Genomic DNA, 72,089 nt, shown 5'->3' on the forward strand with positions numbered 1-72,089 from the left:
CCATAGAAAGATTATAAGTAAACGTTCATAGTCAAAAAACAGACAGGACCGTGTCAACCTTATGCAACCCCATATTGTGCCCCATACTTATATATTATGCACCCCCTCGTATTTATATGTTGAAGTTCTAGCCCGCAATACTTCAAATATAATTGTATTTGAAGATAGGCTCTTTAAAGGAGTAATCAAGTTTAAGTGAGGTGCTTAGGGTAGGTACTAATTCAGGATGACTTGTGTCCTTATATGAAAAGGAGATTAGAACACAGAAATGCGCGGAGGAAATACCACGTGAAGACACCAAGAAAAGACAGAGTAAAGACACATGTGCAAGTCAAGGAGAGAGACCCTAAAAGAAATCAACCTTGCTGCTACCTGAATCTCTTACTTGGTCTCCAGACTGTTAGAAAATAAATTTCTGTTACTTAAAACATCTAGCCTGTGCTACTTTGTTGTGATAGCCCCAGAAAATGAATGCAAATCCATTAACGGATAATGAATTTTAAAATGGGAGGTTGCCCACATAATGCCCTACTGCTCAGTGATAAAAAGAATAAGTCATTTACACATGCAACAACGTGAATGGATGAATCTATGAGTAATTGTCTTAAATAAAAGAAGCCAGATGCCTCTCTGACAATTATATTGTCCATTATTCCACTTATAAAATTATAGAAAATACAAGCTACCCTATAGTGACATTAGGCTGATAACTATAGGAATTGGGACGACAAGGATGGTGTCTCAGTCCATTTTGTGTTGCTACAACTGAATGCCTGAGGCTGGGTAATTTCAAAAGAAGAGAGTTGATTTAGTTCATGGTTCTGTAGCCTGGGAAACTCAAGAAGCATGGCATTAGCATCTGCTCATCTTCTGGATCAGGATCTCATGCTGCTCTCACTCACCATGTAAGCAGAAGGGGAGTAGGCGTGTGCAAAGAGATCACATGGTGAGGGAAGAAGTTAGACATTTTAACAACCCACATTCACAGGAGCTAATCCATTCTCCAGGCAGCAAGAACCTACTCATCCCCATAAGAGGGCACTAATCTATAAATGAGGGATCCACTCTCATGACCCAAATACCTGCCACTAGGCTCCAGCTCCCAACACTGTCCCCCAACGTGATCCAATTTGTTTTAGTGGAAACAAACCATATCTAAGCCACTGAAGACAGGTTGGAGGAATTACAGTGTGCACAAGTTTTATGGGTATGCGTATGTCAAAATATCAAATGGTACACTTTATACATGTGTATTATTATTAATTATACTTCAATAGAGTTAAATTGAATAAGAAAAAAGAACAGTTACATTATAAATAGTACATAGTAAATACATTTTTAAAATTTTCCTGTTTTCAGAAGTTACCTTATAACCAGTGGAAGTTTCTTGTGGTATTTATAAAGGGATAGAATATTTCCCAATTTAGAGATAATGTTTCTATAATTTATCCACTGCACCTATTTATCTAATTTTTGATATTTTTTTCCCCAAGGAATATGTACCACTTGGTCTGCTGAAAAACAAAGTGAAACAAAACAAAACTGTTTCCCCTTCCAAATATTAACGAGAAACTCTTCTTTGTTTTACATTCAAGTAGAGAAATTTGCTAAATTTGAAAAAAGAATTGACCTATTTTCTGTTTCTATTCATTTTTTCCCACCGAGTCTTAAAAGGGGGTAAGAGGCAATGGAGTTCAATATGGTAAAAAGATGGTTATAGAATGTGAGAACATTTAAATAACCACTCCTGAATTGTCAAAACTTGTTAGAAAGAAAAATAAATTAAATTGAAAAGAAAGTGAGAAGAAATGAGTCCAATGTTATTCCTCCAGACAGCTTATTTTCTTTTGCAAATATTTTATGAATATCACGAAATTAACCGATTTAAGTGAATCTTCTTCTAGAAGGTTATTACAAAAAACTTACTCTTCTACTTTCTTATTTCTATTTCACTGAGCTTCCCTACTGTGTTTAAAACTAGGTTTTTAATATGATATTGCCACTGATGTTAAGAGAGAGTACTAAATTAAGAAGACAAAAATTTTATTAAGAATATTTTGAATGTCAAAAAATGTATACGTTTAAAGTATTTTGGAAACTTGTATTACTATTTGATGCAAAGCAGAAAATCCTTATCTTGGAGATAATCCAAATTACCAGCATCAACCAACTTAGTAAAATCTTTGTATGTGCTCTGGATGAAATTCTAAGAAGTAAGTAGAATGGGATACTAGGGAATTTATAACAGTGAAGAAAGCTGAGATAGACAATGTTTCAATGCCTATTTCTATCTAACTTTTCACTGTTATTTCTCATCCCTCCACCTTTTATACATAGGAGAAAAATAGGATGCATCTGAACAGCTATATTTTGTATCTCAGAAAACACTCTTGACTTTCTAGTATGTCTGTCTCATTAGTTCTTTACTAGTTAATGTTCTCTTATTTTTCAAATCATAGGTTTACTATAATCCTAAATCTTTCTTAGGGCATCCTAAATCTCTTGCTACATCCTGCCTAGACAGAATTAATCACTTATCCATCTGCACTCCCATGAATATGTTAAGGCATTTAAATTCAATATATATCATTTAATAAGTGTCTGTTTTTTATCAGGAATTTATTTTTTTACATATACTGCTTCTCACTAAAATGAAAGCTTGTAGAGATTAAGAAGCATGCCATTCTTTTTGTATTCGTGACACTTAGCATAGTGCCTGAGATTTAGTATCGATTAATGCTCACTGAATTAATCCATTTATATCACTTTTGAAATATTGTCATTCTGGACTGTACACACCGTTCTGCTCAGATAACTTATTCATCTAATCACTAGGCTTCTTTGCAAGATTCCTTAGTTAAAATAGTTCAGTTTCAGTGTAACAGGTTATCACATGAAATATCTAAAGGAATATATATTCCTCCTAGGAGAAACAACATATGTAAATCACATTTTGTATTTATTATAAGAAGATTGATCTCTACCTATAGATATTTTCGTAAACCTTTCATTACTTTTTATGAAGGACTTGGCTTATAGAGAATCATGATAGCATACTGGCTTAGCTACAGAGTTGAAGTCAGAGAAAGATGCATTCGGATACCAGTTATATGACTTCATGCTGTGTCTTGTGTAAACATGTTTGCAAGCCATTTTAACTATCAGAAATTAATTTTACTTATTAGGAAAAAGGACAATACATTCCTTCCTTTATTGATGTAACCATTAAATGAACTATGTATGTAAGATGCTAATAGAGAAGCTGCATGTAGCAAGCACTCAAATACTTTAAAATAAAATATCTATTCACCACAGCCATGTGTCCAGCTACAAATTTATAGTCTAGCTAAAGAACTAAAACATGCTCACAGAAAACCATTAAATAAAAACACACCATAGATAAAACCCATCTGTAGAGAGAAATTCATAAATCAAACTCAAGATATCCCAGCAATGTAGTGGTGCTATATAAATCTCTCAACCCTCTATCTTGAAGGTTTAAAGTCAAAACGATCAAAAACAAGCATATCTAAAATTAGTGACTAAGGAACACATAATAAAGAAGTAAATTAAGGTAACAAAAATATAAATTGTCTTGAGTACTTTTTTAAAACCAAAGTTAAATTGTTATCAGCTTAAAATTGTTTACTGTAACTACAAGACTCTTTTTGTTAGCCCATGTTAACCACAAAGAAATAAGTGACACAAATGATAAAGAGGAAGGAAACAAAGCTGAGGACCACAGAAAACTGCCAAACCATAGAGGTAAACAACAAGAGAAGAAGAAAAGAACAAAACAACTACAAAATTATCAGAAAATGATCAAAATAACCAAAGTGAGTTCTTATTAATCAATATTAACCTTGTATATAAATGAATTAAATTATTCAATTAAAAGATAGAGTGACTGAGTGGATAAAAAGCAAGCAGACAAACAAACATAAAAACAAGACCCAACTCTTTGCAGCCTACAATACTCACCTCACCATTAAAGGCAAACATAGACTGAAGTGAAGGGATGAAAAAAAAATTGCATGCAAATGAAAACCAAAAGCAAGCTTTTGCAGCTTTATTTAGATCAAATTTAAAAAAGACTTGAAGTAAAAATATTATAAAAAGAGAATAGGTTAATATGTAATGGTAAAGCAATCAATTCAACAAGAGATTATAATAATTATAAATATATGCACCTAATACCAGAGTACCTAGATATAAAGAAGGTTTTTTGAAAATTAAACAGAAACTCACAGTAGAGGTAAATTTATAAATCAAACTCTAAATACCCCAGAATGCAATGGTGCTATATAAAAAATTGACAAGCCTTTAGTGAGACTAAGAAAAAAGGGGAGAAAACTCACATAATGAAATCAGAAATGAAAAGAAGGCATTAGAACAAATATCACAGACATACAAAAGACCATAAAAAGCTATTATGAACCACTATATACCAACAAACTTGATAACGTAGAAGACATGGACAAATTCCTAGATACATAGAGCCTACCAAGATTAAATTATGAAGAAACAGAAAATCTAAACAGACCAATAATGGGTGGGGAAATTGAAGCTGTAAAAATAGTATTTCATCAAAGAAGATCCCAGGACTTGATGTCCTCACTCTTGAATTCCATCAAACATTTAAATAACTCATAACAATTTTCCACAAACTATTTCAGAAAATTAAAGAAAAATTAATACTTCCAAACTCATTTTATGAGCCAGTATTACAGTAATTCCAAAACTGGATGAGAACATAAAAAACAAAACAGAAACTATATGCCAATATGTCTCATAAAAAGAAATGCAAAAATTATCAACAAGATTCTAGCAAACTGAATCCAAGGGTACATTATAAAAGATAATTCACTATGATTAAGAGAGAACCATTCATGGGATGCAAGGATGGTTTAACATATGCAGATTAATGAATGTTATATACTTTATTAAGAGAAAGAAAAACAGCCACATGATTATTTCAATAGATGCAGATAAAGCATTTGACAAAATTCAAAATTACTTCATGACAATAACTTTCAACAAATTAGGTATAGATGGTATGTACCTCAACACAATAAATGACATACAAAACAAACTTGAGACTCACATCATAGGGAATGGGGAAAAGTTAAAATCTGTCCTAAGACCAGGAACAAGATGAGGATGTTCCCTTAGCCATTTCTGTTCAACATACTACTGAAAGTCCTAGCCAGAGTAATTAGGCAAGAGAAACAAAGATAAGGCATATACATTGGAAAAGAGGAAATAAAATTGTCCCTGAGCTTGGACAATCTGATCTTGTATATAAAAAACCTATAGTCTTCATTTAAAAAAAAAACTGTTAGAACTAATAAACAATAAAGTTGCAGAATACAAAATCAAAATAAAAATTATTGGTGTTTCTATATAGTTTTAGTGAACCAATATGAAAAAATAATCAAGAAAACAACTTCAGTTATAATGCTACAAAAATTTATACTTAGAAATAAGTTCAGGCCGGGTGCGGTGGCTCAAGCCTGTAATCCCAGCACTTTGGGAGGCCGAAACGGGCGGATCACGAGGTCAGGAGATGGAGACCATCCTGGCTAACACGGTGAAACCCTGTCTCTACTAAAAATACAAAAAATTAGCCGGGCGAGGTGGCGGGCGCCTGTAGTCCCAGCTACTCGGGAGGCTGAGGCAGGAGAATGGCGTAAACCCGGGAGGCGGAGCTTGCAGTGAGCCGAGATCCGGCCACTGCACTCCAGCCTGGGCGACAGAGCAAGACTCTGTCTCAAAAAAAAAAAAAAAAAAAAAAGAAATAAGTTTAACCAAAGAGATAAAATATCTCTACATTGAAAACATTGTGAAATTTTTATGACGGGGGCACAAAGGGACACAAAGAAATGGGAAGGTAGTCTGTGTTAATGGATTGGAAGAATTAACATTGTAAAAATGACAATACAACTTAAAGTGATCTGCAGACTTAATGTAATCCTTGTCAAAATACTAACAACATTCTTCACACAAATAGAAAAACAATCATAAGATTCATATGAAACACAAAGGACTCAATAGTCAAAGCATTCCTGAGTGGAAAAAAACAAACTTGAGACATCACACCATTCAACTTCAAAATATGGTACAAAGCTATGGTAACAAAAACATCATGGTACTGCAATGAAAGCAGACACACAGACCAACGGAAAGGAATACAGAGCCCAGAAATAAATCCATGCTTTTATAGCCAAATGATCTTGGACAAAGGTATCAAGAACACACTTGGAGAAAGGACAGTCTGTTCAATAAATGGTGCCTGGAAAACGGGATAATCACATATAAAAGAATATAACGAAATCCCTATTTCTCGCTACTTAAAAAAAAAAAAAAAGCCTCAAAATAAATTAGAGACTTAAATGTAAGACCCCAAACTACGAAACTACTCAAAGAAAACGTAGGGGAAATGTTTCAGTATTGATCTGGGTAAGGATTTTTATTTTTTATAAACATGACATATTTATTTTGCTTATACCATCAGAGCTGAAACCACTGTCTGTTATTTTCGTGAAACGGAAATCAATCTAAAACACATACTGGTGCCTTTCAAAAGATAGCAATTGAAAAGGGTGGTAGCAGCAGGTATTTGGTATTTTTTCCTTTTGAAAAAAGCTTTCAAGCTGAAGAAAAACATGTGACCAAGAGTATTATGATTGCTCACTAGACATTTTCATCAGTACCTGTACCAATTTAGGTGATGATACTGGGCAAGGATTTTTTCGAGACCTTAAAAAATCACTCAACCAAAGCAAAAATAGACTAATAAGATCATACAACAGAAAACTTCCATTCAGCAAATAAAATAATTGACAGAGTGAAGAGACAATCTTCTGAATAGGAGAAAATATTTATAAACTATACATGTATTCCAAGGGGTTAATATCTAGAATATATAAATAATGTAAACAGCTCAAAATCAAAATATGAAAAGACCCAACTAAAAAATGGGCAAAATACCTAAATAGGCATTTCCAAGAGAAGACATACAAATGAAGAGCAGGTACATAAAATATTCTCAATATCACTAATTATCTGGGAAATGTAAATCAAAACCACACTGCGATTACCACCTAACTCCAGTTAAAATGGCTATTCTCAAAAAGACAAATAAATAATAAATGCTGGCATGGATGTGGAAAAGGGAACATACACACTGTTGGTTGGTATGTCAGTCAGTATAGATATTATAGAAAACAATATGGAGGTTGCTAAAAAACTAAAAATGAAACTAACATATGATCCAGCAATCCCACTACTAGATATATATCTAAAAGAAATGAAGTCAGTGTTTTAAAGAGCTATCTGCACTCCCATGTTTATTGCATCAGTAGTTACAATAGCCAGGAAATAGAATCAAACTAAGTGTCCACCAATGGATGGATGGATTAAGAGAATGCGGTATATATGCACAATAGACTACTACTTAGCCATAAAAAGAATGAAATCAGCCGGGCGCGGTGGCTCACGCCTATAATCCCTGCACTTTGAGAGGCTGAGGCGGGTGGATCGCGAGGTCAGGAAATCGAGACCAGACTGGCTAACACGATGAACCCCCATCTCTACTAAAAATACAAAAATATTAGCATTGCGTGGTGCCCGGCGCCTGTAGTCTCAGCTACTCAGGAGGCTGAGGCAGGAGAATGGTGTGAACTCAGGAGGCGGAGCTTGCAGTGAGCTGAGATCACTCCACTGCACTCCAGCCTGGGCAACAGAGCAAGACTCCATCTCAAATAAATAAATAAATAAATAAAATCTTGTCATTGGATAAACCTGGAAGACATCAAGGTAAGTGAAATGCGCCAGACCCACAGAAAGGCAAACCCAAATGACCTCACTTATATGTGGAATCTAAAAAAGGTGACACACGGAAACAGTACAACAGTGGTTATCAGGGACTGAGGGAGATGGAGGGGAGGTTGAGGAAACGTTGGTCAATGGATACAAAGTTACAATTTAAGAGGATTAGTAAAATACGCGGTGTTCTATTGCTTAGTGTGGTGACTACGGTTCACAGTAAAATAATGCATATTGTAAAATAGCTAGAAGGGATGCTTTTGAAGCTTCTCACCACAAAGAAATGATAAATGCATGAGGTGATGGATACACTAACTACCCTGATTGAATCAATTAACAACCTAGGTATGTATGAAAATATCAAATTGTATAGCATAAATATGTACAATTATAATGTGTCAATAACAAATAGTACAACATAGGGTTTGACTCTAAAATATATTGTTAATCGGGAGTATGGTACCAAAGAATTTCACAAAGAGATGATAAAATTGTGAATTATACAAACTTGTTTTTCATTTCAAATGAGGTAGTGCAAAAGATTCACGTATGAGAGCCAACCCACCTGAGAGATTTGACACAGAGGGAAAAAACCAAGTTGAATCTAGTAAAACACAATATTAAAACAAAATAACTGAAAATATCTTTTCCTTTTGTTTCTCTCTTTGAATCTATTGGGAATATTTCTATTTTAAGCACATTAGACCAACTCTATTCAGAAAAATACCTTTGTTGTGTTGACTGAGTCCTATCAGTTGATGGAAGTAAATATCACTGCCACCAACTTCAAAAGCATTTACTAGCTATAGTCTTAGAAAGCCATTTATTATCTTTTTGGTTTAGGCTGACTCTATCTGAACCATGTTCTGATATAGTTCCTAGAGGAAATCAGGCTAACAAATAACCATAAATGAAAATGAATTCATATTTTCTCAAATTCTAACCTACTGATTCAAAAGAAAGTTGATGATGCAAAAAGATACTTTGTTTGTCTGTTTATTATTCAATATTTAATCAAGTATTTAGAGGATATGGAATTTGATGTGGGTATTTCTAAAAATAGTTATCAAGAGCTTGGTCATTGCTATGCAAAAGGAAAGCATCCTAGGAGGAAGGAAAGAGAGATGATGCAACTTACAACTGATGTATTTCAATTTTTACTGATTTTGGCTAAATATAAATACTCTTGGAGATATTAACATATAGATTTGTTTGGATAAAGTTTAAAATAGTAATTTTTATATTTCTCCTTCTATTGCATCATCTTTTCTTTCCACCTTCTGGTAAGTAGCTGTCTACTCATTACCTCACTTCAAGGGGGATATGAGACTAGAAGGAAAACTGATGTTAAATGTAAGACATATCCCTCATTGACTATTGCTCCCAAAAGCCCAAACCTGTTGCAAAAAACATGTCTTTATGCACTGAAATGTTTAACGATAAACACAGACATTTAGAGGAGCAGAGGATGGGACAATAAATCTTGCTTCAGAACAGTGTCCTTAAGAAGGGACCCAACATTAGCCTGGAGGGCCATGTTGAGGACTTAGGGAGGTCAAATCCTGGGCATAAGGATTTCTAGCCTGACTGTATCCCAAGCATGGCACAGAAGCAATAGATGTAGTGGTCCTGAAGACCCATATAACCTGGGACAATAAGAAGGCCTCTCCTGTGCTTCCACACTACCTCTTTACACCCAGGGTACTGGAGACCCAAGAATGCCTGAGACTGGAGTCTCTGTAAGTCCAGGAGTATGAGAACTCAGATTCAAAATTAGATTAAATGATAAATGAATTTTTTTTTGTAAATTTTTGAGCTATATTTCACTGCCTGCATAGATAGTCATTTTATACTTTCATAATGAAGAGTTTAGCAGCTTTAAGGTTTCCTTATGGAATTCTTGTCTCGGATATTGATGTTCTATTATCCTGCCTAGAAAACTGAAAAAAGGATTGGTGCCTACCTGCCACCTGCAGAGTTAGCTTCTAACTTACCATTTAGGGAAATCAAAATAGATGCAGTTTTTCTCAGTATATGTGATACATTGAATCTGATGACTGTTAAGATTGAGACATTTTTCAGGAACAAACATGGAAGTATGTAAATAATGAGTGCACAGTTTAGAATTAACAAATGCAAATATTTTTAAAAGGGTGTGAGGTAGTAATTAACCATCCTGAGAACTCTATGTGACAGGTACTGTGCCACTGATTATTCCAGAAAATTAATTTACTACAAATATCCCACCCTCTATTCAGAAATGTTCTTCTCCTAGTTATGGGCATAGCTAGCTGTTGCATCCCTTTCACGTTTTTATGCAAAAGGCACATTCTCGATGAGGTCTTTCCTGGCTACCTTATCTAAAATTGCAATTCCTCTTCACCAATTCTTCTTATTCCTGTTCTGTAATTAATTTTTCTCCTTAGCACTTATCACTACCTAACATACTGTATATTTTATCCATCTTGTTTATTAAATGTTTTATGCTTCCAGAGGCAAATATTTTGACTCTTTGGTACAATCCTGTATCCCAAACACTAGATCTATGTCAGATACCCTATAAAAGCATAAGTAGTGATTCATTTGTTGGAAAGAAAACCTAATTTTTCAATGAATCACAGAAGGAATAAAAGTTAATAGTTCTTATTTTGCCAGATGAGGAAATCAAGGTTAACATAAATTCCATAATTTACCCAAGGTCACACAGTAAACTAAACTTTGAGTAAATATTTGACTCCAATGCTTCCACTCTTGTTACTATGACATCCTTTCATTCATTTATTTAAAATAAAATGCACTTATGCATTAAACTAGATGCTAAGGAATAGAAGATCAATAGGTGACCAAGATACTACCTTCAATATTGAGCTTGCACTCCAGTGGAGGAGACTGGATAATAAAAATAATATTTCAATAAAGAGACAAACATATTATGGCAAGATTAAATGCATACTGACATACAGTGAAGGAAACTTAAGCTACACAGTTAGGGGGCTTGAAAAGCTTTTAGGAGTAAATTATGTTTGAGCTGAGACCTACAGAATGGGTAAGAGAAAGGGAAGACAAAGAAGGCAGAGAACAGAAAATTAAGGAGATAAAGACGAGTGAGCAGGTGCAAGATCAAGTAAAGAGTAACGAGTCGCTTGTTTTTTTATAGGCTAGCCCAAGACCATGACCACATGAATAGTTAAGAGGAGTTATAAAGGCCTGGGTTTGATTGGTAGAGAAAGAAAAACATCCAATAATTACACTATGAAATAAGCAAAGGCCACGTTACCAAGTTTTTGCTAGAATGAACCCATCAAATAGGGTAAAGATGAAAAAAAAAAAAAAAAAAAAAAAGCATGTGACAACTCTTTCGGTCTATTGCTGCTTTAGTAACTTCAAATCCCCACATTTTGAAAATAGGAAGCCAATTCCCAAATATCTTTAAATACCCTTCCCTTCAAGCTTTACTATTCAGATTAGGAGTTCATTATTTTATTTAGGAGAATAGACTCCTTGACAAGATCTCTGTTGAGGAATCTATTTTCTATGCAAATTATAGTGTTTTGCAGATGTATATTAGTTATACATTGCTGCATAACAAGAACACCACAAACTTGTGACTTAAAACAACATACATTTGTTATTGGATAGTTTCTATGGGTTTGGAGCCCAAGCATGATTGACTTTGGTCTCCAGATAATGGTTTACTTAGAGTCTCAAAAATTTTCAATCATATTTTTGGCTGTGGTGTGATCCGAGACTATCAGGGAACTTATGCAGTTGTTCACAAAATGCATTTCCTTGCAGGTTACTAGGTGGAGGACTTAATTTTCTTGCTGACTGTAAGCTATAGGTGATCCTTAGCTACTAGCTATGTGGCCCTCTCCATATGGCAGTCCACAGCATTTAAGCCTGCTTCTTTAAAGCGATTCAGGGAGAGAAAATCTCCTTGTAAGATGGGCACTACAATTTTATGTAATGTAATTTTGTATTTGTGATTACAAACATATGTCATCTTTTCTGAATTCCATTGCTTAGAAGCAGGTCATAGGTCCAGCACACACTCAGTGAGAGAGAAATACACAAAGGCATGAATACTAGACGATAGGACGCTGGAGGTCGTGTGAAATTCTATCTTCCTAAGGAGGTTTCTCTGTTAAACTTCAAAGTGGTGAATTGCTTATTATTCCCCTTCACAAAAATGAGCATGTGGATGACTCCATCATACAATCTAACTTCTGCTTCAGAAATTCAGTAGTAAGTACACCTCCAGGCAAAACTGCTTCACAATGCCTTATCTACCATAAGGTTTAGCCTGATATGTGTGACCAATCTCCAGGGATAAAAGTTAGTCTCATTTCACAAGTGATTAGAATCACCCATGTTCAGGGCTGCTGTAAGTTCAAAACCTTTTAATAAATGAGAATACCCCTGTGATTTTTAAGACTCCTCAATTTGAAGCTCTTCTTCTTCGATAATTATGATTTCTTTAGGCAAGGAAAAGCTTAGCAGACCTGGGAATCAACTGCGCAATGTAGTTATGTAAAAATTTCCAGTGAGAGGAGATCAGAAGGAAGAGCAGGCAGCCAGCTTTCCCCAATTTATGTGAAACCTTTAATCCATGAAGACCTCATAGGCAATTGTTTTGTAACATGACATCCAAACAGTTGTAACTGCCAACAGCTATTTTATTCTTGACATCAATTTCTGAAAACATCACCTGTGAAAAGTTCAAAATTTAGTATTTCCTATTGTTTTCCTTTTTCTTTGAGTGTTCATGTGAAAAGTGGCATTTGGGGAAGAGAACAAATACTAATGACCTCCAGATGAGATAAAGGGATGCAGAGGATGTAGGGGACAAGGATGTGGACATGAGAGTCAGGAGATCTTTGCACTACTTCAGGAAAACTGTGATTCCCAGAAAGACAATTAACCTCTTTGGGACACTGATTCTGATGTGTACACCATGAGAGAAATAGATGCTTCTGCCTAGTCCTTTGATAGTTTATGAGGAGAAAGTAAGGGATCAGTTACTAAAAAAAATAGAGAGAAGGGTTTTTACTACATTCCCTAAATATAATTCTTTATTGTTGTCTTGGTGTAAAAAGAGAATAAAATAAAAGGAAAGAAACAACGTAGTGTTTCCAGAATTGAATATGATTATAAAGCTTGGCATTGTAAGGCCATTTCTTCAATTTGTTATGGTAATACATTTAGAAAGTAAATTAGTCTAATTCAGTAAATCTCGAACTACTTCTCCAGTCCAAAAGAACCACCTGGGTATTTGCCAGGAAGGAGGTGACCAGATTTCATTTCCAGATGTTCTCTATTAGGAGGTCATGAGTGGGTCTCCGTAATCTTCATTTTTTACAAGTGCCCACTAATGCAGTCTGATGCAGCTATTTCCTAGACTTCCTTTTGCAGTACCTTACCAAAATTATAAGAATTCTGATCCCTACCTCTTTGATTTCTTCCTCCATGCTCCAAAAGGGCCCTTACACAGACTGTTCCATTTGCATTGAACAGTCTCTACTCTCCCTTCCACACTGTTCTGACTCACTTAGATTATCTTTCAGATTTCACTCTAATGTCAGTTTCTCCAATAAAGTTCTTCCCACTGCCCCCGACTAGTGTAATTCAATCCCTCTTATGCATTTTATAACTATTTACTTCTTCATAGCAATTATCATAATTATAAATAGTCAATTTCTGCACAATTGTTTGTTATGTCTCTCTCCTCACCAGCATATAGGATTCCATGAGGCTAGAGACTGTGTTTATTTGGTTCACTAGAACCTGAACAAACAGCTTGACCATAGTAGGTGCATTTTAAATATGTGTTGAATAAAACAAAGAAGGAAGGGAGGGAGGAGGAAAAAGACAGCATAATCAATCAAAAATATGTTCTGCTTCAGGAGTTTGGGAGAATTCAAGAGACGAAAAAAAATATTTAAATTATTTAAGGCAATATCCAACAGTCAAGCCTATATGAATATATTACAGAAAAATCCGAAAACATTTAGCTGTCCTCTAAAAGTTTCAGCTGAAATCATTTTCTGCAAACTGCATATATTCCAACATGATTCTTCTATGAAATTATTTAAGCTCTTATATAATTTAAGGATATAAGTTCATTAAGACAGCTGTAAATTATGATTTAATTTTATTCATAATTCATAAGAATTATTATCTAAGGAATCATAAAGCACAGAAAAAAAGTTTGAGTAATAAGATTATTTAGAAATTATTAATTCATAAATTAAAATGCCAAATAAACCCATTAGAAAAATTTCATTAAAAAGTGTTCAGTACTGATGAAGGTAAAACCCATGCCCATTGGTTGGGCATTTGTTGTGTGAACAATCTATTTCTCACTTCACAAGATAATAACCAATAGAGATGGTACCAGACTTACAAGGGTTTGATTTGTAATATTTTGACTTTATGATGGGTTTCTCAGAGTTTATTAAAACGTAACCCCATGAAAAGTCATGAGCATCTGTGTAGTTAGTAAGCTACTGAAAAACTCAGTTGAAGTGAACACATGTAAAAAAATGATAAATATGTACTTTAAATGTTTTATTTTAGCCTAAAACAAAAAAGTGTATTTATTTAACTACTCTGTTGATGTAGAGTCAAGTCTTCCTTGAATGTGTCTGCTGACAGAAATCTGTATAATCTTTCTTGCCAATAAAATAAATAACAACAACAAAATACATTTAATGTGTCTTCTACAATTTCCAGTATGTGTTTCTTAAGGTGAAGTTGAAGTTTTTAAACATTTTTAAGTGAATCCAGTACAAATATTTGTAGATGTTTATGACCTTTTTGTTTTCTAATTAATTTTTACTCACCTCTTCCACATCTATTCTGGTAGCAATTTTACCTTAGATGGCTCACCCTTATAAAGTCAAAATCATTTAACAGTTTGCATAAAAACACAGCTTTTTTTCCCCCTTGCATTTATATTTAATCAGAGTAAGCATTGTATTGATTACTGATTACAATAACAAGAGGAACAAATATGGGGAAAAACACAAGTGACTTGACAAGCACAAAATTTAAATAATACACCTGAAATTGTGGAGGCTGACTTTAGGGAAAACCCCTCATCTCTGGTCCTATTGTGAAAGGAAAGTGTTCAATGATTTGATGAGTTAAGTAGAAGTCAGCTAAGACAGTCTGTGTCATTATAACTTAAACGTCTACTGCAGTGTTTCCCAGAGTGTTGATAAACTGCATATTTATAAATGTAAGACATTTCTGTCATTTTTACCCAACGATATTTTCTTACTACATAAAAAGTCATAGTCTTATATTGAATCCTAAGCTTTTTGTTTGGATCAAAACTCAGTAACCTCACATTTTTCAATTTACAAATGATACCTTTGGGACAAGTGGAGGTACCCTTGACACAAAGACCATTTTGAGAAGGTAAGTAATGGGGTGAGATAGGTGTATTAGTCGTTTCTCACATTGCTGCAAAGAACTAGGTAAGACTGATTAGTTTATGAATAAAAGAGGCTTCATTGACTCACAATTCTTCAGGCTTAACAGGAAGCATGACTGTGAGGCCTCTGGAAACTTACAATCATGACAGAAGGCAAAGGGGAAGCAAGCACCTTCTTCACAATGGTGGCAACAGACAGAGAGAAGGGGGAAGTGCCACACACTTTTAAGCAATTGTATCTCATGAGAACTTACTATCACAAGAACACCAAGAGGAAAATCTGCTCCCCTAATATAATGACCTCCCACTAGGACCCTTCTCCAATTACATGAGATTTGGGCAGGGACACAAATAAAAACCATATTCCACCCTAGGCCCTCCAAAATCTCTTGTCCTTCTCTAATTGCAAAATGCAATTAGCTGTCTCAACATTCCCCCCGTCTTAACTCATTTCAGCATTAACTCAAAATTCCATGGTCCAAAGTCTCATCTGAGACAATGTAAGTCCCTTTCTCATATTAGCCTGTAAAATAAAAAACAAGTTAGTTACTTCCAGGATACAATGGGAGTATAGTCTTTGGGTAAATGCGCCCATTCCAAATGGGAAAAATTGAGTGAAACAAAATGACTATAGACCCCATGCAAATCAGAAACCCATCAGGGCAGTCATTAAATCTTAAAGCTCCAAAATAATTTCCCTTGACTCCATGTCTAACGTCCAGGCCATGCCAATGCAAGAGGTGGACTCCTAAAATCTTGGGCATCCTGCCTCTGTCCCTGTGCTGGGTATAGTCACTATGGCTGCTTTCACAAGCTGACATTGAGTGACTTCAGCTTTTCCAGGTTCACAGTCCAAGCTATCAATGGATATACCATTCTGGGGTATGGAGGATGGTGACCTTCTTCTCACAGCTCCACTAGGCAGTGCCCCAGTGGGAATTGTGTGTAGGGGGGCACCAACTTCACATTTTCTCTCTACACTGCCCTAGTACAGGTTATCCATGAGGGCTCTGCCCCTGCAGCAGACTTCTGCCTGGACATTCAGACATTTCCATACGTCTTCTGATATCTAGGTGGAGGTTCCCAGACCTCACCTCTTGCCTTCTGGACACATGCAGGCCCCAAACCATATTGAAGCTGCCAAATTTTGGAGCTTGCATCCTCTGAATCAATGTCCCAATCTGTACCTTGGCACCTTTTAACCATAGCTAAAGCTGGAGCAGCGGTGACACAAGGTGCCATGTCCTGAGGCTGCACAGAGCAGCAGGGACCTAACACTGGTCCATGAAATCATTTATCCCTCCTAGGCTCCAAACCTGTGATGAGAGGGGCTGCCAAGAAGGTCTCTAAAATGCTCCAGAGGCATTTTACCCATTGTCTTGACTATTAACATTCTGCTCCTCTTTACTTATGCAAATTTTTGCAGCTGGTTTGAATTACTCCCCATAAAATGGGTTTTCTTTTCTACTACATGGCTACGCTACAAATTTTCCAAACATCTATGCTCTGCTTCCCTTTTAAATATGTGTTCCAATTCCAGATCATCTCTTTCTTCATGTTTATGAGTGTACAGTTTTAGATACATCCAGGACACCTCTTGAATGCTTTACTGCTTAGAAATTTCTTCTGCTAGATACCCTAAATCATCTCTTTCAAGTTCAAAGTTCCACAGACCTCTAGGGGAGGGGCAAAATGCCACCAGTCTCTTTGCTAAAGCATAGCAAGAGTGACCTTTATTCCAGTTCCCAGAAAGTTCCTCATCTCCATGAGATCACTTCAGACTGCACGTCACTGCCCATGTTACTATCAGTATTTTGGTCACAACCATTCAACAAATTTCTGGGAAGTTTCAAACTTTCCCACATCTTTCTGCCTTCTTCTGAGTCCTCCAAACTGTTCCAACCTCTTCCTGTTATCCAGTTTCAAAGTCGCTTCCGCATTTTCAGCTACTTTTATAGCAGTGCCCCACACTCCTGGTACCAATTTCCTGTATTAGTATAGTCTTACACTGTTATAAATAACTACTTGAGACAGGGTAATTTATGAAGAAAAGAGGTTTAATTGACTCAACAGTTTTGCCATCTTAACAGGAAGCATGACTGGGAGGCCGTAAGATGCTTACAATCCTGGTAGAAGGTGAAGGGGAAGCAAACAAGTCTTACAATGGCAGAGGAGGGAGACAGTGAGAAGGCGAAAATGTCACACACTTGTAAACCACCAGATCTCATGAGAATTCACTCACTATCATGAGAACAGCCCATGATTCTATCACCTCTCACCAGGCCCCTCCTCCAATTCAACATGAGATTTGCACAGGGACACAAATCCAAACCACATCAATAGGCATATTTATACTGTTGCACTGGGGACTAAGTGTCAACAAGATATTTGGAGGGGCACACAAAAATGTATTCAAACCATAGCAACCTGAGAGCCTGTATTTGTGATTAGTTAACAACTTCAGCCGTCATTTTTCTTAAGAGTGAAATCAAAACCAGCAACAACAGAAATAGTTAAATAAATTCAAAATATATGATCTTACATTCTTTTTGCATGATGATGTGATTTATGACGATTAGAATGTTTACCAGAAAGCACTTTTAATGTGTACTGCAACTTAAGACCAAAACCTTTCAAAGTAGGTTGAATTGTGTTTCTTTGAAATTAGTGTGGGAACATTTTTTAAAGAGATTAAAGTTTTCATTTTTTTTTCCTAAAAAGAACTATCAATTATACAAAAAGTAGATTATGCAATATACTACATCCTTAGGACTGCCCAAACAAATTATCACAATTTGAGTGGGAAAAAAAAAAGTATTTATTCTCTCACAAATGTCAGAAGTCTGAAATCAAGTTGTCAACAGGGTTGATTCCTTCTGGAGGACCTGAAAGAGAATCTCTTCCATGTCTCTCTCCTAACTTCTGTGACTGCCAGCAGTCCTTGGCATTCCTTGGTTTATAGCTCCAAAACTTCAGTCTCTGACTCTGTATTCACATGGTTTTCTCTGATCTGCATCTCCGTGTCTCAACTCTCATTCTCTGTTTTCTTATGAAGACTTCAATAATTCCATTTAGGGCTAACCCTAAATCCAGGAAGATCTGATCGTGAGATCTTTAACTTCATTCATCTGTACAGAATCTGTTTCCAGGTAATGTTACTTTCACATGTGCTAGGAGTCAGGATTTGGTTATATCTTTTGGTAGGAATACCATTCAAACCCCTACATATAATTATGCTGTGTATAGTTTTATGCTGTAGTTTATTCAGGACTTTTACTGTTATAAAGAATTGAATCTGTGAAATGACAATCAGATTTGATTATGTTAGAAAAAAACTACTTTCTGAGAATTCTAAAAGCTTTCTTTTAGTGGAACAGATTTTTGTCTTGATGCATGAACATCTGCTCACGTCTCATAAAGTAGTTTGTATTCTTACAAATGGAAAATGATCATGAACTTAGACAGGTGGGTTTTCCTGTGGGAAAAGATTCAGAACTCCCTAAAATTCACTTTAAGACCCTAGTGATGTTAAAGGATATCACAGTCTGTCATTAGATTGACATATTGTCTAGATCAACACTGTGTGTCCCAGTTATGAGTTGTAAAGCTGTCCATTATTCTGTTTTCTTTCCTTTGTGTTTCAGATTATCAACCTTTTAGATTCAGGAGCCGTCTATTTCCATTACAACACAGCTTAATTTCTCTTGACCTCATAGTTTCATCTACAGTTCTCTAATCTGTATCTCAGTAAATTAGTTTATCAATGATCAGCCCTATTACTTTTCCATTCCTGGTGTCTCTCACAGACATTTTTTAAATGGATATTTACTTCTCAGTCTTATTCAGTGAAGGCAAAAAAGTGATAGATATGGGGTTTGATGGACTTACATATTTGCATGTAGTAGGAGCACAGAATTGATTAGTAAAAGAAAATATTTGTAAGTGAAAATTAATTGGATGAGGAAAATAAATTAACACAAGAAAATATAAAACAAAATTTAGCTTAAAAATATTATTTGCCTCGTATGTACTATAGCAGTTGGAAATGTAATATAATATAGTATGTGTGGAAAATAAAGTGTACCCTGATCTAAGACTCAGGAGAACTAAAATTTCATATTAATTGCAAGTGTAACCTTGAGCAAAATCACTTTATCTCATTGAATCACAAGTTTTCTTATTTGTAAAACAATGGGCTTGTACTAGATCATTTCTGGAGTCCCTTTTAGATTTTGGTAGTTTATGGTGAGATATAAACAATAGGATAGTAGTAGAATATAAATTAAAATATTCACCTAGAACTTCTAAATCTATCCCTGGAAATGAATATTTGATTGCTTATAACTTTCAAAGTATTATTCTATTTTCATTGATATTTCAGTTCACTTGAATCTAGCTTAACCCTTTAGAAACATTATTTGACTGGAGGGACTGTATTTTTTCTCAATCAAAGAATAAATGCTGGCTTCTGGAGAACCTGGCAATACAGAAAAATTGTTTCGGATATCCCTATATCATTCTGCATCATGAACACCAGATGCCTTTTTATACACTATTTGATGCTCAACATTTTCGTATGTATTTGTACAAATTCCCCCACTTAATTAGGTTGTAATTCACATGTAAAATAATTTTTGTTTTAGCATTAACTGAAATTCCTGATTATACATTTGGATAAACACAGAGAACCATTTTAAAGATAAGCTTACAATAAGCAATTCAAGATTAACTGATTATTCCAATGAAAGGATACCAAAGGTAGAAACAGAAAACGAAAAATACACTATTAATCAGTATCGAAGCCATGAGCCTTTCCCTCCAGGTCTGCCTTAAACAGTACCACGTCATTTTATTTGTTTGGTACCACATCATGTTAGCAGTTAGAAATGTTCTTGAGGAATGTCTTTCTTTATTTTAAATAATAAACCCTTAAAATCTAGATAATTCAACTGTTGACACAGAGTTTACCAAAATATTTTTAGTGCATAATTGTTCTTCCTTGTTTCTATAAGGGATACAAACATAGCATTTTCTTGACTTGACAGGATTTATTAAACTGTAGCTCAAATAATAGATTTGTATGTAGAAAACAATTACACAAATTGTAAATATACAAAAGAGAAACAAACTTTTGAGAACCTAAAATAAGAAGATAAGAAATAGTGGGACAATATTCAGAAAAATATACATACATGGGAAAGGTGACAGATGTTTTGGGCCTTGAAAAATAAGATTTCAACAGTCAACGATGAGAAGAGGCACAACCTTGATGTGGCTAAGGTATGATAGATTGGATGTGTATTGAAAAATAAGACTAAAACTATAGATTGGAGGGAAAAAATGGATGACCTCGAATGCCATCCTGAACTTGAGAAAATTACTTCTGGAGTATTCTGAAAGATAAGTTGATTATGAAGATCAAAAGACTAATGGTTTGTAGTGTTGAAACTGGAAAGAAAGGATAAACTTAAGAGAATATTGCAGAAGTAAAATCAGTATGAAACTAAATTTGCAGTTGTACACCTTGTCAAACACATTTGCATAATAATACTTTGTACTCCATTATTATCTCACATAATGTTTTTCATCACTAAGTGCTTAATAAGCAGCCATTGCACTCCAGCGTGGGCAACAGAGCGAGACTCCGACTCAAAAAAAAAAAAAAAAAAAAAAAAAAGATTAATAAGTCAGACAAAAATGATACGCAAATCACAAGTTTTCAGGTATATTGCATAAATATAATTTTCTCTGCTGCATAAGTATTCTTGGTGCTTTCTGAACCCTTTGTATTTAGAAGAAGCTTGTAATTTCTTGTCATTGTTATTTGGTGTTTGTGTTGTCTGATAATTTTCCAAGATGACTATGTCATTTCTCAAGCATCTGTGTTTGAGGATTCAGAAATCAGGGAGTCTTTTTGGTGAACTCTCTTTTTTCTTCATCTGAATTTATGTTCTTTATCTTGGGTCATCATCTAGGATAACAGTAGCATCACTACAGTTGATTTTCCTCATTTTCTCTTGATAGTGTGTGTCCTCAGAGATGATAAAACTGCCCTCCCCCACCTTGGTGTCGAAAGTTATGTGTGTGTATATATATATGTGTGTGTGTACACACACACATACACAGAGATAGGTTCAAAATAAATACTGTTATATGAATGTATGTATATACACACATAGCTATATATATACACAGATAGATTCAAAATAAATAATTTCTTTTACACTATATATATTGAATATATATGTTTGATAAAAATATTCATTTAGAACTTCTGTATAAATTACTGAAAATGGGTATTTGATTGCTTATAACTTTCAAAATATTATTCTATTCTCATTGATATTTCAGTCCACCTGAGACTACCTTAACCACTAAGAAACATTATATTACTAGAGGAACTGGATTTTTTTCCTATCAAATTAGAAAAAAAAAAAAAATCATCACCTGCTATCACCATGATGGAAATAAGGTTGTTATATCAATAAATTTTAAAAACCAATACATTTAATATTTTCATCACATTTTATTTTATTTTATAGAATCTTTTGTTGTTGCAGAGTGAATCTTAGCTTCCCTCTAACACTGGAAATTTCTTGCTATGATATCTTGGAAATAACTCACTTAGAGCTATTAATGTGTTAAGTAGGCATTCTGAGGCATAAGAATTACCCTTCACCCTCTTTTTCCCTTCAGGTTCTGTTTGATAAAACATCTACACCCCCACCCCAGCCCAAGAAAAATGGTACCTACAAACAGTACTGGGAGACCATTTATTAATAACACAGCAACTATTATGTTTAAAACGCACGTTTTGGTAAAAATTGATTTATAAAACACAGATTAGGGGGAAGGTTCAAGTGGAGTCTCCTATTTCCTTACTTAAGAATTGAAAATCACTTGTAATTCAAGGCTGTCCTGACCTACCCATTCAGTTGTAGGCAGAAGAGCCTGTAGATAGCCAGAGTATAACAAGTTTCCCTCTGTCCTCTGTGGGAAAGGCTTCTCTGATCTCATTAATACAAAGAAACAGGAAGTTCAAAGGGATTCAAAAGGGGGAGAACAGAGTTCCTGCTGTACCAGAGCACAGATCAAAGAGACAAAAGCTGAGTTCTTGCTCTAATACAACCATAACTCTACAGACTAGTAAAATAAGATCCTATACTTATCATTCTCACACACACACACACACACACACACACACACACACGCACACAATGAAATTGGTCACTTCTCTGTAGAATAAGGATATGAAACGAAGGGCATACTTTTCTTCCCAGACATTGCTCCCATGTGATGAGGTGAAACGCTCATCTTTTATGCACTAAAACCTGGAAAGTATGCATTTATCTCTATACCATAAATATCAGGTAACCAATTATTTTTGGAAACATGGTATTGAAAGGTCATTTTCCAAAAGTCTCTCTTGTTTCGGCACATCTGGATATTAACAGTCAATTTGCTTTAGATTGTCTTTTCACACATGATTGTATGAGTAAGTGATTTTGGTAAGAACAAGACGGTAATCCCCTCTGGAGCAGATTTAGTTAATTTTCAGGTTAGTAAAGACAAAAATGTCTCCCTCCCCTGGAGAAATTCTAAGATTGTAAAGATAGAGACATCTCCCGCTCCTCTCCAGAGCAGACTTGCTAATATTCCACATAATAAAGATAATCTCTTTTTCTGGACAGATTTGCCAGCAGTCCCTATAGAAGACTGGCACTTTCTAGTGTCAGGGCTCCAGTTCTGTAAATTAACTCCCATTACTTGTGCTAGCAACATGTTGTTTCCGTAAAATTTCCCTTCGGGAATTTTGGACTTGAGGAACTTGTGTCACACAGTAGCTAGGGCTGTGCTGTGATGAAGTCCTCTCTTGTCCCCCAGACTGGAGTGCAATGGTGTGACCTTGGCTCACTGCAACCTCTGCCTCCCGGGTTCAAGCCATTCTCCTGCCTCAGCCTCCCGAGTAGCTGGGATTACAGGCACCTGCTACCACATCCAGCTAGTTTTTGTATTTTTAGTAGAGACGGGATTTCACCATGTTGGCCAGGCTGGTCTTGAACTCCTGACCTCAGGTGATCCACCTGCCTTAGTCTCTCAAAGTGCTGGGATTACAGGCATGATCCACAGGGTCCGGCCTCAACTAGTTCTACTGGTTACTCTAAACCTATGACAGGCTCACTTGTTAGCTTGTGAGTAGGGTAGACTCAGGCTGTTTAATGTTCTTGACGTGACACGAACACATTTCTTTTTAATAAGTTATGGAAAAGAGGTAAATAGTGTTCAGGAAAAAAACGAAGCTAATGTTTATGAAAGCATACACATTATATTATTTAATCTTCACAATGACATAACATGGTACAACCATGAAAGTGGGAGGATTTCTCCAGTTTTATTCTCTGCATTTTCTCCAGTTTCTGACACAGTCTCTGTCACAAAGCAGATGCTCAAGAAACATTTTTTGCATAAAAATGAATAAATATGCAGGTTTATGTATGTTTTTGCAGATGGTGGATTGCCGTTCAGAAAGGAGAAAATATTTTCCTATATCACACAAATCAATCAGATCGCATAGTCCTTTATGAAAGTTTCTTTTTCTCTAAAACACATCAAATAACCATATACTGAGCTATAACTAAAACAAATAAAATACAAAATAAATTAAAATTATTTCACTACAAAAATGTATTCATTACAGCATGCATGCAGAAATCATAGTTTCTTTCACGCCTGTGACTTGAAATTGTGTGTATTTAATACACATAATTATGTGTAAATATTTAGGCAATATAGCTCTGTATATTTGATTATTCAACATGTACAAAAATAACATTGCCTTAACCCATGAAGTATGTAAAAGATATTGTTTATTTTAAATAAATTAACCAGGAATTTCCTTATGACTCTGACATTCAATTGTATGATCCTAAGCTATTTTTAGAAAGACTCAGAGCTTATATATAGAATTATTTAAGTAGTCCCCAAATCACAAATAAATATGAAATTCATCCACATTTTCTCATCAAAAGAGGATCATACTAATCAGCTATGCTCATAATTTCATGATAAAAGATTGAAAGTCTACATTAAGTTGGGAAAGAAAAAGTTAAAGCCGCCTGTCTTTGATTAATTTCTCTCCCAATGACTGGGGACCCTCTGGGGAAAGAAACAAGATAGAGAGTATTTTCTAATCTCCTTGTGAACATTATGTTAACTGGATCTCTTAGTAAATACAGTAATGATGTTTGATAGGACCAAAATACATCTCTACAGAATACTGTTAGCTGGGTGTCATAGATTTAGGATTGCTTATAATAAACAAATTTAGGAGCTGTGTTTCAATGAATCATGGCTACCTGAAGAATGTCATGTAAGCTATACAATACAGCTTATATAAATAAGCTAAAAACCCCACTGTGTGAGGCATATATCTGATGTTAATGAAGAATGAATTGTCTTGCAGCTGCCCGCAACATCTGAGACCTCTTCCAGTTTTGCCTGTGCCACTTGATTGTTTATATCCCTGAAACTATTAGTAACACTTGGTTCTGGGTGAAATATCTGATTTGTATGATTCTTATTTAACAACATAATCTTTTATGTTAGCTCATAGTCTACACTGATTATTCTTAATTTTCAATTCAGAGTAATGAGAGATGAATAATAAATACATGATTTAGCAAAATACATTATCTGACTAGATGGTTCTATTCCTAGAACTAGTAGAAAGTGCTGCCATGTATCAACTAATCACTGGGTTTAACACATATTATATCTACTTAGATTATATACTTAGGCTATTCCAAATTATGCAATGACTTGTATGTTCTACTGGCTGTTTGCACTATTTGTGTCCTTTTTCACCATTACTCCAGAAGTATCTCTAAAACACTTCTATACCACAATGACTCTCTTGTTCTTGTATTAATAGAGATCAACCACGCAGTTATAGACTGACCGCGAAGCTTAGCAGGAAGAACACAACTCTGTTTTAACCCAGTATCACTTCTTAATACACCTGTGTTCCTTCTCGTATTCTCTAAGGAGACTTCATTTATGAACCACATTTCTTCTTATCAAAAACAAGCACAGCATTTCTCTCTGTTATTAAGATGAAATAATATAATGATGCATATGAAAGCATGCTTTGCTAATGAATGCGGATGGTTCTTGTGATCACTGAACTCTGACAAATGTAAATTGTTTCCAAGAAATAGGCTTCATGAGAGCAGGGAGAGTTTTCTTTTCCCTGCCACATACCCAGAATATGTAATGCCTACTTATTTTATGTCTATATCTACATCTGTCTATCTGATGAATGTTTACAAATAGTGAAATAGAATTGTTTTTCAAAACATAGTTATTATCTCACCATTGAAATACATTAGAAATATCAATAAGGCATTAACATGCCAGAGTTATCACTGTCACATTCATGTGCTTTATGTTTGCTATGAAAACAGAGATTTAGGAACACATTTCTAAACCAATGGATAAAAGTATTTGTGTTTATTTGTGTATCACTTGAATATATTCATTTTACATAGATTTATTCCATATGAGAACCCAGGAAGCTACTGTAACTATTTTAAAAACTATGTGATGCCTAGTCCCTTTGATGAAATAAATAAATAGAAAATTAAACATCAGAAAATAAATTTCTGTAATTTGGTTAGGAAGGTAAATTGCTATACCCAGGTTCGAGAAGAACAGGTTTGACCAAGTTTAAATGTCACAAAAGAGTGAAGCCATTGCTTTGCAAAATCCCCTAAGAAAAATCCAAGGGCTGCAATTAAGTCTGACTCCTAAATTACTTGGGAAATAGAGGCTCTGCCATACTAAGTGTAACAGGATAATACTCTCATTAAGTTGTAGTCAATTATCATGAGTCAGTGTCATTTTAGAATTCAAACCAGTTGGTTGGATAATTCATTTCCAAGAGCCCACTGTGGCATAATCCTTCTGCAGCCATCTGTATCATAAGATAAGTTGATTCCCAAGTTTATTAGTGAAACACCATGGCAATGTCAGTAAATCTACCAGAGTGATTTCCCTGTGGTCACACATTTATTTAGCCAAACAAATGGCTGTGTTTGCGGTAGGTAGCAGATGTTGTCAGTTATAGTATACAACATCATCTGAAGCATCTTTTCTGTAGTTGCAACTGAGAAGGTGTGGCAAAATGAAAGGAACCAAGTGTTTTAAGCTTTACAAGGACCAGCTTTTTGTTCCTTAGATTCTCCTTTGATTTTCATTATATCACTTCCCCAGGTATCCCCTGAATAGTGATAAGTTTCTATTGCTATCCATTTAGAGTGGTGCTTAGTAGCATTGAATAATTCAAATGGATATAATACTGGGGTTTTGCAAAAGGCTTACCTCAGTGTGACTTCCAATATATGCAAAGGTACCCCTCACACCCTCGCTAACCAGTCCCAGTAGTATATAGCATACTGTGCATGTTAAATGGATACCACTGAAGAATTGTTTTCTGACTTAGCTGAAAGCTCAGAGTTATATCTAATGTCATAAGCTGCTTACTGTGGTTTTATTGGTTTCCCTATTTCCTATCACCATTTCCAGCTTGTGGTATTTTAGTCTCTGAATAAAGAAATTTGACACAGATATCATAAGTTGGCTAATATGATATTGAAACCCAAGTCTCTTTTTGTCTGATTGCTAACAATATAAAGGCTAGAAAGCTTATCTTGCAGCTAGAAGTGGCTAAGTGACATAGTTCTGTCCAAACAAACACAAACAGAAACACGATGGTGTTGCACAGCCCTCCCTTTTTCATTTTGCCTGGAATCTTGGACAAAGCCACACTGAGGCAGCCATTTTGTGATCATGAGGAAAAGGAAAAGAGAAATCCAGAGTTTTTGAAACGCTTTTAGCAGACATCTGCTTCAGATTCCTATATGAGAAATAAAGGCCCTATTTTTAAATGAATGTCCACTTATCTGTTATTTTCAATCAAAAGCATTCTTAAATAATACAAAATTCTTGCTGGGCAGGAGCGTATCTTAAGTTTGGTGGTAAGCTCTCCGCATTTTCAACAAGTGGTTAAGTGTGCTTTAAGTCTCTTTTTACAAGATCTGTGTAAGGAGAAAGATGCTCTTTTGTATTATAAATTAGAGGAAACAATGGTTATCAGATACACCCATGTGACACAGTGAGTATATTGCTTCTTTCTGAATGCTACACACAAGAGCAGCAAACTGTCCTTTGCTTTGAACACTAACATTTCATCAATCTGGCTGTGATGTAATATTATCATAGCTTAAACTACTGACACCATCATGTATCAAATTAACACTAACAACTTTTTTACGTTCTTTTTAGGGTGAAAAGATCTCTGCTTATACATCATGCAAGAAGCAGTTATTTCTGTTTGCTGGTTTATTTTTGTGCTGTAATTGTATTTTTGTGGTTATTTAAACTATTTTCATCTTAGACTTAAACCAAAAATAAATTCCTGAAAAATTTCTTCCCAAAAAGGGGCAAATTTTGATGTCTGTTTTATTCCCTCAATCGTTAATACTTTCTTTCTTTGGCTTTTGTGTCCCCAGAGTTCCTGTTCCCGATAGTCTCTCTTATTCTTTTGTTGTTGTTGCTGTTTGTTTGTTTGTTTGTTTTCTTTGACATAGGGTCTCTCTCTGTCATCCAGGCTGGAGTGCAGTGGCATAATGGTAGATCACTGCAGCCTTAAACTCCTGGGTTCAAGCAATCCTCCTGCCTCAGCCTCCCCAGCAGCTGGGACTACATGTACATACCACTGTGGCTGGCACTCTTATTCTTTCTTAATTCCCTTCAGAATCCCTTTTGGTTGGGGAGGGCGGGGGGCATGAATGCTTATAATATAAAGGGTAGAAAGCTTTTATATTGACTTCTCCATTGTATGGTCTCCATTAGACCTCACTGGCTATCTTTTCTTTTTTTTCTTTTTTTATTTTTAATCACTTGGCACATTTGTCTGGAAGTATTGTGTTTACACACTTGGCTTTAATGTCATGCTATAATGGTGACCTCTAGCTCAGGTTTCTAGGCTGAAGCTCTCTTCTGAGACTAATATTTGCAGTTGCAGTGCTGATCTGGTCAATTTGATCTCTGTAGAGAGGAAGGTATAATTTGTATCACTTGCTGATTTCTGGGGAGTAAAACTACTCTGTTGTCAATTTGAAGTTACCAATTGTTTAACAACTAGCCCACAAAAAATCTGAATATTCATAATTGGTTCTTGCAAGTTGATGTGAATCAGTTCCAATAAACCAGAGAGCCTACTAATCATCACCACTTGTCTGTTGTGGAATTTCAAAATCAATATGCCCCACCTAAGTCCCATTATCTTCTTCTTTCCAAGTCTGTTCCTTCTCAATAAATAACACTGCCATTCATATATTTGCCTAAATCAGTCCTGAAGGCCATCTTTTGATTCATGCCTCACCCTCATAATTCAAATCTGATCAGTAACCAAATCTGCCATTACTTCTTTGTCTTTAGCATTTCTCAAATACTCCCTCAACACTAGCTAAATCTGAATTACTATTATCTCTCCCCTGCATAACTATAAGGGGCTTCTTATTGGTCTCTCTGTTTCTGGCCCAACTGATCTGATTTTGCTTCTAGTTGATTCCCATGTGGAAAACAGACGGATCTTTCTATAATGCAGGCCTAATAATTTCACATTCTCGTTTATAGCTCTTTTCTTTTTTCTTTTCTTTTCTATTCTTTTTTTTTTTTTTTGTCTTTTTGAGACTGAGTCTCTCCCTGTCACCCAGGCTGGAGTGCAATGGCATGATCTTGGCTCACTGCAACCCCCGCCTCCCGGGTTCAAGTGATTCTCCTACCTCAGCCTCCTGAGTAGCTGGGAGTACAAGGGCATGCTGCCACACCTGGCTACTTCTTTTGTATTCTAGTAGAGATGGGGTTTCAGCATGTTGCCCAGGCTGGTCTCGAACTCCTGAGCTCAGGCAATCCACCGGTCTCAGCCTCCCAAAGAGCTAGGATTACAGGTGTGAGTCACCGCGCCTGGCCCATTTATAGCTCTTTATTGGTCTTCTCGTACAACTTAGATAAAGTAGTAAATCTTTCAGGACATGTATAAGGCCTTTCACTGACTTGTCCCTGCTAATCTACCTGAGCACAATTTCTTATACAGACTGCAACCAATATATCATAGTCAGATGGAATTACTTACATTCCTTCTTCTGATTCTGAGCCACTGCTCATGCTCTTTCCATTTACAAGCCTAACAGAAAAATATTTTGCACATTCAAAATATTTTTTGAAATATTTTGCTCACTCAGTTTATGAACAATTTTATTTTCTGTGTTTGCTTCTATTACTGTTAAATAAAATGCTAGAAACAGCAGGGTCTCCCCAATCAGTATGGCTTCTTTACTTGGGGTTTGTGTATAGTGTTGGTCCATCATGCTTGAACATCACAATCATCTTTCTAGTCACAAATTATCATGGGATGTAATGAGTAAAATAAGAAAAATATAAGCTTTAATGTACTGGGAGATACCACCTGCGCTTATTTTCAGGGATTATCACATCAAAGCCAAGCAGAATCCAGAGAAACATGAGCACTGAGGAAGAAAAGACAGTTTTCCAGGTCTTCTTGCAAAGTAAGTGTATGTTTTGTGTAACTGCATTGGCTGGATCAGATCTTTCACCCTAACAAAGGGCAAGCAATAAAGAATATGTCCCCTTCTCCCCAGTGAGCTACTAAGTTCTCTTCATCTTCTGGTGGCAAAGTTGAGTGTCCTAAGCAGTATTTTATGGTTTATAATAAACATTTCTCTTTCCTTTCTGGAAATACCATTATTTGTATCAGGTGCTTCAGTTCCACGGTTTTTTAAAAATTATTCTTTTTATTGCATGTTATCATTGACATGAAAGTGACCAACCACTCTTTTCAAAAAGGCCTCTACAATAATATACATCGGAGTAGAACTAACAGTAAATCAGGCGAGGTGAGGTGATATTGTATTAAAAGCTCCATATTTAAAGTCAGGCAGATTTTATTTTTTGTAATTTTTAACTTTTTTATGTCAATAGATTTTGGGGGAAAAGGTTGTGTTTGGTTACATGAATCAGTTCTTCACCAGGAATTTCTGAGATTTTGGTGCATCCATCACTAGAGCAGTCTATGCTGTGTCTGAAGTGTAGTCTTTTATCCCTTGCCAGCTCCCCCTCTTTCCCCCGAGTCCCCAGGTCCAATGTGTCATTCTTTTTTTTTTTTTTTTGAGATGGAGTCTCACTCTGTCCCTCAGGCTGGAGTTCAGTGGCACGATCTCAGCTCATTGCAAGCTCAGCCTCCTGGGCTCACGCCATTCTCCTGCCTCAACCTCCCGAGTAGCTGGGACTACAGGCGCCCGCCACCACGCCCGGCTAATTTTTTGTATTTTTAGTAGAGACAGGGTTTCACCGTGTTAGCCAGGATGGTCTCGATCTCCTGACCTCGTGATCCACCCTCCTCGGCCTCCCAAAATGCAGGGATTACAGGCATTAGCCACCACGCCCAGCCCAATGTATCATTCTTATGCCTTTACATCCTCATAGCTTAGCTTCCACATATGACTGAGAACATACGATGTTTGGTTTTTCAATCCAGAGTTACTTCACTTAGAACATAGTCTCCAATTCCATTCAGTTTGCTGCGAATGCCATTATTTTGTTTCTTTTTTTCGCTGGGTAGTGTTCCATTGCGCACGCGTGTGTGTGTGTGTGTGTGTGTGTGTGTGTGTATCCACTCATTGATTGATGGACATTTGAACTGGTTCCATATTTTTGCAATTGCAAATTATACTGCTATAAATATGTGTGTTCAAGTATCTTTTTTGTATAATGACTTATTTTCCTCTGAGTAGATACCTCTGAGTAGTGGAATTGCCAGACCAAATGGTAGATTTACTTTTAATTCTTCAAGGAATTTCCACACTGTTTTTCCACAATGGTTGTGCTAGTTTACATTTCCACCAAAAGTGTAAGTGTTCCCTTTCCACCATATCCACACCAACATCTATTATTCTTTGAATTTTTCATGATGGCCATTCTTGCAGGAGTGAGGTGCTATCACATGGTGGTTTTGATTTGCACTTCCCTGATAGTTAGTGATGTTGATAATTTTCCCATACGCTTGTTGACCATTTGTATATCTTCTTTTGAGAACTGTCTATTCATCTCCTTAACCCACTTTTTGATGGGAATTTCTTTTTTCTGGCTGATTTGTTTGAGTTCTTTGTAGATTCTGGATATTAGTGCTTTATTGAATGCATAGATTGTGAAGATTTTCTCCCACTTTGTGGGTTGTAAAATCAGACATATTTCAGTTACCACTTTGGGTAGGCACACTAATTCTCTTCTTCCAGAAATGTGCTTCCCCATCCAAAGTACTACTGCCTAGAAATGATGAATATGTTGGGTTACTAACAAGGAGAAATTAAAGTTATAGATAGAATTAAAATTGCTAATCATCTTATCTTGTGATAGAGAGATTATCCTCGATTATCTGAGTAGGTTCAATATAATCACAGGGGTTCTTATAAGTAAAAGAAGAAAGAAGGAGAATCACTTAGAGTGATGTTGCATTGAAAAGATTTCACTTGCCATTGTTGGCTTTCTAGATAGATGAACAAGAAGGTAAGAAAATTGATTTTACCTTAGAGCTTCTCAGAAATAAACACAGCCATGCTGACATCTTGATTTTAGCCCTATGAGACCCATTTCAAACTTCTCACCTACAGAATTGTTAAGATAACAAATGTGTGTTATTCTATCTCACAGTGTTTATGGTAATTTATTACAGAGGTACCTTAGTCCATTTGCGTTGCTATAAAGACATATCTGAGGTTGAGTAATTTTTAGAGAAAAGGGGTTCATTTGGTTTCACAGTTCTTTCTGCAAGCTGTGCAAGAAGCATTGCACCAGCATCTACATCTGGTAAAGGCCTCAGACTCCTTCCACTCGTCGTGAAAGATAAAAGAGAGCCTGCATGTTCAGATCACATGGCAAGAGAAAGGAAGAGGAGGGATGTGACAGGCTCTTTTCAACAGTCAGTTCTTAGGGAACTAATAAAGAACTTACTCATTACCTGGCAGACAGGAGGATAGAACCAAGATGTTCATAAGACCAGAACTCCTTCCACCAGGCTTAACCTCCAACATTAAGGATCAGATTTCAACATGAGATTTGGAGGGGACAAATATCAAAATTATATCAAGTAGTAATAAGAGATGACTATCCTACTGATAGATGGGTAACCTTGAGCAAGCCATTTAACTTTGTAAGACTCTGCAATCACACTTGAGGAGAGAAAAATACTCTAAAATATCTATTGAGAAGATAATGTAAAATTATGCTCATGAACTTAATTTGTCTTACATAACTTGCTGTAAATATGTTGTTTGTTATTGTAGAAATTAGTAGGCCTGGGTTCTAGTTTCAGATCTATTATACGCCATCTATGGTGAAATTTATACTCATTTAGCCTCTTTGCATTTTTTTTTCTCATATGAAACTAAGAAAAATAGTTACTCTATTGTGGTTCAAGATGAGTGATATTTGGAGTCAGCACAGGGTGTAAGTTCTATTAAAACAGAAACTTGGACCAGGTGCGGTGGCTCACACCTGTGATCCCAACACTTTGGGAGGCCAAGGTCGGCTGATCACCCTGAGGTCAGGAGTTCAAGGCCAGCGTGGCCAACATGGAGTAACCCCCATCTCCACTAAAAATACGACAATTAGTCTGGCGTGGTGGCATGCACCTGTAATCCCAGCTACTCGGGAGGCTGAGGCAGGAGAATCGCTTGAACCCGGAAGGCAGAAGTTGTAGTGAACCGAGATCACATCACTGCACTCCAGCCTGGGTAACAAAGCAAGACTCCATCTCAAAAACAAAACAAAATCCCCAAATCGGAAAATTGATACATCACTGTTTACAAAAATGAATATAAAATAGCTTACATCTGAAATACCTTACATCTGAAATATCTTTGAATGAATATTTCTTTTCTGAAACATTTGTAACATCAATTGTATTTTTTAAATAACTGTGACTTTTATTTTGGATTCAAGGGGTAGATGTGCAGGTTTGTTACATGGGTATATTGCCTGATACCGAAGCTTGGGATACAAATGATCCCATCACCCAGGTAGTGAGCATAGTACTCAACAGTTTTTCTTTCTTTTTTCTTTTTTCTTTATTTTTGTGAAGGCAGAGATGAGGGACACAGAGTCTTGCTCTGTTGCCCAGGCTGGAGGACAATGGTGTGATCTCAGCTCACTGCAACCTCTTCCTCCAGGGTTCAAGTGATTCCCCTGCCTCAGCTTCCCGAGTAGCTGGGATTATAGGCATCTACCACCACGCCTGGCTAATTTTTGTACTTTTCGTAGAGATGGGGGTTTCACCATGTTGGCCAGGCTGGTCTCAAACTCCTTACTTCAGGTGATCCACCCTCCTTGGTCTCCCAAAGTACTGAGATTACAGGTGTGAGCACGGTGCCTGGCCTCCCAATAGTTTTTCAACATTTACTTCACTCCCTCCCTCGCCTGTCCAGTAGTCCCCAATATCTATTGTTGTAATATTTATGACATATGTACTCAATATTCAGCTTCCACTTATAAATGAGAATATGCAGTATTTGTCTTTCTGTTCCTGCATTAATTTGCTTAGGTTAATGGCCTCTTGCCACATCTGTGTTGCTGGAAATGACATAATTTTATTGCTTTTTGTGGCTTTGTAGTAGTCCATGATGCATGTGTATATTTTCTTTATCCAAGCTACTATCGATGTGAATCTAAGTTGATTCCGTGTCTTTGCTATTGTGAATAATGCTGTGATGAATATGTGAGTTTAGGTGTCTTTTTGGTAGAAAAATTTATTTTATTTTGAGTATATACCCAGTGATAGGATTTCTAGGCCAAATGGTAGTTCTGTTTTCAGTTCTTTGAGAAATATCCAAACTACTTTCCACAATGGCTGAACTAATTTTCAAACAACGGTGTATAAGCATTCCCTTTTCTCTAGAGCCTTGCTAGCATCTATAGTTTTCTGACTTTTTAATAATAGCTTTCTGACTGATGTGAAAACTGCATTGTAGTTTTGATTTGCATTTCTTTGATGATTAGTGATGTTGAGAGCGTATTTTCATATGTTGGTTGGCTGTTTGCATATCTTCTTTTGAGAAGTATCTCTTCATGTCTTTTGCCCACTTTTTAATGGGGTTATTTGCTTTTTTGTGTTGAATTGTTTAAGTTTCTTATAGATTCTAGAAATTAGCACTTTATTGAGTGTATAGTTTGTGAATAGTTTCTCCCATTCTGTAGGCTGTCTCTTAACCCTGTTGATAGTTTGTTTTCTGTGCAGAAGCTCATCAGTTTAATTAGGTCTCACTTGTCAATTTTTGTTTTTGCTGGAATTGCTTTTGGGGACTTTGCCACAAATTCTTTTCCAAGGCCAATTATCCAGAATGGTATTTCCTAGGTTTTCTTTTAGCATTCTTCTAGTTTGAGGTCTTACATTCAAACCATTAATCAATCTCAAGTTAACTTTTATGTATCGTGAAATGTAGTGTCTGCACATGACTAGCCAGTTTTCCCAGCACCGTTAGTTGAATAGGGAGTCTTTTCTCCATACTTAGTTTTGTCCACACTGTCAAATATCAGATGACTGTAGGTGTGTGGCTTTATTTCTGTGTTCTCTATTCTGTTACATTGGTCTATGTATTTATTTTTGCACCAGTACCATGCTTTTTGGTTACCATAGTCTTACAGTAGAGTTTTACTTTGGGTAATGTGATACCTTCAGCTTTATCTTTTTTTGCTTAGAATTGCTTTGGCTATACAGGCTCTTTTTGGTTCCATGTGAATTTTAGAATAGTTTTTTTTTCTAATTCCGTGAAAAATCATGTTGGTCATTTGATAGGAATAGCATTAACTCTGTAGATTCCTTTAGGCAGTATGGCCATTTTAATAATATTGATTCTTTCAATCCATGAGCATGGAATAGTTTGACATTCCTTCTTGTTATCTATAATTTATTTCAGAAGTGTTCTGTAGTTCTCCTGATAATGATTTTTTATTTCCTGATCAGATGTATTCCTGGGTATTTTTTTGGTGGCTATTACAAATAGGGTTACATCTTGATTTGACTCTCAGCTTCAATGTTATTGGTGCATAGAAATGCTATTGTTGAACAATGAGAACACGTGGACACAGGGAGGGGAACATCACACACTGGCGCCTGTTGAGGGGTGGGCGGTAAGCGGGGGAGAGGATTAGGACAAATTTCTAATGCATGCGGGGTTTAAAACCTAGATGATGGGTTGAGAGTTGCAGCAAACCACCCTGGTAGATGTATAACTACGTAACAGACCTTTACATTCAGCACATGTATCCCAGAACTTAAAGTAAAATAAAAAAATAAATAAAATAAAATAAGAAATGCTGTTGATTTTCACATATTGATTTTGTATGCTGAAACTTCACTGAAGTCATTTATCAGTTGCAGGAGTCTTTTGGCAGTCTTCAGGGTTTTCTAGGTATAGAATTATATCATCATTGAAGAGAGATAGTTTGGCTTCCACTTTGCTATTTGGATTTTTTTTTTTTTTTTCATTTCTTTCTCCTGCCTAAATGCTCTAATTAGGGCTTCTGGTACTATGTTGAATAGGAGTGGAAAGAATCAACATCTTTGTCTTGTTCCAGTTTTCAAGGGAAATGATTTTAGCTTTTGGCTATTCAGTGTGATGTTGTTTGTGGGTTTGTTACAGATGCCTCTTCCTACTTTGAGACATATTCCTTCAATGGCTAATGTGTTGACAGCCTTTATCACGAAGGGTTGTTGGATTTAATCAAAGGCTTTTTCAACATCTATTGGGGTGATTATACAGTTTGGTTTTTAATTCTGTTTATGTGGTGAATCACATTAACTGATTTATGTATGTTGAAACAACTTTGACTCATAGGAATGAAGCCTACTTGATAGTGGTGAATGAATATTTTGATATGCTACTAGAATTGCTTGTTTTAGTATTTTGTTGAGAATTTTTATATCTATGTTCATCAGTGATACAGTTTTCTTATGTCATTGTATCTTTGCCAGGTTTTGATGTCAGGGTGATCCTGACTTTGTAACATGAGTTAGAGAGGAATCCCTCCTCCTTGATATTTTGAAATAGTTTCACTAGAATTGGTACCAACTCTTCTTTGTATGACTGGTAGAATTCAGCTGTGAATCCATGTGGTCTAGGGCTTTTTTTGGTTAACAGATTTTTTTTATTACTCATACAATATCAAACTCAATATTGGCCTGTTTAGGGTTTCTATTTTTTCCTATTTCAATTTTGGGAAGTTGTGTGTTTCCAGGAGTTTAGCAATTTTCTCTAGATTTTCTTTATGTTTTATTTTTTCTGGTTTTTTTTTTTTTTTCCCATTAGAGTTTCTAGACTGTATGCATAAAGATGCTCATAATAGTCTCTAAGGTCTCTCTAAGGTCTTTCATATTTCTGTGTTATCAGTTGTAGTGTCACCTTCATCGTTTTTGATTGTGCTTATTTGAACTTTTTTGTTTGTTAATCTAACTAACATTCTATAAATCCTGTTTATTTTTTCAAAGAACATTTTTTTTTTATTTCATTGATTCTTTGCATGAGTTTTCGAGTCTCAATTATGTTTAGTTCTCTTCTGATTTCAGGTTTTTTTCCTTTTTTTCTGTTATGTTTTAGTTTAGTTTACTATTGGTTTTGTAGATCCTCTAGAATAGATGTTAGGCCATTAGTTTGAGATCTTTCTAATTTTTTTAGGTAGGCATTTAGTACTATAAACTTTCCTCTTAACACTGCTTTAGCTGTGTCCTAGAGATTATGGTATGCTGTATCTTTGTTTCCATTGGATTCAAATTTTTTTATTTCTTTCCTTAATTTCATTGTTTACCCAAAAGTCATTTAGGAGCAAATTGTTTAATTTTCATGCAATTGTGTGGTTTGGGGAGATCTTCTTGGTATCAATTTCCACTTTTATTCTACTATGGTCCGAGATTCTGGTTGGTAAAATTTTTATTTTCTTGTATTTATTGAGGCTTGCTTTATGGCTGAGCATGTGGTCAATTTTGAAATATGTTCCATGTGTAGATGGGAAGAATATATATTAAGTGGTTAATGGATGGAGTTTACTGTTGATGTTAAATAGGTTCAATTGGCCAAATGTCGAATTTAAGTCCAGGATTTCTTTGTTAGTTTTCTGCCTTGCTGATCTGTCTAATGCTGTCATTGGGGTATTGAAGTCTGCCACTATTGTTGTGTGGCTTTAAAGTCTTTTTGTATTTCCAGAAGTAGTTGTTTTATGAATCTGGTGCTCCAGTGTTGTGTGCATATATATATTTGGGAGAGTTAACTCTTCCTGTTAAATCAAAGCCTTTATCATTATGTAATTCCCCTTTCTCAAAGGTATTACACAGTCCTTTATTACTGGGTTTTCTTTAAAGTTCATTGTATCTGACATAAGAATAGTGACCTCTGCTTTCTTTTTTTTCCATTTGCATGATAGATCTTTCTGCATTTTTTTACTTTGAGCCTATGTGTGTCTTGATGTGTGAGATGGGCCTCTTGAAGACAGCAGAGGAACAGGTTTTGTCTTTTTATCCAACTCTGAGTTGTTTTTATTGCAACTCTGTCATTATTAGAATTTGGGGGAGTTTTGACCACTTGCATTCAAAATTAATAATGATATGTGACATTTTGATACTATCATCAAGTTGTCAGCTGTTTGCTTTGTAGTTTCTATTGTATATTTGCTTTATTGAGTCTGTGGGCTATGTACTTAATTGTGTTTTTGTGGTAGCAGACATCATTCTTTCGTTTCCATGTTTAGAACTCCTTTAAAGGTCTCTTGTAAGGCTGGTCTAGTGGTAATAAATTCCTTTAGGACTCACTTCTCTGAAAAAAACAATGTAATTCCTCTTTGCTTGTGAAGCTTAGTTTGGCAGGATGCAAAATTCTGGTTTGAATTTCTTTTCTTTTAGAATGCTGAAAATTGGACCCCATCTCTCCTATTTGTAAGGTGACTGCTGAGTAGTCTAATTTTGTCCTGATGGGGTTCTCTTTGTACATGATCTTCTTCTCCAACTACCTTTAAGATTTATTCTTTAGCACTGACCTCAGGCAGTCCACTGTCTATATGCCTTGGTGATGTTTGTTTTGTATAGTATCTTACAGGTGTTTTATGGATTTATTATATTTGGATGTCTACCTCTACCAAAGTTAGGGAAATTTTCTTGAATCATTCCCTCAGATATGTTTTCCAGGTTGTTTACTTTTTCTTCTTCTCTCTCAGGAATGCCAAAAATACCTAGATTTGCTCACTGTATATAATCCCATATTTCTCATAGGCTTTGTTCGTTTTTTTCATTCTTCTTTGTTTTTGTCCAAATGAGTTTGTTCTTTAAGCTCTGAAATTCTTTCTTCTATTTAGTCTAGCCTGTTGATAAAGCTTCCAACTGTATTTTGAAATTTCTTGAGTGAATTGTTTAATTTCAGAAGTTCTGATTGATTTATTTTTATGATGATTATCTCTTCCTTCATTTCCTGGAATGATTTTGAAGTAATGTTGATTTTAAACCATTTTTTGGATATTACTGATCTTCCTTGCTATTCATACTTTGAATTATCTGTCAGTTCTGAGTTTCCTTCTTCACTGGGGACTGTTGCTGGAGAGCTAATGTGATCCTTTGGTGGTGTCACTACATTCAAATTTTTCATGATGCCAGAATTTTTGCACTGGTTCCTTCTTATCTAGATATGCTGGCACTTCTAATTTTCATAAATATTTTCATTTGGGTGGGAATTTTTTCTTTCTTTCTCTATAATATTATAGTTTATTTTTCCCTTTCCCTTTTTCTTCCCTCATCTCTATGGCTTGTGACTGTAGAGAATTTGGTAGGGTCGTTTGGCTTTTCTTTTATAGCTCTATGCACTTCTTTCAGCTGGTTTTATCTTGGGCTGTACAGTTTAACTCACAAGTCAGTAGATAGTACTCATGAGTAAGAGCTGGATGCAGCCAATGTGGCAAAGTATATACTTGATTCTTTTTTTTACTGGAAGAAGCTCTTTTTTTGCCTCAAACAATGGGCTGAACTATGGAATACACAGTCATTGGAGTTTCATGCTCAACCCCCAGTTATGTGGGTAAAAGAGGCAAGATGGATAGAGCCAGACCAGGCAGGCCCACCTACAGTTCCCCTGAGGGCAGGCACACACATTAACGACAAGGGAGATTCCAGTGGCAGCTACCAAGTGCCTAAGCTTATGTCTAGGTGTGGAGCTGAAAAACTTCCTCGATACTTCTTCCAATAAAATCCCTAAGAAGAATGTGTGCATAGAGGCAAAGGAACAACAATGAAACTGTCTTTATTAATCTATGGAAGTCATCGCAAAATAAAATGCCTATAGGAACCAAGAAGATCATGTAATTAATATTACATATCATCAGAAGCTCTGGTTTAGAGTTACACAGAGACACACAGTGACAGGCTTTATTTTTTGTAGCTCTACTACATGCACAAAAACTTTGGCAATGCAATAAGGACATAGAGGGATAAAACAATAGCACCAATGTGTTTACTTTGAATATTGGTTGAACACACACTACAAATCTTAAACTAACCAAATCTATCTTTTGGAAGATGAGTTTGCAGTATCACCTGGCCTTGTTTTCTTGATAGTAGGCAGGAAGAATTGGAGATGATGGATTAGGAGCTCCATGAGGTGTCAAAATTGGAGTCACAGATGTGTGAGTTTTGAAATAATAACTGAGGCAGTTCAAGCCATGGATGTGAGTGAGTCTGCCAAAAGAAATAATGTAAATAAGAACAACTGAAGTCAATCTTTTGGGTTAACAAAGCTTTGAAAGCAATATAGGGAAAAGTGAAAGTAACAAGACAATAAGGCAGATGGTTAAGAAAAAGAGTAAGAATCAGAAGTAGTGGATTTGGAAAGATGAGAGGTTTGAAATTTTTAGTAGTCAAAAATGGCAGATTATGCAGAAAGATACAGAAAGGTGAGGACGTTGGATTTGGCATTTTGCAGGTAATCTTGGCAAGAATAGTTTCAGTCTTTTTTCTAGAAGAAAGTACCCTTAGACATTAAGAGTTCAATAGGAGGTGGGGACTGTGAAAGCTGAGGCAATGAGTGTAAACTATTTTCTTAAGACTTCAAAAATGAATTAACGTAAAAGTAAGGGAGGCAAAAGAGAAGAAAATTTTCCTCGTATACCTTTAAGGGAAACTATACACTTTTGTGAAAAGGAATGAAACAACTGAAATTGGAAAAATAAAAGTAAAGGGAAAAAACTTCTATCATGGGAGAGGACAAACCTTCTTTAAGAGATTCAAGATAATGTTCTCCTAACATGGTTTGAAATAAATTAATGTGGATTTGGTAGTTTTGGGGATTTTGTTTGTATATCTTGTAAATGTGCTTAATTTTTTAAAGAGCATGTTTATATGCCAAATTTACATTTCTTCTGTATCTTTTTATGGTTGCCTTATTATACATTTATAGGGATTAGATGATCATTTTAAAACAAGTAATAATTTGCATTTTTCATTGGGTATTTGCATTACTTTTCTTCTAAGCAATCATTATAGTGCTATGGGTTTCTCTCTGGATTCATTTATCATAAGCATATCTTGAAAAATATTCAATTTGCACATTTTTCTCTTCAATTTTTTTCTTTATAAACCAGTGAGTTATATATTCCATCATGTTTTATTGCCTGAAATAGCAGCTGAACAAGAAAATATACAATTACACTCCTTTCTTTGCAGATGAAATTGATCATTGTAGCACAATTTTGTCTAAGGTAAAACCCAGATTTTTTTTTTCTTTACAGAGATATTCATTTTATATTCTGAAAGCAGACCCATTTTATGTAGTAGTAATTATAACACCAGATTAGGAGTCAGTTCAGTTCTCTCTTCAGCTAATGTTGAATATTGGCCCTAGTTCTCTTCTGCCAATAACTGGTAACTATCCCTCATTAGTTCTAAATGGCGTTTTCTCTCATCATTAACATGAAAATGACACTGTGTATGTTATTCCACATAAAGGTTTACAGGATGGAAGTAAACCTTCTAAAAGTAACATAACGTGTTTTTTAGAAAAACCTTTTTTTTCTAAAATGTATTTGAAAATATATTTTAGAAATATATTTTTTAGAAAATATATTTGATATTGACAAATATCAAACTCTTTTAGAAATTTGCTTTTTTAGAAAACATATTTGATATTGACATTCTATCAACATTAGCTAGCATTTACTTTCTCTTGAAACACACACACAAAAAATTAATTCTCCAGGTACATTACCAAGAACTATGATTTCATATAGTCTACATAGTGTGTACATTTTCCTAAGAATTCTCAGACTGTGATTTCTTCTACCTGTACATCAACTATAACAAGCACGCTACATGGTGAAATTTTTGTAAAAGACACAATGGTAATATAAATATGAGAAAGCTGAAGTGGTTAAATGTAGTATCTAGCACCAAACTGCCTAGGTTTGAATTGACTTTGCCACTCATGAGCTATATAATTAGGGATAAATTACTTGATTGATTTCTTAGTGAATCAGTTTCTTCATTTGCAAAGTAAGTATAACAATAAAACCTGTATCATTGGATGGTCATGAGGGTTAAAGAGATTAAAGTACTTAGAGGCACACCTAGCATATATTAGTGATATATATGATGAGCTATAATTATTAGTTAACATTTATTGTGTGCTTAATATATTTCAAAGAGCTTCATGTAGATTATGTAATTAAATTATCAGAATAGAGCTATGAATTGATTTTGTTTTTATTCTTCTTTTACAGATGAAGAAACTGAAGACAGAGTGACCAAATCATTTGTCTGAGGCCACACAGATAGTGAGTGCTAAAATCACAGTTTTTATCCAGACCTCTGGGCTGCCTAACTGCCACAATACTTCCCACCTAGTACATATGGTCAAACAACTAAAAATCAGAAAAATTGAATTGGTTCTGTATGAAGTCATAAACAAATTCCAGGATTTCATAAAATATTTCTTGGAATTTTATTTTCAGATGCTGTATTGAAAATTAAACTTGCATGCTGAGAAATTACAGCATTCTGGAGGCTGATTATGAGAACTCAGTAAAAAAAGTAGAGGTCCCAGAGATGTCAAACATTTAAAACATTTAAACTGTGGCATGTTTTCAGTGTTGTTTTTAGAGTCAAGTACCTAAATGTTTTGTATTCAAGAACCCTTGAAGAATCTGAGGAAAAATACAAAATTCATCCCAGAAAGACATACTTATGTACAATTTAGAATATAATTTTGAGTTTTTGTGACCGCCCCCCCCCCCCAAGAACCCATTTCTACTCTCCAGGTTAAGAAGCCCTGACTAATGTACTATGCAAAGTTCTATCTAGCACCTTTGCTGTATCTTATTTAAAACTCAGTGTATCAACACATACAGACATAAAAAAATACATCTACTTGCAAATTTATGTTAGCCCCCATTTTTCAGATATGAAACTTGAATAGATGCTTTAAATATCTACCATTTGATTTTGCAAAAAGAAAGTCAAACAAGTCCTCCCTTTAGTTTTAACTGCAGCCTCATCATGCAACTTTCAGTGTTCTGAAGTCAAATTACGCCCACTTGGGGACAGAATTCCTATTCTCATAAATGATTTTTTAAAACAATAATTAGGGAAAGCCATTTATTTCCTGTAATTTTTGAAAAAGTGGCAGGGATGACTGCTCTGATTCTGGTTTATTTGGGGAACTTGGTGCATAACTCCCTGAAGAAGTCTCCGTATTACTCTCCTCAGAGCCTGCTGCCTCCTCAAGTAGATCCTTATTTCATTTTAACGACAAGTAAGGCTCTGTAAATTCCAAAGGCTCTTAAAATCACCAGCATTTCAGAAATGCAGCTTGGCCCATCTCTTCTCTATAATGGGCACGGTTTTTCGCATATCCTAAGCAAAGAATATCACCCTAGACATTTTAAGAATAAAATGAGTTTCTCTTAGAAAAAAAAATGCATAAGTGATTGTTATAGTTTGCCAAAACAGCCCTATCCGAAACTGTGGGATATTTTAGTAAAAATAAATATTTAAGGACTTTGAGATTTTTTTGTGTGAGTAGAAACTAATTTAGGTCTAAGTTGCTTATGGTTTGTGATTAGCTAATTCCATTTTACACATTTAAAAAAAGAAAAATATTTAGTTTTTCTGAACGACAGTATGAAAAAAATACATATATATGTGTGCATTTATATACATTTGTGATTATCTGCCATAATAAAAATTATATATTTGGTGTCTGCCTCTGGTATCTGGCACATGGTCCATAAAGTCCCTGGAATCCCCAGTGATAAGTGAGTCATCTCATTAGCATATGAAAGACAATTTATTTAGGGGCTGGGGGTCCCTAAATAGCTTCTAGATAGGGAATGGTCACTAGAAAGACCAAGGCATGCGTAGCGGTTGGGGCTCCAAGCCCTACCACCCTAACCACCTTGGATAATTTAGGGGCTAAAAGTTCTGTTCATCAATGAGCAAGTATTCAATCAAGCATGCCTACATAATAAAACCTCTATAAAACCCAAATGGACAGGAGTCACAGCATTCCAGATTACTAAACACATGGGGGTACCCAGAGAGTGGCATGCTCAGAAAACATGGAAACTCTGTGCCCTACCCTCATACCTCACCCTGTGCATTTCTTCCATCTGGCTGTTAATCCGTGTCCTATGTAATATCCTTTATAATATACTGGTAAATGTAAGCAAGTGTTTCTATGAGTTCTGTGAGGCATTCTAGAAAATTAATCGAACCCAAGGAGGGAATAGCGGAAACCCCAATTTATAGCTGATAAATCAGAAGTATAGGTGACAACCTACTTCTTGCCATGGAACCTGTGGGATTCCTATATAATTGAATTGATTCTATAGGAAATTCAGTGTTCACTGGAGAATAGCCGGATGTGTAAGGAAAAAAAAAACAAAACGTGAATCTGATCATAGAAGTGTTCTGTGCTGTATTGATTGTGTGAGATTAGAAACAACACTGTTTTTGTGTATCTCTATTAATATGACATATATAGTTATGTATTAAATTTAATGCAGCATTTTTCTGCATTAGTTGTGAAAATAAGTTTTGGAGATTTCAATTTCTCTTGCTTTCATTTTTTCCCCACAATTATTTATTATGAAAATGTGAAACATACAGTAAAGGTGAGTCATTGATTTTTAATTAAAATGTGTATTGAGTTACCATTAAATACAAAGAAAATAATTTTTTTTGAATCTGCTTAAGAAAACATGGCATATTCACAGGAAATTATAACTGTCAATAGAATCAGAAAATCTATTTTAGCTAACTCTGAGGTACATAAAAAGGAAGAGGTGGCCAGGCACAGTGGCTCATGCCTGTAATCCCAGCACTTTGGGAGGCCAAGGTGGGCAGATCATCTGAGGTCAGGAGTTTGAGACCAGCCTGGCTAATATGGTGAAACCCCGTCTCTACTAAAAATACAAAAATTAGCCTCGTGTGGTGGTGCAGCCCTGTAGTCCCAGCTATTCGGGAGGCTGAGGCAGGAGAACCACTGAACTTGGGAAGCAGAGGTTGCAGTGAACCGAGATCATGCCACTGCTCTCCAGCCTGGGTAACAAAGCATGATTCTGTCTCAAAGAAAAAAAAAGGAAAAGGTGACAGCTAACCCCAAAAATATGATTCATGTGAATTTTAACTTTGGAATACATTCACATGAATTGTTACAGACTGTTTTTGAGATTCTGTTTCATGGCACTGGCACATGCAGATGAATCTGTTAGCATGCATGCACACTCATCCACCCACACACACACTGGATTTTACAGTGTGCTCTGCAAAGGGATAAGAAAACAACAAAGCTTTTCCTCCACTCTATGGTTGTAACATACCCTAAATACATATTGTTGTCTTTTCACAGAACCACATATTTGTTTAAAATGCCATTACTTTAGAAAGTAGACTTGGAATTCTACAATATGATGGCTAAAATATTGTGTTTATATGGAAAAGAATAAGACTAATAGTTATTTGGAATTGTGCAGTCTTCTCCTAAAATGTTTATTGGAGTTGTTGTATATACATTGGCATGGTTAAGGAGATGTTGTTCAACTAAAGGGAATATGTTTAATTGAGAACTCTTCAATTATTATCTCTGTGAAAAAGCTGGGTGAATCTGTAGTATTCTTAAGACACAGGGTTCTTAAGTTTTAGCACTGATTCAATTTAGACTACAGATTTTTAAAAATCATTTACGTTAGAAAAATAGGGGAGAATAATAAATTTGAGTGAATGTAGTCTTTTTCCATCTAGTGAAACTATTATTCAATAAAAATAATCAAATTAGATTTTTGTATATTATTACCAGATACAACATTTTTTCATTTAAAAATATGAACAAGTATATAAACAAGACCACTAGATGTAATCTTCTATAAGAGCCATTCTTTTTGGGTTTTGTTTTGCTTTGTTTTGTTTTTTAATCAGAGCAATGACAAACTGATAGCTTTGAATACTTATTTGGGACAAAAGTAACTATCACTTATACGTCATGTAACACAAACACATACACACACACAAAAACACAAACACACACACACAAAATACACATACATAATTTTTCTTGAAGTGCTACATATTAGTTGATCCATCTTATGTGTGTATATGCGTACCATTTATTGGAAAACTATAATATTATAGACATGAAAATAGGCTGGGCAGGGTGGCTCATCTGTAATCCTAGCACTTTGGGAGGCCAAGGCAGGTGGATCACGAGGTAAGGAGTTCAATACCAGCCTGGTCAAGATGGTGAAACCCCGTCTCTACTAAAAATACAAAAATTAGCCATGCACAGTGGCAGATGCCTGTAATTCCAGCTACTCAGGAGGCTGAGGCAGGAGAATTACTTGAACCTGGGATGTGGAGGTTGCAGCAAGCTGAGATCATGCCACTACACTCTAGCCTGGGCAACAGAGCAAGACACTGTCGAAAGGAAGGAAGGAAGGAAGGAAGGAAGGAAGGAAGGAAGGAAGGAAGGAGAGAGAAANAAGGAAGGAAGGAAGGAAGGAAGGAAGGAAGGAAGGAAGGAAGGAAGGAAGGAAGGAAGGAAGGAAGGAAGGGTGAAGGAGGGAGGGAGGGAGGGAAGGAAGGAAGGAAGGAAGGAGAGAGAGAGAAAGAAAGAAAGAAATTAAAGAAAGATTAAAGAAAGAAAGAAAAAATTTTTCAAACACTTAAAACCCTTGTTTTCCCTCCCTAGTGTTTTATTATATTATATATTTTTAATTGATAATAGTTTATATGATTTGGAAGATAATTTAGTGAAGGGTTATAAAAATGATATTACATTTTATAATATCATTATTATAAAAATGATACTACATTTTTATCATATCATTATTATAAAAATGATATTACCTATAGCCAAAATAGTAAATTGTAAAATATCTAAAGTTTTGTTTATTTTAATAAGATAATCTAAAATGACCAAAGCAAACATAGATTCTTCAGCAACTAGGACTCAGTACCCTGAAGCAAATGCAACCTTTTAGAGAAAAAGCTGTTCTGAAGATGCATTCCTACCTTATAGGTCTTGATGATACTCAGATTCCATTTGCTGAGTATTTGAAAGGTTGAATGAATCTGCTTTTTGATAAGGCTGCATTGAAATAGAGAAAATGGGCTTTTCCCTCTTATTTCTTCATTTCTTATATTATATAAATAATGATACTCTTAAAACCAAAGAAATATAATGGGGTTGTTTATGATAAGTATGGTCTTAAGGCATCCTAAGTAAAGTCAATTCTAAACCAAGCAGTCTGCAGAAGTGGGTCAGTCTCAGAGATTCTACATTTGAGCTTCATAATTCCACTTGTATGAACAAAAGTATATGACTCCGGCTGCTATGCACTGTTCCTGTTCTGACTCGTGGACATGTAATATATACATACATACATACATACATACATATATATATGCATCAAGTATATTTGAAACGTAGATATAAAAATATTTAATATAGAAGACTCATAAACATTTCAGTTGCTTGTGTTTGTTCACCAAACACTTAAGTTATATTTACTAAATGCCAGGCACTATTCTAAGAATTGTTTGAATAGTGAGTACCTGCACATGATAGATGGTATTGTTATCTCTCTCACACCGGTGAGGAAACTGAGGCATTAGAGCTGTTAACTTACCCAAAGTCACAGCTAGACAATAGCTGATGGCACCTAGACAATGATGGTTGATTACCAGGAATTGAATAAGATGACTTTGGCCATACATGCTGCTGTCCCCAGTGTGGTTCAGATATTGGAAAGGCTGACTTCTTGTCTAGCTACGTTGAAAAATATAGGTACATGATATACTTTATTGGAGTTAGCAAATACTTTATTTAGCATATCCTTAGATGCAAAGTTCTAGGACATGTTTGCCTTCACTTGGGAGGCCAACAATGGTCACACTGTTGGGCCAACAATTCAAGAAACATAATTGTTTGCTATATCTCAAAGCAAAAAAAAAAAAAAAAAAAAAATCAACCTTATGGGATCTTTTATATCATTCTACTTTGTCTTTCTCTAAATCACTCGAGACTTCTTTAAGATTCTGAAAATGTTCAGGGATCATTACTTCTTTGAAAGATAAATTGCTGATTTGGGCTTAAGAGATACTTTTGGCCCAAAACAGTATCCCATGCTTTCCCAGAAATAATTACATAGCCCTACTGTCTGCTGTGGTTTGGTGGTAAGAGACCTGATCATTTTGAGTGCTGTTTCTGGCATTGACTGGAAACATTGTGTGGATGGTATTTCATGAACTTCTACAGATTTGAGTCTTTTGCAGAAGGCTACCAAAAAAGGTTCTAGGGCACTGGCGATCTGGAGGTGGACTGTCAATCTGCAGAAAGTCCAGGGGTAAGGGATCACCATAAAATTCCTGGGCATAGTCTGGTTGGTAAGTATCAGGTTTTTCCAACAGCCATGATTGGCAAGATACAGGCATACCACGACCCCAAATTGTTAAAGAATTACAAACATCTGCAAGTCTGCTAGGATGCTGGAAGCCCTCCATTCCCCACTTGGCCTAATGTCTCATGCCATTATACTTCTTGATGAAGAAGGGGGCACATTGAGACTTGGGCCCTAAAGAATAAGTGTTTACTGGACAAAAGACAGTGATGCAAACATTAGCCCTATAAATGGTCATGCCTAGGAGACTTTTTGAACTAGATGTTTCTGTGACCAAAGAAGGAAAGATTGTTCCTTTCCTTCTCCAAGGGGAGGGTAGCCAATGAATACCCATTGGCTTGTGTTTACAGTTGTTCAGTGGGGATGAACAATGATACACCCTGCTTAAAAATGGTTCCCTGGAGTTTACCAGGCTCTTTTGCAAACAGAGGCCCTAACTGGAGACTTGCCAATGGAAGTAAAAACAGCTTACCTATTAAGGGATAGGTGGATGGTGGATGGCCTATGTGCCAGACCTACATTAGCCATAGCACAAAGCAGTACTTTGCTTAGGTGTCATGTGTATCTCCAGCAGAGAGGGCACATTCCATCTAGCCTTCTGTCTATAGAACCACAGGCCCTGCCGCGAATGTAAAATAAACTGTAGATTTAAAACCAGTCCCAACGCTGCCCCTAGAGAAACCCCATCAAGTAAAGGAAGGAGATGGGAACCACTTATTACACAGATGACTTCAGTGTGGGTCAACCACCCAAGTGGACTGATATGGCTAGGCAACCAACCACCAATAACTTATGTCTGGAATTGGGAACACGGTATAGCAGCCAATAGACAGAGCTACAACCTAAGAGTTGAATGACTGTGAAAGAGCCACATCCAGTAACTCTGTGTCCTGATTTCCTGGGAAGTCCTGCAAATTTGCCAGACCCACATCAGCTGTAGCACAAAACAGGTGAACCTTGTGAATACATCCATGGGAAAAGTATCAATAATCCATAAATAGAAGGCTGTTGTGAAGGGTAGAGTTATAGGCAGACATTTGGGCCTGATTACAACCACCAAGGGCTGAAGTTACAGTGCCTTATGTAGCAGTTCACCAACAACCATTCCCTGATGGAAATATACAAGCAGATTTGGCCCAAGCCTGATCAATAGTCAACTCTGAAGAAGCAGATATAGCACATTGGATACATCATGAGGTTGGTCCTAGAAGTCTGCATTCTACTTGGAAACTGGCCCCAAAATCAGACTTATCAGTGTTCAAACAAAACTAGAATTCAAAATTGCCCTGTCCGTTGCCACACCTGTCCTCAGCAAGTGCTGTTGAAACTGGAAAAGTTCCCTTGTCCCCCTCGCAGGGCATGCAATGAAAGTGTGGCTCACTTCTTCGGTGCTCCACTGCTGAAACCTCTAGGGGGAGCATGCAGGCCGGCAGGTTGTGGGGCCTCAACCCCATGGCCATGTCTGGGGGTAAATGTTTACAGTTCCTGAAGCACCAGTGGGCATGTGTTACAGGGTGCTCTTTTAGTTTAGCCATCAGTAGGCAGCTTGTGTTAGTCAGCTCAATTGGACCCCATGCCTTATCACAAGAACAGAGGGTTTTCTGTATTTGGGGTTTCTTGCCTTGGTGTACCAGAAGGATCAGATCACACGTGGGCTTGGAAAATGAGGGCAAGGTTTAATTGAGTGGAAGTAGCTCTCAGCAGATGGGAGAGCCGGCAGAGAGATGGAGTAGGAAGGTGGTTTTCCCCTAGAGTCCAGCTGCTTAGCAGCCCAGCTCTCCTCCAATGTCCCCAGCCAAACTCCATGTCGTTCAGCCAGTTGATGGCCTGCTGGCATCCAGCGGTGTGCTCCAATGCCGGTACATTCCTCTTGACGTCCAGCTGAGGCAGGCAAATAGGAACTAGAGGCAGGGAACATAAGGCCAATTCACACTTCAACTATGACAGGAAATACTCTCTCCATAGGGCGTATGCAGAGTAATTGACTTTACTTCATCCTCTTCATTTATATAGGGCATACCCAAAGTAAATGGAATCCTCTAGAGGGTATTTAAACTCCCCCAAATTCTGTAAAGGGGCCTTTGAGCCCCTGTGCTTGGGTTCACTCCCACACTCTGGAGTGTTCTTTTATTTTCAATAAATCCCTTCATTCTGTCCATGCTTTGTTTGTGCATTTTGTCCAGTTCTTTGTTCAAGATGCCAAGAACCTGGTGTCCCTCCACCATTGACACAGCCACCTGTATCTGTGCCTGCTATGGTTTCAGAGCTTTTTATAGGCATGGGATGGGGGCGTAGCTGGCCAGGGTGGTCTTGGGAAATGCAACATTTGGGTGCAAAGGCAGGAGTGTGTGTCCTCACCTAGGTCCATGGGCATAGGCCCAGTGGTGGGGCCTTCGCCAGGGAACCGCCCTTCTCCTCCCAGCACTTTCCTATCCCCCTTCCCTATCACCCTGGGGCACCAGAAACATAAAAAGAGAAGGGAGAGGCATTGACACATGGAAAATAGATTATGTTGACCAACTCCCTAAGAAAAAGGGCTACCGATAGTTACTCACATGCACTGACAATGTGAGTGACCTCTTGCAAGCTTTCCCATGTCAAAAAACAAATCAGACCTTTACTATACAGAGTCTGCAATGCTTGCAACTATGTATGGGACACCAAGAACAATAACCGACAATCAAGAAACACATTTCACAGGCTCTGTAATCCAAGATTAGGTACAAAACAGGGTATTGCATGGCAGTGTCATCTGCTCTACAACTCAAAGAAAGAAGGACTTACAGACAGGTGAAAATGGCCTCTTAAAGAACACATTAAGCTCTTGACGGAACTGAGCCTGATGCAAGTCATGCAGATAATGAAAAAAAAAAAAAAATCAGTGACTCAGAACTCGGTGCCACATGGCATGTTCTGATTGTGTGCTCCTCTTATTCCATAACATTCAGGCAAAGAACCCTGGGATGGGACCTGGGATAGAAAGTGCCACCAAGTTGGACTGGTATCCTTCTTCCCCTGAGGCAGGAGGCTACCACCACCCTGGACTTGACCTTCAGTTTTCTTTTTGATGACAGTCCCGGTAAGAGGCAGTGGTAGTGGCAGGCAGTGCTCCCATACACTGGAATGGCACTGGTTGGTGGATTTTAGCCAGCCCTATCACTGTGGAGTCTACAATTCCTCCCCACACTGGGATAGAAGGTCTGATATGACCCTCCTGGGAAGATTTTCAAATCAGCCAAGATCATTCCAGAGGAGGGACCTAATACCAGTTTTATTATACAAGAGGGGCAGGAGCTCCCCCATGTGTTTCTAATACATTTTCATCTTTTTGTTGTTAGCTTGAGCTACCTTTTCTATTGCTGCTAAATCATCCCCATTAGTGTTTACTTAGATAACCTTGTAGAATTATTTTCCTGGCCTGAGCCCATCATATAGCCCATGTGCAAGGCTGATGTAACTTCTGGGTGTCTTATGCTCCTAAGTAGCCAGTGAGCAACTCCATGGTGGACTGAGCAACTACTGGATGAAGACTGGAACTCTGTGCAAACCTGGATAACTAAACAAAGGTAGAAATGAGTACCCTGGGTACCCCTGACATCACACGCACAAACATGAGCAGTTGGATGTGACACCAAGCAACCCTGGATACAATGTAAGTTTTTTCCTGAACATGTCCTGCAGAGTGGCAAGCAACAAAGCCAGAATCGGTCTGAAGAGCACCATATCCCAGCAACAGGGGTCATACAGGCAAATGCAGGATGGCTTTGTGTGGCTCACCACAAGAGCAGGGATGCTCTCCTGGGTTGTAGAGATCTGTTGGGAACAAGGCAACCACTCTATATACATCCAGGTAAACAACACTAAATTTCTCCCCATGTGCCCAATGCCGATGCACCATTATACCTAGAGACCCAGGCACTTGGTTCGCCACAGATTGGTCTACTTGCCAGGAACATATTGGATTGTCCTTAATGGCAGCCAGTGGCTTTGGTACTAACCTATGGCTTTGGCTTTCCCCAGGTGGTTTGGACCGTGAACCCATAGGTGCACTTCAGAATCTCTGACACCATCCCTGTCCCCCTCAACAAACCCATCTGGAGGGGTAGGTGGAGTAGGTCTGCTTTTTAGATGAGATTTCATGTTGACTATATTTGTACCTTCATGAGGCTTTATTGATATGATGCAGAAAGTGGAAGTCCTTCCAAGATTTCCCACAGCTTTGAGCAACACCAAGCATGGTTTGGAGGCCTTGAACACTGAAACAACTACAATGAAGAAAGAGCTCTTACAGAACGGAATGACTCTGGACATGCTGACAGCTGTGCTGTCATGTGTCCTTTTATTTATTTTATTATTATTATTTTTTATTTTTATTTTTGAGACGGAGTTTTGCTCTTGTTGCCTAGGCTGGAATGCAATGGTGCCATCTTGGCTCACTGCAACCTCTGCCTCCTGGGTTCAAGCAATTCTCCTGACTCAACCTCCCGAGTAGCTGGGATTATAGGCACCTGCCACCACACCCAGCTAATTTTTTGTATTTTTAGTAGAGATGGGGTTTCACCAGGTTGGCCAGACTGGTCTTGAACTCCTGACCTCAGGTGATCCACCCGCGTCGGCCTCCCAAAGTGCTGGGATTACAGGCATGAGCCACCACTCCCGGCCACATGTGCCCTTTTAAAAACTGAATGTTATATATCTATCCCAGAGGAATCAGCTGAAGTTAATCAATTCCTCCTTCCTTTACTAAAGCAATTAGAGCTAGTTGACCACATGAGGGGATGACCCTGGTGGTCTACAATAAAGTCATGCTTTTCAGGAAAGGGTCCTTGGTGGAAAGCTCTGCTAGTAAGCCTTTTAGGAATTGTGTTCTTAGATCTTATATTCACCTGGATTTATGTTGGTATAAATTTTGTTTGCAACATTTCATAAAGTTAGGGAAAAGGACCTTGCAGGCGATCTCACCGTTTCCTGCTAGCTCATAAAACATCACAGAAGAGGTGGGTATAAGATTATAAGTAAGAGCTGGTCAGGGGCATGGATTGTAGCGTTCCCCAGATCCCCCCTTCCACTTTCTTTCTGTTTCCTTCACCATTCTGAGACCCAGCCAGCTGCACGATTTGCCCAACAGGCATAACGCAAACCGGAACCCTGAACATTCCCAGGCAATGATAAAGGTATCTAGGCTGTTGCCTAAAACATTGAAAGAAACTGGCCCTGACTCTGAGCCTTAAAATTCCTTAAACCCTCATATAAAGTCTATAACCTGACCCCCTTGCCATGGATATAACTAGGTATAACACTCCTTTCTCTTGATGTTCTTGCAAGGATTTCTGCAGCCCACTCTGTAAGTTTCTTTAGTAAATACTTTGGACTGATCATTGCAACATGTAGTGCTTCTTTCTTTGGAACCCCAACCAGCCCCATCTCAGGGACTATTTGGGATACTCTCTTATGGGAATGTCCCTGCCACCACTTTTAGGGTGATTTCACTCACAGGTTCTGCTGAGAATACAGTATGCCTGGTCATCTCCTTTCCCTGGACACTGTCTGGAACAAGGTAGATGAGGTTATCTTGACCCCTTAAATTAAGATAAAATTAGATATTTTAAGATCATGAATTGAAGCATGTAAAAGCATCAGCTCAGCAGGTCTGATTTGAGTGGAAAGGCCATGATGAGGTAGAAAACAAATGTATTTGTAGAAGTTCAATAGGACTAAAGTATGAAAACAGACTTGATATTATACTACCATGAATTAAGGATAAGTACAAAGGAGGAATGACATATGAGGACAGGTATTTAAATAACTTTATTGTAGTTTTTTTTTGTTTTTTTTTTTTAACAGTGTGGAGTAGTGTGAAAAGTTTATGGCAGAGTGTAGAGGAGTGAGTAGGGAAAAGCAAGAAATATTGCCAAGGTAGTTTTCATTATTTCTGAGATTATCTAAACAGTAAAGCATCACAAATTCAAATACCTTTACGGGTCATACTGATACACAACCATATTTACTAAAACACAGAGAAAGCTAAGGATTTAATGAGAAGCTATCCTACCTAAAAGCATTTAAATTCCATTAAAAAGGCAATTTCAGGCCCAGAAAAATCAATATTTATCCTCCTATATATTCTAAGATGGCAAGGTGGCTGCCATAAAATGAGGAGGAAATGGATACAAAAGATTTCTTAGACCAAAAAAAAAAAAAAAATACAACCCAGTGACTAGCTTTGTAAGGAGAATTAGGATGAAGCATGTGTCACTGACAACAGCAACATTCCTAAGTTGAATTTCAAGAAAATGATGAATTTGGAGGAAGAGTCATTAAAAGTAGATCCACTTTAGAAACTTTTGTTTGGTTTCTTGTTTCTTTCCAGTTTACTAGTTTTGACAAGGTTTTTAAATAAGATAGTACTTTATCGTAGTCTAGCATCCTTAAATACGAATTATTTCTTTTTACTAACTAGGAGGTAATCTAAAGTAGACATATTGTGAGAAGATTTTTTTTTTTTTTAATTTTCAAAATCTATGCAACTAATCTCAGTGCCAGCATCCTCTTTTGTCTAGGAATTGTTTATCACTGAGTCAACAACATATTTTTTCTCTTATAAGGCAGTTTTACTGAGGCTTAACATTTGATGTCACTAAATGAAAGTGATACACGACTCATATCGAAATGGAAAAAGCCAATCTCTGAACTCCATTTTAAATAAATAGAGCTTACAACCCCTTAGCGAGATGAATAAGCTTTTTTGCTTTATTGGCTTTTGACAAAGTTGTAGACACAAACATGGATTGGCTGATGCAGCAGAAATTTTGCAGTTTAGTAGTTCTAAGATATTATATTGCACTTGCTAAAATACACACAAACATCTAATATTCTTTTATGAAATTAAATATGCCCTGTAATTTTCAATGAAATGCTAAAATATGTATTTCTGTATGCAGATGGTCTTTGAGAATAATTTTCCCAAGCTAAATGTTCATGAAGTAGTTTTGTTCTTTCATGATTCCTTATTATGAACATACTACTTGTATAAAATATAAACAGACACTACATCTTTCCTACCTATCCATTCAATAGCTGTGTAATTTGATATTTGCATCTAGAGTGACAGATTTGGCTAGGAGAGTTAGATCATGCAAAATAGGTGTTCAAATGATGTTTAAAAGAAAGACATTTCATGTTTATAGTATAATGTTAAGTGGAAAAGCAGAATACAAAATTGCATGCACAGTGTGGTGATTTTCAAACATGGCTTCAAATTCTTTAATGTTTATTCCACTAATAGGAAAGGTCCAAGTACCCACCCTCTTGAATCTGGATGAGTTTATGGACTGCTTCAACCAACAGAATGTGGGACAAGCGTTACCATTTGACATCTGAGACTAAACCAGAAAAAGTCATGTTCCTGAGCCACCATGTAAGAAATCAGACTACCCTGAGACTGCCACCATGGAGAAGCCACAAAAAAGTGCTCTGACAGTCCCAGCTGAGCCCAGCCCACATAGATAGGTGAGTGAAAAGGCCAGATGGAACTGGACCCTGCAGCCAAGCTGTTCTAGTCTGTCACCATTTCGTGTCCCCAGCTGAAGACCCAGATGTGGGAGAACAGAGGAAGAATGGCCTCCATGTGTCCCTTTTGAATTTCTAAACAATCAGATTCTTGTATATAATAAAATATGTCTTTACATACTAGTGGTGTGTTGTAGCCACTTTACATCAGCTTTCAAAGGATAATGGTTGTATTTTTCAGGTCTTGTGCAAGCAAATTGTGGCAAAACAATGTTTATTTTTTCATAAAAAGAAACATTAAAAATTATTAAAAACAAAGTGTATACATATTCAAAACTCATTACTTCATAATTGTTTTACTACTTGAAAGTAGACATGATGTCTTGAACTTGAGCCAAATGTATTATGTTGCATTTTAAGTACTAATTTAGTCTTAATATGGTTATAACATATTTATATATTGTATAGATAGATAGATAGATAGATAGATGTAACCATGAAATATTCACATGGTCATAATCTATGAATCTTTCATATTTAAAAATTATTAATCATGTCTTAATAATAATGAAATGTTTAAAAATTTGAGAATCCACCATCAAAACATTTTTAGGTATATATGCAGTGTTAGAATATGGAGGTATGAATTAATAGGTCCTAGAAAAAACATTATATTTTTTTTCATTTTAAGAGCTTCGATAAACATATACTCTGTTGAATCACTCATATATGTCAATATCTAGTGATTATTAAAAGTAATACATGCAAATGATTTTATGATTAAAATTATTTATATTGTACATCAGTTACATCCAATAAAAATTCCAATACTTCTTATAAATGGCCCCAAAGCCCTGATGAAAAATACTTTGCCAAACTAAACCCATGTGAAATCTAATTTCGCTTGAGCTTCTTATGAAATTAATTTTAATGCCTAATCATACAGGCTTCATGCTGACAAAATCCATACTGAAGTTAATGAGACAGGTGTCTCAGAGGAATATGTGATTTTTTTATTCTCCTCAAACAGCAGTAGTTCAAAGACATGGGCTTCGATAATGTCTTCTCCACCAGCCTTTACAAGAAAATAATAAAAAGCCCTCATATATATTAGTACTAAATCTTTGTGAAAAATTAGGCAGAGTTAAGTTAGGTTTACAACATCAAAATACCCAATGACAAAACTCAATTATTTTCTTTTATTTTTACAATTAATTGTCTTTGTATTCAAATATTTTTGTTACATGTTTTTATCTCTTCCTCTCATCTCAAAAATGTTCAAGTCACACATCCTAATGACGAAGAGACCTTCTGCTTTAAAAAATAACAGAATAGACCAGGTGTGGTGGTTCACGCCTATAATCCCAACACTTTGAGAGGCCACCTGAGGTCAGGAGTTTGAGACCAGCCTGGCCAACATGGTGAACCCCATCTCTACTAAAAAATACAAAAATAAGCTGAGCATGGTGGCATGAGCCTGTAATCCCAGCTACTCAGGAAGCTTAGGCAGGAGAATCGCTTTAACTGGAGAGGCAGAGGTTGCAGTGAGCCGGGGTTGCTCCACTGCACTCCAGCCTGGGCGAGAGAGTGAGACTCCGTCTCAAAAACAAACAAACAAACAAACAAATAAATGAATAAATAAAATAACAGAATAGATTTAAGATACATACTAAAACTTTTTGACAAGCCATTGTGTAATTGCCCGTAAATGCCAAGGCCGTGATTTTATTATCTATAATCTGTGGAAATAGATGCTCTTAGTAAGATGTTCCAAAGATTACCCAATACAAATGATTCAAATTAGTACATAAATATTTTATAAGTATTTAATATATAAATATTTTATACGTTTTAATGTAAAAATACACAATTGTGCAAATATCAGATGCCTTCAATATTTTATTTTATTTTCAGACTATAAATAATGGGATTATATTTTAAAATGGTATAAATATTTTTACCCTTTGTTAGTTCTAAGATGCTTTTTAAAAATGAATATTGCCTGGGTGCTGTGGCTCATGCCTGTAATTCCAACACTTTGGGAGGCCCAGGTGGGCGGATCATGAGGTCAGGCGATCGAGACCGTCCTGGCCAACATGGTAAAACCCTGACTCTACTAAAAATACAAAAATCAGCGGGGCGTGGTTGCGCATACCCGTAGTCCCAGCTGCTGGGGAGGCTAAGTAAGGAAAATCACTTGAACCAGAGAGGCAGAGGTTGCAGCCAGCCAAGAATCACGCCACTGCGCTCCAGCCTGGCGACAGAGCGAGACTCCATCTTAAAAAAAAAAAGAATATTATATTTATCGGCCATGGTAAAAACACTTACAAGATTTAGAAACATCTGTTCAGTACTTGTCATTGTTTAGCAGTTGTCCTGCTATCACACAGTGAATGCTTTTAAAATAACTTGAGAGTTCAAAGAGTTTCAGAGTATGACTTTACATTTATGAGAAGGTTGTAATTGTATGGCCTTTTATTTCTAAAGAGCTTTTAAATAATGCTAAAGAAGAAATGTCTAGTAATAAAATAATAATCACCATCTGAACATATCAAACCTAATCAAATCAGAAACAGCATTAAAGCAATATGCCAAAAATGTTCACCAAACATGCAAAATATTGTGATAGGACTTAACAAGCTTTTGGGTTTTGCAAAATAGTTTTATACCCCTACAAATTAAAGATTATCTTGAAACAAAACACAGTAAATTAGAAAACAAAACTTACTATATATTCAACAAAAATTTGTGAGTTCTATTTTTTAACAAGGCAAAAAAGACATTTTAATAGACTATTTTTTTAGAAGAATTTCATGTTCACAGCAAAATTGAGCAGAAGGTAAAACGATTTTCCATATGCCCCATGATCCCCACACGTGCATAACCTCCCACATTATTAACATCCTTTTCAGAATGTCACAATTAATGAACACAACAAATTTGTCACAATTACTGAACCTATATTAATACTTAATAATCACACAAAGTACATATTTTACATTAGGGTTTACTCTCGGTGTTGTACATTCTATGGGTTTGGATAACTGTATAATGACATGTATCCACCATTATAGTACCATTCAGAGTATTTTCATTGCCCTAAACATTCTCTGTCCTCTGCCTATTAACCTCTCCCTCTGCTAAACCCCTGGCAATCATTAATCTTTTTATTGTCTCTGTCATTTTGCCTTCTACAGAAAGTCACATAGTCGAAAACATACAGTCTGTAGTCTTTTTACTCATATATATATGTATATATAGAATAAAAGGAAAAAAATGCATATGAGAGAGTAGCTCACAAGACATTGGATGAGGCAGCAAAGGTGAGTGATTCCCACCAAACAGAATGTAAAGTCCAATAATTGAAAGAGCAATGGGTAGAGCAGTTAGAACAAGTTTTGTCTCAATAATGGGCCAAAAAAAAAAAAAGCTAAAATAAATGCTGCTGCTATTGTCTTAGAAGATTAAAAGCAAGACTCTTTCCAATTAACTTCATAATGTTCCATAGTAAATGATTAAGAATGGTAGACCGGGCACAGTGACTCACGCCTGTAATGTCAGCACTGTGGGAGGCCGAGGCGGGCGGATCACCTGAGGTCAAGAGTTTGAGACCAGCCTGACCAACATGGAGAAACACTATCTCTACTAAAAATACAAAGTTAGCTGGGTGTGGTGGCGCATGCCTGTAATCCCAGCTACTCTGGAGGCTGAAGCAGGAGAATTGCTTGGTAACTAAACAAAACTTAACAGTCATGTAAAGAGGAAATCCATAATGAGAGAAAAAAATTATTCATTAAATTTACCCAGAAATTACACAGATAGTAGAATTAGTGGACACATGTATTATAATGGTACCCATGTAACAAATATCCTAAAGGTAAGATTAAACATGTTAAATTGAAGTGTAGAAGATATATACTAAAAAAAAAAAAAAAACAAGCTAAATTTCTAGAAATGAAAATTAGAATGTCTAAAGTAAAAAATGTAGTTAATGGCATTAGGATGATTAAACACAGCAACAAAAAAAATGTTTGGTGAGCATGAAAACAAGGAAAAATAAACTACTCACAATAAATCACATAATGAAGAAAAGACAAATTAACAAATTACCAGTAAGCTGTGAAACAACTTCAAATAGCCTACCTAATACTGTGAAATAGGAGGTTCCAATAGGGGATTAACAGGAAAAAATAAAATGAATGTTTTTATTAAAAATTATTAAAATAAAATTTATTAAAAATAAAAATGATGATTTATTAAAAGCATTATTTAAGTTGGTATTTCAAAAATAATTACCAATTTGATGAAAATTATATAGCCACAGATCTAAGAAACTCAACAAACCCCAAGCTTAAGAAACATGATGAAATTAGGCTGGGCGCTTTGGTTCATGCCTGTAATCCCAGCACTTTGGGAGGATGAGGATGAGGAGGGCAGATCACCTGATGTCAGGAGTTCAACATGGTACAACCTGGACTTTTTTTTCTTTTTTTTTTTTTTTTTTTTTTGCAGTGGCGCAATCTCGGCTCACTGCAACCTTCACTTCCCTGGTTCAAGCGATTCTTCTGCCTCAGCCTCCAGAGTAGCTGTGATTACAGGTACCTGCCACCATGCCTGGCTAATTGTTTTGTATTTTTAGGAAAGACAGGGTTTTGCTATCTGGTATGTGTTATAAAAAGTATTTAAAAAATCAGTAAGTATGTAGAAGTTTAGCAACACTATGAACCAACTTGCTAGTGGTTGATCCACTTACTAGTGGTTAATATATATTTATAGAAATTTTTATCCAATAATGGCAAAAATGTTCATTGTTTTCAAGTGTATATGGATCATTTACCATCCTATTGAAAACCATAAAATAAGTCTTGACAAGTTTAAAAAGTTCTAAATTATACACACTATGTACTATGAACACAATAACATTAAACCAGAAAGCAATTCCAAAAGGGTATCTGGAAAAACAAATCCATATGTGCAAACTGAATAACTGTTATGCAAATAATCAATGCATCAAAGAAAATCTCAAAGCAAAATTAAAATTTATTTTAAATTAAATACAAATAAAAATGCAATATATCTGTGAAAATGCAAAATTACCTGCAAATTTTGCATAATAAAGCTAATGCAGTATCAGAAGGAAATTCAATGCAGTAAACATTTACATTAGAAAAGATTAAATTCTCAAATGAATGTCCTCAGTTTCCACCTTAAGAAACCAGTAGGAGAGGAGCAAAGAAAACCCAAAATATGAGTAAAGAAATTAATAGAAGAGTCAACATCAATGAAATAGAAAACAGAAAAATAATAAAATGAAAAACTATTACTCTAAAAAGATCAATAAAATTGATAACTATCTGACCAACTTGATTAGAAATAAAAGTGAGTATAAAAATTCCAACATCAGTGATTGAAGAGCTGACATTGCCATACAATCTACAAATGTTAAATGGATGATAAGAAAATATTCTGAACAACTTTATACCAAGACATTTGACAATTTAAATGAAATGAAATTGTGTAAATGATACAAACTACCAAAACTCACTAAGAAGTAATAGATAATCTTAAGGGCCCTATATTGATAAAAATAAATGTATAATTGAAATCCTTCTTTTACAGAGACTTCAGATGAATTCACTAGTCAATGCTAACCATTATTTAAGAAATAATACTATCCACAAATTTTGCAAAGATTTGAAAGAAAGATGATAGTGCCCACTTCATATCATCACGCCCACATTTCTTTAATTCAAAAGACAGACATTACAGGAAACTACATTTGAGCATTTCACATAAACATAGGCGCAAAAATCAAGACCAATTATAGTAAATAGAATCCAAAAATACGTAATAAAGATAATACACTATGACCAAGTGGAATTTATCCCAGGAATGCAAAGTTTGTTTAAAATTTAAAAATTAATCATTGTCAATCACCATATTAACAGAATAAAATTAAATATATGAGCATACACAAAGATGCAAAATAAAATATTTGCACAAAATCCAAGTTCAATTCCTGCTAAAAACTCCCAGCAAACCAGGCATAAGAGATAACATTCTTAGCTTAATAAAGAAAATCTATGAAAAACATACAGCTAGCACCTTACTTAATGATGAAAGACATAATGCTTTTTCTCTAATGTCAAAAACAATTCAAAGAGCTCTGCTTGCACCACTTACTAAACTAGATGCTGAGGCCAACTCCTAAAATGTAACAGGTAATTAATGTTCTTGTGTGAAATAACGCATAAATATTATTGTTAGTTCTACAAATATTATATAAAAGCAGATTGCTAAAATTATAATTTAGAAGGTTGTAAGAAATAAAGGTTAAATTTACTCAAAATAATTATAATTCAATTGGATACATCTAGGGATATTTCTTTTATTTTTTCCATGTGTTTGCTTCACATAATATACGTGTAATGATGAATATGAGAAAGATTAATTAGCTTTTAAAAATATGTGATACATAAACAAAAGTAGATGAATGTGTGCTTAAATTATTTATTAACATTATTTATTAAGTAAGCAGTGATGCCTGATAGCAATAGCAAGTAAAATCTCAGAAAGAGAAGCTCACATAAAAGCTGTTGTCAAAATGCAGTCATTTCATTTTTGTTGCACTTAGAGGCATGAACTATTAAAACAATTCCAACACAACAGCCTTTTTCTCTTTTTTCTTTTTTTTTTTTTTTGAGATGGAGTGTTACTCTGTCGCCCAGGCTAGAGTGCAGTGGCGCCATCTCTGCTCACTGCAACTTCCGCCTCCCAGGCTCAAGCGATTCTCCTGCCTCAGCCTCCCGAGTTGCTGGGAATACAGGCACGTGCCACCACGCCTAGCTAATTTTTTTGTGTTTTTAGTAGAGACGGGGTTTCACCATGTTAGCCAGGATGGTCTCGATCTCCTGACCTCACGATCCACCCGCCTTGGCCTCCCAAAGTGCTGGGATTACAGCCATAAGCCACCCTGCCCATCCTCCAACAACTTTTAAAAGAGTATTACTTAATACCACACTTATTTTGGTATGTATACTTGTTTGCAATCAAGATAGTAATGCATTCCAGAATTTCTATTTGTGTATTTATGTGTGTATGTATTTATTTTCACAAAATTACTGAGAAAAGCCAAGCTTCTATAATTAACATTTCAGATAAAATACCTTAATATTTTTTCTTTAAATTCTTTTTCATTGATACATAATATTTTGCATGTTTATATATTATCTGTGATATTTTGTTACATGCATAAAATGTGTAATAATCAAGTCAAGGTATCTGGGATATCCAACACCTTAAGTATGTACCATTTTTATGTGTTGAGAACATTTCAAGTCTTATCTTCTAGCTACTTTGAAATATCAACATATTATAATTAACTATAATCACCCTACTTTGCTATCAAACACTAGAACTTATACCCTCTAGCTAATTGTAGGTTTGTACCCATTAACCAACTTTTCTTTATCCTCCCGCCACATCCTAACCCTTCCCAACCTTGAGATCAACTTTTTTTAGTTCACACATATGAGTGAGTACACGTGATAATTGTCTTTTGGTGCCTCTCTTATTTCACTTAACATGACTTCCGATTCCTTCTATATAGCTGCAAATGACATGATTTTATTCTTTTTGTGGCTGAATAGTATTTCATTGTGTGTATATATACCATATTTTCTTTATCCATTCATTTGAACATTTACGTTGATTCCATATATTTGCTACTGTGAATAGCGGTACAATGAACATGCCAGTGCAGATATCCCTTTGTTATACTGACTTATTTTTCTTTGGATACAGTTATGTGATTGCTGAATTATGTGGTTGTCAGGTCTCTGAGCCCAAGCCTGCGTGTATACATCCAGATGGCCTAAAGCAACTGAAGAATCACAAAAGAAGTGAAAATGACCGATTCCTGCCTTCACTGATGACATTATCTTGTGAAATTACTTCTCTTGGACAATGAGTCTCAGAAGCTCCCCCACCACGCATATTGTGACCCCCGCCCCTGCCTGCCAGAGAACAACCCCTTTGACTGTGATTTTCCACTACCTACACAAATACTATAAAACTGCCTCACCCCTATCTCCCTTTGCTGACTCCTTTTTGGACTCAGCCCACCTGCACCCAGGTGAAATAAACAGCTTTATTGCTCACATAAAACCTGTTTGGGGGTCTCCTCACACATTATGCGTGACAGTCGTAATTCTATGTTTAAATTTTTAAAGAAATCTCCATGCTGTTTTCTATAGTGGCTGTACTAATTTTCATTACTACCAGCAGTGTGTAAAAAAATCTCCCCTTTTGTCTGCATCCTCACCAGCATTTGTTATGTTTGTGTTTTTAATGACAGCCATTCTGACTGGGGTAAGATACTATCTCATTGTGGTTTTGATTTTCACTTCCCTGATGATTAATAATGTTGAGCATTTTTTCATATATTGTTGTACCCAAGGGAGTTAGAGAAATGCCACACTTTGAGACAAATTTTAAGAGTCCTTTATTAGCCGGCAACCGAGAGACGGCTAAGGCTGGAAATTCTCTCGGCCCCAAGGAAGGGGCTAGATTTTCTTTTATACTTTGGTTGAGAAAGGGGAGGGGGAGCTTAGTTGCAGCAATTCAAAAAAATTAAAAAGACAAATGGTTACAGGGAAACAAACAGTTACAGATGCAGGGACTCTAAATCTATCATAAGGCATTATGCATGGGGGCTCTGCCGGACACAAACTCAAGACTTTTTGGTGTTATCTCTTGAGCGAAATTCTGGGAACTTGTACATTGCTTGCTTCAGTATCTTATCAGTTAATTGGACTCTTTGATATGTTGAGAGTCAGCTTACACAAGTTAACTCCTTAAGGAAGGGGGTGGGTAAGGAGTCCTTGATGTCTTGTAAATGAAGGAGCCAAATGGAGTTCCTCTGGCTTTCTCAGCTAAGGGAGAGCCTATTCATGTGGAAACAAGGCTAGGTGATTAAGGGAGAGTCTAAAAACAGGGTTATGTAGTTCAATACCTGTTGTCTATTTGTATGTCTAATTGTGAGAAATGTCTATTCATGTCTTTTGCCCACTTTTTAATGTAATTATTTTTCTTACTGTTGAGTTGCTTGAATTCCTTGTATTCTAGATATCAGCCCTTTGTTTGATGAATAGTTTGCAAATATTTTCTCCCATCTGATCAATTGACTCTTCACTCTGCTGATTGTTTCTTTTGCTACGAACTCTAGTTTTCTTTCTGACAAATCTGAATATCTATCGTTGAAATTGTCACAGTAGCATGTATGGCTTAATGATATATTTGATTGACTACATGGGCGCAATACAAAATTGCAGAGCTTTGAGTTATCACTTTTATGTAGCAGCTATAAATCTTAGCCCATGACTCCAGAGGAGCAAGAAAATATTTTTTTCTGTTACTGATATTCATTTTTATATACGTTATTTTATCAGTCCATTTTCACACTGCTAATAAAGGCATACCTGAGACTGGGTAATTATATAAAAAAAGAGTTTTAATGGATTCACAATTTTAAATGGCTGCGGAGGCCTCACAATCATGGTGGAAGGCAAAGGAGGAGCAAAGGCACATCTTACATGGCGACAGGCAAGGCAGCTTGTGTAGGGGAACTCCCATTTATAAACCCATCAGATCTCATGAAACTTCACTACCACTAGAAGAGTATGGGGAAAATTACCCCTGTGATTCAATTATTTCCACCTGGCCCTGTCCATGACACATGGAAATTATTATAATTCAAGGTGAAATTTGGGTGGGGACATGGCCAAACCATATCAGTTATTAATGTTTATAATAAGCTCCCATGGACTTTAGGGTTGCTGACAACTCCCAAAAAGGTTGTGTCTTATTTGGGGGGAGATTTTTTGTATGAAAGCATGGGGCTGGAGAGTGGGAGAGATACATTCTATTTTCAGATACCTCTTTCCAGTTCCAAAATGTTGACATAGGCCTTCAGGTCACATCTTGGCTCACTGCAACCTCCGCCTCTCAGGTTCAAGCGATTCTCCTGCCTCAGCCTCCCGAGTACCTGCACCTGCAGGCATTTGCCCCCATGCCTGGCTAATTTTTATATTTTTAGTAGAGATGGGGTTTCACCATGTTGGCCAGGATGGTCTCGATCTCTTGACCTCATGGTCCACCCGCCTCGGGCTCCCAAAGTGCTGGGATTACAGACGTGAGCCACTGCACCAGGCCAAACAACTCAAACTTTTATCTTGCATGTTGATTTTAAACCAAGAGTTTCAATCTTATGACAATCAGCTAATGACACTTGCGTGATAGAAATCCTAACAATTATTTTCATTTTTAAACACTCATTTTGAGTGGTTTGAAACCAACTCAAAGTTTCAGAGGCGTGAGTACTGAGTGTTTAAAAATGAAAATCTTAAAAATTCTAATTATATTTTAAAAATTAAGATGATTTTTCACTAAAATCTCAAAATTTAAAACTCCCGAGAAAGCTGCTCATTGACTGTCTTCTATTAAAAAATGAATTAAGAAATCTGAACGAAGGTCAGGAAATTTATGTTTCAAAGTTGAACTCTCTTTCAAAAATTCTCATCAGCCAATTAAAAAATATCTTGTTTTTTAATGACAAACTGCATTAAAAATAAAGAGGGAAAAGTTCTTAATACAGCTATGTTCCTACAAGATTACTTTTTAAATATTAAAACATTTTTAGGAAAAGTGAGATAGAAATTAAAGGAGATTCTATAGATCTTCTTGGAGATTAAGGACTACAAAAATTTACAACAGAACATATATACCAGTCTTTTAATAGAGTACAAAACTGTATTTGTAAATGATAAAGTAAAAACATGTTGCCACTTGGACTACTCAGGTATCAAATAAGAGCAGAAATAAAATAGCTAACACACAAACTTTAACTGTACTGTGTTTGGTACTAATTGATGTGCTACATATATTAATTCATGCAATCCTCATGAAAAGGTACTATTTTAAACTATGTTTTATAGATGAGTACATACAGTATAGGATAGTTAAAATTCCCTAAGCCACACACAGGTGACAGACAGTCCAGGTCCAGGCAAAATCTATGCTGCTGAATATTAATAAATATTGTATCTTAGACCAACTGAAATGCTCTCGTATTGAGAGAAAAATGAAGAATTTTCAGAATGTATCTCATAGCAAAAAATAAAAACATAAGCACCATCAACAGTTCATTTAAGGTAAACAACATGTGGTTTATGGTTTTCCACAGCCTTTTAAAGATTTTTTTTTTTTGCAGATTTTGTTAATGCTCAGTAAACCATGTATAAGTTCAAACACTGGTGATTTTCTTTCATAATATGGTTGAATCATTTTCATTGATATATTTTTATACTTAAATTTATAAAATACAAATATATATTTCTGGGAAGTTGTTTAAAAGTGAGCAAAATGAATTCTAAAACATTGTTTGGCTGCCACAAGTATCTTTCTTTTCAAACTTTCACATCACAAATATTTATTCTAGAAAATAGTAGGTCAAAAATCACAATTAGGGATAATTATAGTTTTACATATTCCAGGTGGAAATTATAACTTTCCAAATCACTAAATTTACCCATCTCTGGTAGATCTCCACATATTAGTGTAAGCATATTTGTTTTCCATTACTTCTGTAACAATTTAACACAAACTTATTAAAACAGCACAACTTTCCTCTTCTACAGCTCTGGAAGTCAAAAATTTAAATTCAAGGTGTTGGCAGAACTGCTTTTCCTCTAGAGAATTCGGGAAAAAATACTCTTGCTTGCTTTTTTCAGTTTGTAGAAGCTACCTGAATTCCTTGGTTTGTGGCCCCTTCCTACATCTTCAAAGTCAGCAGCATAGCATCTTCCAGTTGGCCTCTCTGTTTCCATCATCACATTGCCTTTTGCTCGTTGATAACTCCCTTAGATAAACAACTCCCTTAGATAAACAGCCTTATGATTACCTTGGGTTTACCCAGATAATCCAAAATAATATCCTCATCTCAAAATCCATAATTTAATGACATCTACAAAGACCCTATTTCCATTTAAGGTAAAATATTCACAAGTTCCACCAATTAGGTTGGTGGAGACTATTATTCAGTGACTAACAAAAAATATTTTCTAGTATTAGATAGGGGTATCTTTGCATTAAAACTTGGATAATTTTAGTTGCTGACTTTCCTGAACAGATATTTTAAACTATGTCTTAGACATAGTTGATTTTAACTATGAATTTTCAACACTGTAAGAAATTTTAACACTGTAACATAGAATACTTCAACATTAAAATTGAAGTATCCCATTTTAAAGACAAAACACTAAAGTCTCTAGAGATTGTGTCTTATTAAATATTAAATCACTCTCTTACATCATAGATTTATTTCTTGGTCTCATTACTCTTGGATGTTTCCCTGGTCTTGCTTATTACTCAAAATAAATAAGTTCATTTCAGATATTTCGACCACCGTATTTCCTCTCTTCAAAAAGAAAAACAGAAAAATCTTTACAAATGGATGAGTAATAGGCATACTTGGGAGAAATTTAGAATTACTGTTAAAATGAATTCATTTGCAGGTGTCTGGATAAGAAACTGACCACACCACTGATTTTTGGCAAAGTAACTAATGTACGAGCAGCCTAACTTATTCACTTTCATCTTTCTATCATTCTGGCAGTATCAGCTCCTGGGAAATTTTTCAATCCTTCTTTAGGTCTTTGAAGTTTGTAATTGCTATGGAAACTGTAAAAAGATTTTCTTACTGAAAACAAAAACTATAATGTGTGATTCATAAATAAGAATTTAATAACTATTCCCATGACCAAATACAAAATGATTTTGCAGAAATTTCCAAAGGAATTTCTAAGGAAATGTCCAAAGAAAGGCCTAAATGAATATGTAATAACTATCAATGATTTTGCAAATAATTAGTGCATAATTTGAATAAGTAACCATTGCATAACACAAGTAACATATTTTAATCTTAGATTCTTTGTTGAAAGATGTGAACTCTATTTTATTTCTTTATTGAAAGCAGGAAGAGCTTTTATATTTCTACACATTCAGATTGTTATCTAAACTCACACAATTTATGTTTACTATGTAACTTCACTTTCCGGGTAATATATTTATTGTAGAAAATATAATTACACAACATCATTAGAACAAAAAAACTAATTTGACTCCAATCATTTGCATATTTTATTGAAAACAGCTTTTAATTTGAAAATGTATTATGATGAGGACTGACACACAAAATCAGTAACTTATATATCCTCTAGGGCACAGTTTTAATGAAATTTTTACATGTTCTGAATAGAATAGTAATAACAGAGATTGCTATTAATTTATTACAATGTTGAGTACGCCAATTGTACTAATAATACTAATATTTAAAATGTGTATATTCTTTGAAATTTTTTAGATCTAATGCTTTTCATTCTAATATTATCAGCTAGGTAATGAGGTATTATTCTTTTTAACTTACAACATGTAAACTGAGGTTCAATAAAAAGTATTTTTTTTTCTGACCACAAGTCACAGATTTTCAGGAGGTAGGTGACAGTCTGTCACAGTGATTGGGAAAAGACTATGATTAGTAATCAGAGATGGGACTCAGACCTTTTCAGTCTTAAGTGAATCTTTTGACCTCATTTTTCTCATCTACAAACTAGAATTGAGAATACTTTTTATGCTCAGCTGTACTTCTTTAATTAGAAAAAGAATGATCATAGATAGAAAAGTCACCTTGAAATGTCAATGAAACTATCACTTTTTCCTAAAATCAACACCCATAGCTTTATGATAATATTGAGAATGTATATTTTGGCTTATAAAATGTATATTAATTATAAGTACATTTCTTTTAAGTTTAGGAATTATTACATTAATAAATCATAACTGAGGTAATTATGAACGTATTGCTACAATATTAGATTTCACATCTCATACGTATCTTACTTTTTTCTTGCTGATCAACAAGATGTCTTAAAACATGGATTTCTGATTAATGATCTTGTTAATAAACTAATCTAAATGCATGCTTCTGGGCATCTCCTAAAGAAAAGATTTTTGAGAAAGCTAGCAGAAGAGAAGAACAGTTTATGAATAATGTATGTATTTGTTCCCTTCTATCTCCCTGCCTTTTGCTTGTAATGATATGTTTTGATAGTTGTAAATAGCAGGGATTTGTGGATGAAAGATACTGCATACCTGAAGGTATTTCACCATTCCAGAGATTTGACATACCATTAAATCACCCTAATAGCAAAATCAGTAAATGCTGCTTAACGTTAAGCTATGAAATGATAATAATTACATAGTGGTTTTACTACAGATGATAAACATTTGGCAAAATTGTGATCACATTAATAATTTTTAGTGGTAATGTGTCCAATGAGACACATGGGATTTATGGCAAGTAGATGTTATACAAATATTACCTCTTAATGAGGGGCATAGCATTTGCCAAAGTATACATGCTGGATGTTGTGAGGCTTACAAGGATTCAAACAATTTTACATTGTGGTTTGCCTAATAGTCTTCAAATCTGACATACTTTTTCCTTTTGGAACTGATAATAATAGCTATTATCACGAGATCCAGGCAATGTGCTAAGCATTTTGTATGTATTATCTCTGAGTGCATTAAAACCATTCCGTTTCCAGAAATGCATTGAATGATAATTATGATGATGATGACCAATATGTATGCTTGATACCTTATATTAGTATAGGTTTCATAAATCCTGTTCAAAATAAGTAAATCTCATGGACCAGTTTTAATTTTAAAATATTTCATTGCCATTAATTAGTCATAGTGTCTAGTATAGTAGTAAGGAATCAAGGTTTTAAGAATTTAAGTCATTTTTCCAAGACCAAAAGACATGTTAATGATGTGGCTGTGACCAGATTCACCTTTTTTTGTATTTGTTAACCACTTAATTCTTACCCTCTATATTGGTTATCTAATGCTGAATAAAAATTTATCACAAAATTAGTGGTTTGAAACAACACAAGATTTTTGTCTCCCTATTTCTGTGGGTCAGAATTCTAGGCAAAGTTTAGCTGAGTCTTCCCAAATGCCTCCAATCAAAGTGTCAGCCAGGGTTGTGGTCTCACCTGAAGTCTTAACTAAGGAAGAATCTGCTTTCAAGCTCATGTAGTTCTTGACAGAAACCAGTCCCTTGTGGCTTATAGAAACGAAGGCATTGTTTTGTTTGTTTGTCTATTTGTTTTCTGTTTGTCAGTCAGAGACCACCGTCAGTTTTCACTGCATGAACTTCTCCATACAGCAGCTCAAAACATAGCAGTTTGCTTCAATAATACCAGCAAGTGAGATGTTATAAGCAAGAATATGTTAAAGATCACATAACTGAATAATGGACTTGACATCGTATTGTTATGTTGTACGTTCTTGGTCAGAAGCAAGTTACACGTCCTGCCAATATTGAAAAGAAGGGGAATATGCAAGGTTGTATCAGGAGGTGAACATTACTGGAGGCGACCGTTAGAGTCTGTGTAGTACAGCCTCTTTACTGACATCTTTGGAAATGATATGATTCTTCACTTTACTACAGCCATCATCCTGGGTTTTTACTGCCTACATAAATCAACCATCCAAGAACATGAAGAGCGTGGTTTTTCAGTTTCTTATCTTGCTTTTTCAATGACCTACCACTCTACTCATTATACCTATTTCTGAAATCATAACCTAGACCTTTCCATTACTCATAATTTAACAACCTTCCACTCCTCCTAAGGGGGAGTGATGATAATTATGAGTAATGGAAAGGTTGCTCATAATTTAACATAATCTTCTCATCAATCAAGTTTCAGCTCTTAAGTAATATTTTCATTAAAAATATTTATGCCCATCTCACAGCGGTATAGGATTCATGTTGAATTCTTCCACACAAAGATTGTGAACCTTGTCAGCATTTCACTTATCACAGTTGAAATTCTAATTTATTTGAGTTTTTCTCTTTTAATAATACATTTTGCACATTTGATTATAATTGTCATGATGATATTGTTTTTGCCACTGTTAGCATAGAGCTTGTTGTGCATTAGGATTCAATCAATATTATTGACTAAATTGCTAAAAGAATGATTCATAAAGTTAGATCTAAAATTCACTATTGATCTCCTACTTTATCTTCTTCATTGTTATTCATCTCTAAGACCTTGAAATAAATCTTACAAACTCTGTATGTGGACTTCTTTATTGCCGCTGATGCTGACTTTGTTCTGTTTCCATATCCTCT

This window comes from Theropithecus gelada, chromosome 14 (genome assembly GCF_003255815.1).
Source record: "Theropithecus gelada isolate Dixy chromosome 14, Tgel_1.0, whole genome shotgun sequence".
NCBI classification, from domain to species: domain Eukaryota; kingdom Metazoa; phylum Chordata; class Mammalia; order Primates; family Cercopithecidae; genus Theropithecus; species Theropithecus gelada.